The sequence below is a fragment of the Aptenodytes forsteri genome, unplaced genomic scaffold, assembly GCF_000699145.1.
Source record: "Aptenodytes forsteri isolate BGI_AS27 unplaced genomic scaffold, ASM69914v1 Scaffold50, whole genome shotgun sequence".
Taxonomy (NCBI): Eukaryota; Metazoa; Chordata; class Aves; order Sphenisciformes; family Spheniscidae; genus Aptenodytes; species Aptenodytes forsteri.
The window spans coordinates 3,751,718-3,816,073 of record NW_008795126.1 but is presented as its reverse complement, the minus strand read 5'-3'; the positions used below and the strand labels follow the sequence as shown (position 1 = coordinate 3,816,073).

Genomic DNA, 64,356 nt, shown 5'->3' with positions numbered 1-64,356 from the left:
CTGCGCCGAGTCAGCACTTCGGGACCGTTTGTTTTTTTTTTTCCTTCTTAACGTCTTTTAGCAAGACGGGGCTCCGGGTGGTGGTTATGGGTTCTGAAGTACACCAGCTTTTAAATTAACAAAAATACTGGTTCGTCTCCCCGTCTCTTGTTCCCTTGTGCCCGTACAACGCCTAAGAACATAACTCGGAAATTGCCAGAGGTATCAAAGCGCGGCCGTGCCAGGAGAGCTGGCCGCTCTTGGCAGTGGGGGTCAGCAGCATGTGCGGTCAAAACTCTGCAGTTTGACGGTGAGTGCTGGGGAGGACGAGCTGTGTCAGCACAGTCATGGTTTCTGAGGTGGCCCGGCAAACGGCTTATCCTGGACCGTGTTTTCCCTGAAGCCCATTTCATGAAAGGTCCTGCTGCAGCCATCGACAGCAGTTTGAACTTCTCCATCGCACTCGGTGGTGATGAGTCCAGTGACATCAAATAAAAAGAATATCCCCGCCGTAAGATTTTTATAGTACAGTATATACACCCTCTCTGCGTGTCAGAGAGGGTAAATGAAACGTACAGGCGGTTAATTCCGAGGGGTTTTTGTTTTAAGTCCTATCATTTGCAGGTAATAAAGACATTAATTTTGTCTTAGTCTGTAAAGTAGGAGCAGACCTTCTAATATGACTTAAACACAGGATTATCATAAGTCTGTAGCAGATTTCTTGTAAGGGTTGGGTATTCCTTCCAGTTGTAGCTTCCTGTGAAGTTGTCATAAAATCTGCATATTTGCGCTAGGTGGGGATGGGGACTCTGTATACTACTCTCCAAAAAAAATATGCAACCTGCTTCGGTGTCGTATTATCATCTGCTTTTAGGCAATATGGTATTTTGGGTGACCATCGTAGTACAACTTCGACATTCTCAAGTACAAAAATAAACTAAAAATAAATAGAATATGAAGTTGGTGATTAACTTTTAAATGGGTGTTGATCATGGATAGACTTAAAGAAACAGTTTTCTGCACTGGTTGAGCTAGCAGAGCTGAGACGTAAAATGAAATAAAATTCACAGAGAAGGAAGACCAGCAAGAATTTGCAAAAAAGGCACCACGGAGCCTATGTACTAATAATATTTTTTTTCACTGCTTGTCTTGAGAAGCAGTTTTGGAAGACTGTGGTGAAAGACAAATCAAAGACATGAAATTGAAATGAGCCATTGATCCAATACTCTTCAAGACGCCTGAATGCTTTTTAGGTTGTTGGTCATCATATTTCAGATAACCGTATGCCATATCTGAAATTCAGGTTCAGAAGGGTTGTTGTAGGTGGAAAGAGGTCATATTCTTGGAAAAACTGCTGTTCTGCTGTAACAGCAAGATGAGTTTACAGGAAATGTGCAATTTTTTACTGTGAAAAAGACTGCTTAATTAAAAGATACTGTAAAATAGTCTATGGAGAAGTACCTTTTCACAGAATTTCATCTCTAAGTATTGCATTTTGTTCATCTTTGAAAAATGTACTGGCGAAACATGAGTTAAGCATGTGTGAGGAGTTGGAGCGCCAGACATAACTACATTAGCAACAGAACTTGTAGTCAGTAGGGTTGTGGTTTTTTTTAAACTCAAAATTGTTCAGGTTCAGATCCCATGAAGGAACTCATTAACTATGTGTGAAAGTAGGTTACATGCATTAATATATAAATATGAGTAAGTGGTTTTTTTTGTTGTTTGGGTTTTGGGGTTTTTTTTTGAGCTTACTCATCTTTTCTCCTTGGGCTTGCAAGATGTAAAGAACCAAAAATACATGTACCTAGTTCTTCTATGGCACATTAAGAAACACATTTGTATTACCTACCTTTGCAGAGCCTAATTTTTACCTGCTGGCTATCTCTCTTTTTATCGCTCCAGGATCTCCCATTTAGTCCGGCCGGTCTTCACAATGGGTAGAATTGGTCAGGTAGGTTGCCAATGACGGAGCATTACATTTCCAGCCAAAAGTAAAGTTTCAGTGGCTCTTTTTGGAGATTAATTTTATCTCCAGCCTGTACCTAGTCTATGCAAGTCCTGTTTATTTTGAGTGTTTGGTTTTTCAAATAAAATGATTGGTTTAGGTTTCTATATAAAGAGTTATTGCGGGAGACTCAAGAATTTTATGTCCTTGTATTTTAGGGGTAGAGGATTCCAGAGCATGCTCTGGTACCAGAGGCTGGTAGTCTGTCCTAACCGCCCAGTGTTTGTGGTTAGGTCACTCTCTTTTGAAAAAATTCTGATATAAAGCTCAGAAAAATCCATTAACTAATTTCAGAAGTAAAACTTGGAAGAAAAATGAGTAGATACGTGAAACTTTTACTCCGCAGTGAAGAAGTGGAAGTATGAGTTGGCGTGGTGTTTTCTGTATCTGGCTGTGTCATTATGTATTGTGGCTGTGGGCAAGTTGGTGGGCGAGTTTAAGAAGCTGTGTAGGGTTTGCATGAATGCTTAGTTTAGGGTGTGAGCAGGAAAATAAGTAGGCATGGACTTTCTGAGGGGGTGGTTGGGTGTGAGCAGAGTCTGCTGAAGGATTTGTGCAGCCACAGCGAGAGGAGCGTTACCTGTTTTTTAGTTTTGCATGGAAGCTGTTTGGCTGACTGGTTATGAGTAGGACACTTGTAAAAGCTGTGTAGGGTTTGCATGAATGCTTAGTTTAGGGTGTGAGCAGGAAAATAAGTAGGCATGGACTTTCTGAGGGGGTGGTTGGGTGTGAGCAGAGTCTGCTGAAGGATTTGTGCAGCCACAGCGAGAGGAGCGTTACCTGTTTTTTAGTTTTGCATGGAAGCTGTTTGGCTGACTGGTTATGAGTAGGACACTTGTTATAGTGATTATAGTGATGTGGCTTCCCTCTAGTTATTTGGCAACTGGATTATCCGTGCAGCTCAAAAATGGCAGCTTCAGTGGGGAGAGGTTGAAAGATGTGAAGGGGATGCAGAAACATGTGGAAGTGTTACTGGTGTCATGGGTCCCGTCTGCCTGCCTTGTCCATAGGCTAGCTTCTGCAAGTACAGCAAAAAAATAAATGCCTGTTTCATGAATACATTTTCAGTTTGTGGGAACAAAAAGACTTCTAATTTTTGGGGTAGTTTGATTCTTGAGGTCCTGCCTCAACTGCTTAATGCCAAGTTGCTTGTAGCTCTTTGGGGGCAGTGAGGTCTGGGGTGGTTGTGTGAATTCCTACCAAATTGCCTTATACGTAAAGGTTATCTAAGCCCTCTGTGTGCCCCTGGAGCACATCCTGTCATTTACAAAACACAGAAGTCTTCCTGCATATCTCTAACATCTTGTGGTATGTTCCTGAGCCTGAGAAAAGGAGGATGCCTCGGGAAGAGACTGCCATAGGACAAAGCGTGATTTGGCTCAAAGTGATGTTGCTGTGCATCCTGGAGAAGTTAAATTCAAGCCAGGTTAGCTCTTGATTTTCTCTTCTGTAACAAATCATCCAGAAGCCTGCACTTTTTTTAAGCACTTTTTGTCCTGGCAATTGCCCTAATGTAGGTACAATTCTATTGCCCTGGCTTAATTTATTTAGTTTGTGAGCCTAGTATAAATTATGGTGGCATAAGAGTGCTTTTACCAGAATAAACCATGCTTGAAACCATGCTTGTACTAGTAAGTTTGGCGTAAGTTGTAGCACATACCCGCAGACCTTTTATAGGATAGATTTGGTCCAAGTATTCCTGGTATCCTCAATGGTAGCAGCAGATGTTCTCATCTGAACAGATCTGTCACTGTCTGGCGTGAGTCGTTCCTGGCCAGCTGAAACTTGCACCTCCTAACATTCTGCTAGCTTACTGCCTGCTTGCCTGTATCGCAGGGAGCATGTGGGAACTACCTTAACAAAGAGGATATTGAAGCTCAAATTCTTAGATGAACTTAATGTTGTTATGCAGGGATTGTGCTGCTGTATTAGAAATTAAATTAAGACATTTTTGTTATCTCAGCAAGTTTTGTCTTTGGTTTTCATGCATCTGCGTGAACAGATTATGGATGGGTGTATGTATTCTGTACTGTTCCCCAAGGCTTTTCTAACTTAGTAAAGGACCAGTAACCATATTTTCATCTTTTTCCAGATGAGCATAATATAGCTAAACAAAAATAAAAATGTAAAATTAAGTTAATGTTTATATTCTATTTACTTCTAAATAGCTGTGCTTCTTGTAAATTGGTTTTGGTCAGAAATAACCCGATAGCATTTGCATCTTCTCACTTGTGCTGTTCAACCTTCTGACATCTCTAAAACATTGCAGACCTTGTAGGACCCTTGCACAGCCGCAAAACCATAACCTCTCTGCCAGTGCCGAAAGAGACTTCCGCGGAGATGTGGTGGGACGTGTCCCCTGTCACTGAACTCCTGTCCTTTCCTCTGCGTGCTGGCACTTGGAGCATTTTGAGTTGTTGTGAAACCGTGAGGAGGCAGTGTGCTGAGACATCATCCTTGTGTAAGTGTGCCTGTGAGCATCCTTAGGTGCTGGTATGAGAAGTGGGACGGGACGTCCGTTCTGCAGCGCACTGAAAAGGTGCGACTTGGCAGTTTTTGTTACACTTGTTAGACAATAAATATTGTAGAGCAAGGCAAGGTAGAAGCCAACATGTGCCAGTAGCTTCTGCTGCTTATTTCCTGATACCCGTTTGGTTTTTATTGACATTTATAGAGAGCTTTTATAGTATTTTAAAACTTTTTCCATTTGGGACTAGTACTGAAGTCACAAATACAAACCACTGCTGAAGCTGGGAGGTATTTGGTTGTCAAGACCCGGTGCTCTCAAGTTCTGGCTTAGCGGAATCATGCTGTGCTCGTGCCAGGTCTTGTTCCCTCTTCACTGGGCGTGCAGGGTAGCGTTGTGGTAACCGCTCTATCAAGGCGAGATCTAAAGCCATGTGATCTTGAAGGTTTCTTATGAGAAGTTTCTTTCTGGCAGTCTCCTGGGAACTTTACAGGCTGCTCTGGCAGTAGGAAGACAGGAACAAATCAGGCCAGAATTTGCTTCCAGACTTTTAAAGCTGTTTTTTAAATTAGGCATAGCTTTGTTTTGGTGGTTTTTTGTTTGGTTTTGGTTTGGTTTTGTTTTGTTTTTAAATAAAACTGAAATGTCACCTGTGATGTTTTAGTGATAACTGAGTTGTAAAGTTTCTGTAACTTTGAGAATAAATCAAAATAGTTGCATTGTCCAGAAACTCTCTACCTGGCATAACTCAGGAGAAGTGCCTAAATGCGTGTTATGTTTGGATAAGTAGTCGAGGGGCAACAGTGATAAAGGTATGTTAAAAGCTTATGGTTTAAAAAGGAATTTTAAAATCACTATACCAGGCTTGAATGGGGAGTCATTAATTATATTCCTGCTCCAACAAGCCCCTAAAGATGGCCTGAAGGGAGGAAGCAATAAGGCTCTTACCCATCTCAAAATAGTAAGAAAATACAGTTGGGCTGCTCCTACACATCAGGCAAAGGGAGAACTGGAAATCAGAGCATCTTGTTTACGCAGGAGAACTTGAGATGAAATTCCTTGGCCTTTCTTTGTATCTGAAGACGCGCAGTTCATCTGCCTGCCTGATGTAAGAGGCGAGTTGGGGTGGAAGGGGGTGTGGCAGGATGGAGCTGCTTAGGATGTCTGGGTAATTTATACTCTGTAGGTTGCCTTTACACCTGCATTAATTACCTTGTTTGGCAAAACTTTTATTATTAAAAGAACCTTTTTTATTTGCATTAATTACCTTGTTTGGCAAAACTTTAATAAAAAAGGTTCTTTTAATAATAAATAACTTTTCTTGCACGCTTTAAAATGTATTTTGTGGCTGGAGCAGGGCTGTTGTGAAGGTGGTCGTGTGTCTGGAGAAAGATCTGGAGTTGATGAGTCTGGACTTCTTGATGTGTGTTTTGTGTTTTGTTTTTTTTTTCCTTTGAATCTGTTTTGTTTGCATTGGTCTCAGCTGCACTTACAAAAGGAACTTCCTCCTCGTGTGGACTGACAAATATGAAAAGTAACTAGTGGTTTTAAAGAATTTATTTCTTCACTCTCTGTTCAGACCTCTTATTTCATATGTTGTACAAGGCTTTCTCTCTGTCCTGGTACTGAGTACCAGTGTAGCGTTACCTATACATAGGGGAGTCTCCAGTCTTCTACTTGTCTCCCGTATTATATCTATGCCGCTGCTTAATATTTCCAAGAAAACAAACAAAACAAAAAAATCACTGTTATGGGCAGCTCCGAAATTCCTTGTTGCCTATCAAGGAAATACATTCTTAATACCATGTAGTTAGTGGCTGTTTTATGTCCTCAGGCATGTTGGTTTACATCTCCTTCACAAGAGCTGTACTAGGCAGCTTAAAGTTGTTCTTGTTTATGGACATGGTTAGTACTCTGAATTGCAGACTCTTGGCTTTTCCTTCTTGTGCTGGTGAAATCCACACTCTTCGTTCCTTTTTCCTCTTGGCCGTGTCATCACTTTCTGTGATAGTCTTGCAGATCTCTGTTTTCCAGCTTCTGGCGTGTCCGGAGTTCTGGTGCCTTCCTCTCTTGGATTCCCTAAGAAACACAGTGCTTGTCACATCTTCCAGCTGTCCCACGATACTACTCATGCACTTGTAATTTTGTCCATTCAACTTCATACTTACCAGCGATTATGAAAATCTTTCTCTGACTCTGATGCTTATTTCTCCCATGGGCTATAAGGATAAGTGAGGTATAAAAACCTGATTAAACCAAGTTTTCTCAGCAGGTTCATTGGTGTTTTCCAAATACGATTTTAATAAGTCACAGGAATGTTTGGATTATTAGAGACACACTACACAGCATTGCATTTCTTAAATATATTTAATGGTAAGTTTAACAGCATCGGTATGGTACTGTACTTGTTCCTTCTAAAAAAGCATTTTTAACCAGTTTAAAAGCAGAATTAATTTGAAAGAAGACATATTTTCAAGTAACATACAGTTAATTTCTTGGTTTAAAACTGTATTCCAGAAATGTCTTCCTTTGCTTTTCTGATGAAGTCCTAGTTCCAACTTGCTATCTAATAGGTGTAACTGCTGTTCAGTAGAAAGCTAAATTTTCAACTGATGTGGACTGGAAATCTCATGAATCGTCTATTTAGTGAGTGAACTTTGAGTGTCATGGGTAGCACAAAAATGGCATAAATATGATACAGATTTAGTTACTTGAGGAGATGCTTTGATGAATGTTCCATGCGAGCTAGCCTGCTGCCCATTGAGGAACAGGGATTAGGTATTTTTTCCCCACCTTTTAAAAACAAAGAAAGAAAAAAGCCCAAACCCACCTTTCTAAATCCAGTGGCAGGTATTTCTAATAGAAGTAGGTACATAATAGATCTGTGCTTCGTGTGAGAAGAGCTGAAGAGATGACTGCTGAACCAGGTCTACTCGGCTACATGCATAGGTGAGGCCGAGCTGCGCTTCATGCCGCGTACGAGGTGCATGGCACAAACCATCGGTGCCCAACAGCCAGCTCATCTGCATTACTTGTGAGTGACTTGTTTGTAAGCTCAGCTGGTGCAGTTGGTTGTTTGTTTTCTAAGTTGGCTAAAAAAACCCCAAAGTAAAATGAAATGGCAGGTACTTGCTGTGCTGAGAAGCTCCAAGAGTCCTTTCTTGGGGACTGTGTTCGTCAAGTGTGTGTTCTGTCTACTTAGGGCTAACTTGCATGTTTAGGCAAGAAGTGCTGGTTGAGGGTAGATTTCCAGTCTAGATTACAGTCTAGCTCTGGATGAGCTCAGTGTAGTCAGAGTAACTTCAGATTTTCGGGGTAAACAAGCTCTTCACTGAGCGAAGCCCATGAGCTCTGTACGTCCCCTGTGCTGCTGTTGAAGGAATTGCTTTGTTTGTTTTCTTGGGGGGAGGGGGGGGAAGCCTTACATTTTTGCCTGACTTAAACTTTCCAAAAGATGAAAAAAATAAGTTATTCCTGGTTGCTGTTTCTTTTAAACCAAGCAAAGCAACTTCTGCAGGTTTTTGTGCTGAGCTGTTAGGTGGACTACTTTGCCTTGAGACCTGAAGTTGCAGTTACAGATAATCTTAAGAAGAGAGACATATGAGAGGCATAGCCAAAATCCTCTGAGAGCTGGCACCCTTTGCAGGGTGTGGTGAAGACTGTCTTTTATGTGTGCTGCTAAAGGCCAGGGTGCGACCTCAAAGAAAACCTTCTGATTTGGTTGTAAAATACCTTTTTGGAGGACGGCAGTGGGTGGAGTGAACTGCTGCATCATGGTTTTGTGTTTGACCTGTTTAATAATGTGATTATTAAGGTTTTTTGTGTGCAGGAAGACCAGCTTTCATGGGAGAAAATGTTGCAGGGATAAAGACAGACAAATGAAAAAACTTCACCGTTAAAATGGTCGATCCTAAGTAGGACTTAATTAGATTTAACATGGAAAGCTTGTACTTGAAAGACTCAAACCTACATAAGGAAGCCCACATCAGGAGGGAGACTAAATTGACCTTATGTTTGCATCAAAAGCAGAATTTTTAAGTTTTCTCCTTACAGATGCAAAATCTCAAAGTACTTGCTTGTCATTTTTGGGACTGAGTCATCCCTGTGAGCGTGTTTTAGGTTTGGTGCATGTCTTTGCTGGAAGCATTTGTTGGAGGTATAACTTCATTTTGAAATGCTAGCGCTCTCTGGAGAAGGCCAAAACACTGGTGCAGGTAAAGGATATATCATCAACCCCCAATTTTATTACTCTTTGGTTTGGAACGATGGCTTTGCTACTCTAATACTAAGGTTTGCTAGTGTGGCAATATTGGCAAAGTTTGTGTGCACTAGCTCTTACGGTTAATCTGGGGCAAAATCATTAATTTGGAAAGACAGTTCCTTTCAGAAAGACAAGTGTGTCCCTCTTGTCTCCTGCAGTTTTGTTCCTGACACCCTGCTACAGCTGTGTAAGTAGGTCAGCGAACTGTGTTGTTTGCAGTGCGATGACGTGAGAGCAGGTGAAAGTTTTGTGTTGCAGAGCATCAAACCCGAAGCGTCTGTCTTTTGTTTTCCAGATTTTTCAATTGTTGTTCACTGTAAATGTCGTAAACCTGCTTGAGGTGAATGTGGTCTAGAGCATTCTCATTTACAGAGGCGCAATCTTTGCAGACAGGTGTTTTCTTTACCTGTTTAGGTACCAATATACCAGCACTCTTAAGATTTAAAGCATTCCAAGAGTTAGACTGTTGTTCTCGTTATAACTTATGTCACTATTGTAGGAACACATTGGTTATCTTTTCATAACAGTTCACAAATAAGGCAGAGGTTTTAAAGATAAAAATATTCCCACAGAATTCTGTCTGACTTAGGAGAGCAAGCTTTATCGGTGGCGGCTGAATTCTTTGTCTTGGTTTTCATTTTGTTTGTTTTGTTTGGTGGTTGTTGTTTTTTTTTTTTTTTTTTTTTTTTTAATTACTATTCCCCCTCCTGTAAACTGTCAACTGTAAAAGGTAGGAAAAACAAGTTTGCAGACACATGGGTCCTTTCTCAATGTGCTTCTCATGCATCTTAACTGTCCCACAACAGTGCTCTCACAGTGACTTGGCTGGAAGTATGGCCATGTGTTTTTCTTTGTTTTGTTCTTTTAAAATGAGAAGTTGGAAGATCCATCTTAATTTTAACAAGAACTGTGGACAGTCTTAAATCTATCTATTGGGTTTTTTTTTTTTAATTACTTGAATCTGTTTTATGCTGTTAGATGTGAATTGTGACTCCTAGCAATATCAACATTTGTTCTTAAGCCATTGTTTGCATTTTAATGATTTACCTTGCTTACATTGTTGCTTACATACACAGAAGAGGTATTGGATTTTTTTTTTCCTCGTTCTGCCTTATGTAGTGTCATTTGAGATGACTCATTAGGATTGTATTCCGTAAGTGATGTGGAAGAGCAGATTCTAAATTTGTCACACAGACACACAACATCAAGACACAACATAAACCCAGTTGTTCTTATGCCGCTTGCTCAAGGTGTAGTATGTGCCGAGCTGTTTTCCTGACCAGGTACAAGAGGTTGGGGTGGATGTTATGCATTTATAGAACACTATTTATGTTACTGGAAGCAATTTCAACTTACAATGATGATCTTCTTTATTAAAAAATGGAAAACATCCTTTTAAAACATGTATGGAGTCACGCTGCTCAAAATTAAATTACTTAAGAAAACAGCATGAAGAAGTTGCCTTGTTTTGTTTCCCCCAGCTCTGTATGTGTCTCAGCTGTGCTCTGCTCCCAGCTAATGCGTTTTCTGGTTGGTTGTGGGGGTTTTATTTCCTTCTAAACCTTGATGTTCTGGTCTTTCATCTGAATTAAGGAAGACCAAGGCAGCCTTTTCTGCTGTGATTTGGCAACTTAGAGTGCTTTTAAAGTAATTAGAAATGTTGTCCGGCGTAGGAAGCTCTCACATGCATGTGCTGCAGCTGGGCACATCTCTGTGCCTTGGTTGCTGATTGCCACTTCCAGCTTTCTGCCACACAAATCATAAGCTGAATAAATCACCATGGGGAAGAGCACAGTGGAAAGAAAACATCCTCCTTCCTGGGATACTGGCAGATTGGAAAACCTCTGCTTAAGCATAGCTAGAAACATTTTTTCTAAAGTGAACTTTATAGAGGACAAGGGTTAAGTTATTTCACAACGTGCTGTCCGCTCTGTCTTTCTGAACTGGGAACACACATGTTTTGAAACTCTCTCGTTCTGTCTGGTGCGTGTGTTATGACGAGGGTGCCCAGACCTCAGTTTGCTAGTGAGGTGTGGGTGCAGGTAACAGCTGATGCTGGGTGATGCAAGAGGAGGCATGGCTCCTTGCCCTTCACTTACATACCTCCTACTTTTTTCCCCTCCTTCAGCTTTCTTTCCACATTAGACTCACAATTTTCCATCTTAAACTTTTCCAGCCCAAAACCTGGTTACAATATGTCCTTGCATTGTTTTTTTCTTCCCCTCTTCCCAACAGCCGGTAGCCATCCTGCAGTACTGGACGTGAGCGACAAGGAGTACCTCCAACTGCTGTTTGGGAACTGTTCTCATGTCACACCTCAGAAATGTTTGTACCAAAATAAATAACCTAATAGTTTATTAGCTAACAAATTAAAGTAGTGTGACAGATGGATAACTACTGCTTCTCAGGACAGATGACAGGAACAAAGCTTAGTCTGAACTGGGATGCATTTGCATAAGGTGTGGATATTTGCCCACATACGAGTATCTATAACTTTGCAATCAGTCGATTTGTTCTCAAGGTTATTTTTCTGCTTTGAGTTTGTGTTTTGACCTTGCATCAGTGGTTGGTTTGTTTCTTTTCAGGTTAACAACTGTTGATGCCTAAAAAAGTACACAGTAATTAGAACATCTAGCCTGATAAGACCCAAAACCTCTGAACAACACTTTCTTGTTACTAGGAGGTGTCAGTGTAAAGTCCATGCAAGAGGTGATTTAGCTTGGGTGTGTACAGGTGATGCTAAGATGAAAGTTAGTGATAAGTAGCACTAGTCCTTTCCCTAATCTCCCCATTAGTGCTAGCATGCAGCATGTTTATTACATGCCTTGCATCTGTTTTAAGCCCCACAATGTGTTGGACTACCCAGATTCTGTGTAGATACTGCTGTGTATTTGACCATGCCGGCTACTCATATGTACCTGATACGTATGAAATATAGATAACCATCTGACTGTCTCGCTTTTCTGGTGAAGGAAGCCAGATGCTGCAAACCTTGATACATTTTATGTTAAATTAAAAGAAAACACAGTTTCATCCCAGGAAACAAGACGCAGCTTTCATTACAAACCAAAAAATCCAAAGCTCGGGCATAATTAAAGTTGGCCTAATTAAAATTGAGATAGTTTGGATAGGCTTGAAAATGTGTGTAAAGAAGCCTTGATACTGGGTTAGAGTTGAAAACGTGTGTTACTTTTTTGTGTATATTCTCTTTCATTCATTTGGAGTTGTAGGCATGAAAAATGCACATTTCATGTGGGCGAGGATGGCGCGCATCGAGATGCGCGTTGTACAGGATTGCTTAAGCTGCGTATTTGGTTTAGAAGTTTTCAGCTGACAAGCTGCAAATCAATGTCTGCTATTGCAGACATTGCACGTGCTTTATTGGAAGTCACGTAGACTGTTTAGAACAGGCCTAATTTTTCCAATCTCATTCCAAGTGTTAGGAAATAAACAATTTCCTAATCCAGATTATATTGTTGTTGTTATTATTTGTATTATAACTTGTGCTAGGTGCTGTACAAACACAGAATGAAGCAGCTTAGCTTCAGACCTTGTACAGTCATCCGTATGCATCAGAGTAGCGTTATCTCCCGGAGTGTTCTGCTGGCTGGTGATGCGTCTCTTGCAGCATAGGAAAGCAATGTAAAAACAAGACCACAAATATGATTAACTTCAGGGCTAAAATTACCATCCTTATTCACACTTAAAAATAGCTCCTTATAGACTAGGATTTTATTTGATGTGAGTTATATCTTATTTTGTGAGAAACTAATTCATTCTGATATGAGGAAGTGAAGCAGAATCTGCCCTTAGCTAAGTCCTATTTATGTATTTACTTAGTATGAGTGTGGATAGCAGAAGACTGCGACAAACTGGACGCTTTCAGCTTAGCAAAGCCACAGCTTTTCACATTAAGAAACTAATTATATCTAAGAATATATTCAAATGAATATAAAAATGTTTTTAAGGCTTTTATTTTAATGCGCTGTGATGTAGATATCTATATATACACAGAGGTAGTGCAACAAGTTTTCTGGTCTTTATATAATGTATACTTCGTTGCCTAAAGTGTGGAAAAAAGATGTTCAAAATGATCTTTTAGCTCTTGTTGCTGTTTTCATTGAACTGGTGGACACTATTCCCTTTCGAACACTTAAAGTCGTCTTTCCTGGAAAAAGCGTTTGCACTAACAGATGATGGAAAGCAAAGCTGTCTGTTGTATTATTATTATTTCCCCATCTTTTCCCCAAGTCCCCCTCCATTCTGTTCAAAGGCACATTAAACTGTTCCTGGTATTTTTAAAGAAATTGCTCATAAGTGAAGCGTCCACTGATGTAGATGAATATTTAAAGCTCGGCTGAGCAGCACATGGGCTGTTTCCTACAACTGTGAGTGCACGGTTTGGTTATGGCCAGGCATAGCATTAGGCTGATAACATCATAAACTACACGAAATGGTAATGCAATCCAAATGTTTGTGCTGCCAGTCTATATTCTGATCACATCTGCTCACTGTAATTGTTTTTTTCTTGGTAAAGTGTTTTTTGTTTTGTTTTGGGGTTTTTTTCCACCTTTATGAAAGCAAATTCTTGTGTTTCATCTGTCAGCAGAGGTGCTGTTCTATCTGAAGTTCTGAGTGGAGTTTTTGAATACTTGTGATGAATGAGCTGGGAAAAAAAATTACTTTGGCCCTTTGATGCCATGGGTAGTTTGCAAGGCTGATGTATTTGTTCAGTTTGGAAATGTGATGAGCAATATTAGAGACCATACTTACATCCTTTTCATGCTAATTCATGGAGACAATTTTCACATCATATTGTAAGGTTTTAACATCTCTGTTATAGCTCAAGTGATCCATAGCTAGCATTTGTTTCTTCAGAAAACTGAGAGCAAGCAATGCCCAGGTTGTGAGCTTTTTTTTTTCTTTTCTCTTCTCTTAGAACAAAATTGAATTATAATCCTCCAAAGGATGATGGCTCAACCTACAAGATTGAACTTGAAGGGATATCTGTTGATATCATGAAAGAGATACTAGATTACATCTTCAGTGGGCAGGTATGGTATTAAAAAAAACTGGATGGAAATTGAAGCTACTTGGCAAAGTAACCTGGGTTTTCACACTGCTATCCTGAAAGATAAACCTGTTGAGGTTTAAAGCTTTGTGATTAAAACTTCCACAAAGCGATATATCACACTGGGGCTGTGCATGTGAAGTAGAGGCAACAGGCTCTGCAGGAGTCATCTCTGCTCTTCTCGTGCAGTGGGGGAGGACTCTAAAAGAGTCAATGTCAAATGCTTGTATTAAAATTTGTGGCTACCTTCAGTAACCTGCTTTAAAACATGCAGTCCTTGACAGCTGTAAAAGATAACCGGTTTGACAGCAATAGAGGTTGAGACCCCATCACTGAACATTACAGTCTATCAGGCATCCCCCCTTACTGACCCTCATGCCCACCTCTCCAGCCTCTTGTTGCTGACAGCATGCCCCTTCAGATCTTTGTGCCGGTAGCCTTAGCAGGAATTCAAGTTGGTGTGTCCGGTTTATTTGGAACCAGATTGAGATTGCTGAATGAGTTTAACTTTCAGCAGAAAAAGAAAAGGCAGACGTGGCTTGAAATTCTCTTCTGGACATGCATTTTTAAAAATTATTTATTGCAGCAAAATTCATTTTAGGATCCCAGATTAGATGAGCAATTTTATGGTTACTTCAGGCGCAAAATTCTGCTTGATACCTTCTGTCAAGCCAATGCCTTTCCATCCCTGTGTTAATTTATAAATGTGTAGTAGTCATATAAATTTCTCGTAATTTTTACAGTGGCATTAATACTCCATTTTTCAGCCACTGAGAATGAGTGTAATGAACGCGGACATGTCATGAAACAAATGAGTGATAGTAGCTATAACTTCTAAATTAATTCTTGCAGATCAGGCTAAATGAAGAAACTATCCAAGATGTGGTACAGGCAGCTGATCTCCTGCTGCTTACAGACTTAAAAACTCTCTGCTGTGAGTTTTTAGAAGGTTGCATAGCTGCTGAGAACTGTATTGGTATTCGGGACTTTGCACTGCACTATTGTTTGCATCATGTTCACTACCTTGCCTCAGAGTATCTGGAAACTCACTTTCGAGATGTCAGCAGCACAGAGGAATTCTTGGAACTGACTCCTCAAAAACTGAAAGAAGTGCTGTCGATGGAAAAGCTTAATGTTGGAAACGAAAGATACGTCTTTGAAGCGGTGATTAGGTGGATTTCTCATGATTCAGAATCGAGAAAGGTCAGGACGTCCAAATGTTTATATTTTGAATGTGGCCCAAATTGGTGTGTTTATTCTAATCGGTGGGAACTTAAAATAGATACGTTTCTTTCAGGGCTAATCTTGCGCTTACAGAGTTAGTTGAATTTTGCCTGAAATGCAGACAGCGGGATTGCAGTAAAAGGGTGAAAGCTCTGTTGATAATGTATCATCTGCTGTCTTTATTATTTACTAGGCATTAAGAAAAAAAAGTACCTTTTTGGCATTTGATGATATAATCTTGTTTTTGTAGATATAGTCTTGTTTTTGTAGAGAGAAAGCAAGTAGCATGTTTGTAGTGAAACTTTGAAGACTTGATGCATTTTCATAATAACATTATGTTGTAGGTTTTGTTATTACTTCCAAATATCAAAAATACTCTTTTAAGTTTTTGATAAATATGGAAGCATCTGTATGTATGAGTGCCTTAATGCTGTTCTGTAACGTTTGGGGGATTTTCTGGCATTTATCTCTTTCTGTAGGTTCACATGAAGGATGTCATGTCAGCGGTGTGGGTTTCGGGCTTAGATGCAGCGTATTTACGTGAGCAGATGATGAGCGAACCACTGGTACGGGAGATCGTCAAAGAATGCAACAATATTCCCCTCACGCCGCCCCAGCAGGGAGAGGCGATGCTGGCCTCCTTCAAGCCCCGGGGTTACTCGGAGTGTATAGTGACTGTTGGTGGAGAAGAACGAGTGTAAGTATGAAGTGGCATCACAGGTCGTCACAGCTGGTAAAAATACAAGTGTCTAGCATTCATGGCATGTCTGAAAACACAGTGTGGAGAGAATATGTGCACCTAATGGGCTTATTACTTTGTCATTTGAGTTTGTTTTTAAGTTGGTCATACACACCTAAACTACCTTTGTGAATGATTCAGCAAAAAATAGTTATTTTGTGATAATTTTCTGACATTCAACATGTAGTAGACTTAGAGTGAGACGTGTTGTTTGTTCAGTAAGAGTTGGCTGGTTGGTTTGGTGGTTTGTTTTTTTTTATACTGAATAGACTTTACTTAAAATAAGCACAGAAAGTTGGAGAAAGACTTTTCTAATGATCTAAAAAGCTTCTGTAATAAATCTTAAAAATAATGACTGTGTGCTTTAACTGTTTTGTTTAGAATAGCTGTGGTTCCAAAAAAAAGTCATTATTGGTGCATCTGAGATGCCAGGTGAAAATTCCTGTTCCGCACAATAATCCCTTTCTTTTCTTGAGTACCCCTTGCAGTAGAGGGGAGGGTTTTGTCCTGTTTAAATAAGTTTAGCACTTAGATGTTTGCTCTTTATAGAAGTGTAATAAAATATTCAAATAACATTTTGCACATCAGTTTGTGGATCGCTTCACTCAGACATTGCTAATACTCTCTCTTGGTTCTTTTTAGTTTGTTCAAAGTGCCTTCATAAAAAAATGTTACAGGCAGATACAATACGAATGAAGTGCATCTGCTTTTTATGTCTCCAGTCTGTACAAAAATAAATTTACACATATTTGGTTTGGGGGTCTTCTCCTTATCAGGGAAATGCCACGCTTTATGACTATATATTAAATCATGAACAAGCAAGTTTCGAACAAAAGTTGTTAACAGTGAACTCGTAAAACTCTGTCTTGTCTTTCTGTTTTTGTTTGTTCCCTCCCCACCCTGTGTTCAGATCACGGAAACCAACCTCAGTGATGCGGTGTATGTGTCCTCTTTATGATCCCAATAGACAGCTCTGGATTGAACTTGCTCCTATGAGTATTCCAAGGATCAATCATGGAGTATTGTCAGCAGGTAAAGGGGAACTTTGTATTTGTAAAATCAATATTATGAAAACTTACCAGTGCCTCAAAATCTGAGATACAGCTTATAATAATATTTTCTCTTTAAATTTAACTGCACTGGGGTTATTTCATGCTTCCCCTTTGTCTGCCCAAAACATTACTTGGTTCTGTGAAAATCCCAGTCATCTGAGTGTCCTAAAATCACTATTCCCACAACATTTTGTGGGAATCTGCTACATCTGTCTCTCCAGGGGTATTTCATGTTTTAAGTAAATTCTAGTTGGTGCATCACTGAATATGTTGAAGAGTATCTGCAGGGGTAGACTTGGGTCCAGATACAAGTATGTGCTTTACCTTCTCCAGTCCAGAGTTTGACCTGTGACTGGTCTGAATCTCTTAGTGAATTCCAGGATACAGCTCACCAGTCACGTCTTGCTGAGTGTACAGGTGTGAGTCCTGTTTTTAAGATCATGTTACATTTTGTTTTACAGAAGGATTTTTATTTGTGCTTGGTGGTCAGGATGAAAACAAGGGAACGCTAAGCTCTGGAGAGAAATACGATCCAGACACCAATTCATGGAGTTCCTTACCACCAATGAATGAGGCAAGATCACTGTCTAACTGTTGGGATTTAAGTTTTTACTTTGGCAAAATGTTCCTTTTCTTCTGCAAAATTTTATTCTGAATCTCCAGTCACTTGCATCTTACACATTCAAAATCATGCTACAGACTGACTTCTGTTTATATTCTGTTGTTATACTTGTGGTCTGATACTGACTGCCAGATCTGGAAAAACTAAACAATTAGTGAAGAGCTAGCTGTAAAGATGAACTACAAAATTTCAGGAATTTCATAATGAATCAGTCATATAGTATACTTAATGTTCTGTGTATACTGGCTTTCTAAAACAAGACAACTCTTAAATGGACAAAAGGATTGGACTGCGCAGAAAAGATGGACAGAGGACCGGCCAACATACAGAACTTGGCTTGCATAGACATGTTTAGGTTTGGTTTGAGTTAATGCTTCCTTCTTCATATTTGCATTCCATCAAAAACTAACAGTTTATTATTTGTAAACTTATATCCTTAATACACCTGTGTTTTTATCTTCTTAAATCAGCGTAGGGTGTTTATTAAGAAATTGTTGTTTGCCACAGGATTTTCCTCATTACAGTCTCTGGTTGGCAAAGGCCCATAGTTTTGGCCACATTCGTAGTTATGATGCATTAAGTTTCCTGCTTACTATGAGTAAGACTTTACGATACACTGTGTTTACTGTTTACTCACCCCTGTGAGACTGAGGGTATCTGTGCTCCTACATACAAAATAGAAGAGCTGCCTTTACACAGATAATGGGTCCGAGTTTTGCTGCTGTAGAGACCTGAAAGCAACAGCTTAATCGTGGAGACCACTACTATGCAAACTGAAATACGGCCAAGCTCTGTTCTTAGGTTTCTGTGTGGTCTCTTTGGCTTTTGCTGCTCTGTCTTTTTTTGAATACCCTTTGTTTTGTTTAGTTGAATAAATTAATAATCTTATTCTGGAGTTTAGGACTTCACCATTTAAAACCAAACAAAAAAACCCCCAAAACCAAAACAAAACCCAAAAAACCAAAACCCAGGCATAATACCAATATCACTTTGCAGGCAGATGTGCTGAAAAAAAGTTAGTATGGATTTATTCACAATGGCAGTTACGTTTTACAATGTTGACTTTATTGATATTCCTTAGGCACGACATAATTTTGGTGTGGTTGAGATTGATGGAATTCTGTATATTCTGGGAGGTGAGGATGGTGAAAGGGAGCTAATCTCTATGGAGAGCTATGATATTTATAGCCGGACCTGGACCAAGCAGCCAGACTTGACCATGGTTAGAAAGGTAAGAACTATATCGTATGTTATCGCATTACTTATTATTAAGTAGTTAATGCCAACATACATATATATTTATTTTTTTCAACCTTTTGCTTCAAGTAGAAGCTGTAACAAATAGTCTCAAAATGAAATGAGGGAGAGCAGCTTCTTTATTTATATACCAAAACAAAACTGGCTGAGAGTTTTTATGCACAGCGTTGTTTGACATGCGGTACAGGCAACACAAATACATACGTGCGTGTATGTGTATATAGTTAGTTTTGATTTCTCAGTGCGTGTATGTGTATATAGTTAGTTTTGAGCTCTTGATACTGTGCATTTGTGTGTAATTTTAGATGTACTTTTTCTTTTTTCCACAAGATTGGCTGCTATGCAGCTATGAAGAAGAAAATCTATGCAATGGGTGGAGGCTCCTACGGAAAACTCTTTGAATCTGTTGAGTGTTATGACCCTAGGACTCAGCAGTGGACAGCAATCTGTCCTCTGAAAGAGAGAAGGTGAGTGAAAATGGAAGGGGGGGACTAGATTGCTGTGTACAACCTTTTTTAACACTGTGATGAGAGGAAGTTGTCCTTTCTCTGATGAATCCCTGAAGACGCCTGTCAGAGGCCCTATGAATTTCACCATGTCTTTCTGAATCATGCTGGCCTGTAGTTAACATGTGGCTGAGTAAAGAGAAACACCCAAGCAATAAATACGAATTTTGTAGAAATACGCTCCTGATGTCACAATTAATACTACCCTGATGCAAAATGAAAACCAGAAATTGTAGTTCAATTGGAACTTCAGATTTTGACCAGAGAGAAATACTTTGCTGTTTTGTTCTTTTACATGGTCTGAATTAAGTGCTTACAACTCATATTCACGACTCACCTAATCTTGTTGAACATAAAAGGGGGGTGTATGTGTGTGTATATAAATTAAAAAAAGGTAAAAAAATGGAGAAAGTTCAGAAGGATATATGAAATGGTTTTGATATGTTGCATTTATTTTTGTTTTTCTTATTTGGATTCTCAGATTTGGGGCAGTGGCCTGTGGAGTTGCCTCTGAGCTTTATGTATTTGGCGGGGTCAGGAGTCGTGATGACAGTCAAGCCAGTGAAATGGTGACGTGCAAATCCGAATTTTATCATGATGAGTTTAAAAGGTAACTAGCTGCAGCTATAAACGTAGAAAACAGGTGCCTTACACACTCACCTGTCTGTTCCCCCCTCCCTTGCTCCAGCACTTCAAAGTATATTAGATCTTTGCCATGCATCTCTGTTACTCATTCTACCTTTTATGATCCAGTATGGCTGCTACCAAATGTCCGTCTGCTTCAGTGGCTTGTCCCTCTAAGATAGCAAGGCTAAAGCCCTGGGCCACCATGTCAATCTCGAGTGCCCCTGAACGGGAGAAACACCTTGATCATACAGGTAGTTTGCCCGGTTCTTCCCCTGCACTCTGCAATGACTGCTGCCCCCCACCCGTACTTGTGCCCTAGGCTCCTCGTGAGTGCTCATGGAGGAGTGTAAGTATGTACAGGGATACTTCTCCATGATCCAGACCTACCTCCAGGGATTTGCAGCTTAGGGAATTCCTAAGCTAGAGATAAGAAATCTCATGCATTTTTGTTCCAAGCACTTACAGCTGATTGCTTTTTGAACCCATGTAGGCTTTTGCCATATGAAAGACACTATGGATGCTATACATTCCACAGCCACCTCGACACAGTGTGCATGGCTAATCTCCTTTTGTTTGTTTTGAATCTGCTTCTGATTACTTCCTTTGTTACCTCTTGGCTCTGGCATTGGAATCCACCTTACTACGTGTGGTAATTATTCAAAATGTTAAATTAGACAGAATTTTGTGTATAGTCACCTTATTCTCCAGTCATAACTGACAAGCTTTGATTTCTCCAGTGTTTTTTTTCTTGCATGTAACTATAAATTGGACGATTCTCTTTTTTATAAACTAAATTGAAATAAGACTTTGTGGTCAGATGTTTCAAGGCTTGTTGACAGTGGAGGAGATTAATACGTCTGTATTACAAGTCAAGACTGATTTATGATGTGATCTGTATAAAAGCACTCAAAAATAGAATGGTAGATGTACGTTCATTATATAATTTTCTTGCAAGAGGTAGATGTAAAAAGACTTTAATTTCTGTATGAAGATGTCTTCTGTGATGTCCAAACTAGCTATAATCGAGTGAAGCTGGAGAAAAAACACTCTTTAAAGTGGTTATAGGAAGCAGACAGATAAGAGAGGCTATTGCTGCTGATGCTCTCTAGAGTTTTCTAGCCCTATGGGGGTGTGGGGAAATGCTAAAAGCTGATTAACTTTTTGGCAAGAGGTCTTTGAAAGGGAAAGAATTCTGGAAAGAAGTGCTCCTCTATCTCCTGCTTGCTATTTTTAGTTGATTTGCCTGAAATATTTCCAGGCTGATTCTGTTCTTCAAAAAGTGATATATAATAGCTCATGATTCTGCACCAGCGACTGTAAACCTGTTTCACTGGATGATACAGACTGAGCTTTCATAAAGTGGAGCCTGAAAAATCTCGGAGGCTCCAGCCTAGGTGCTGCAGGTGAGTCCTTGGTGCCACCTGCTGACTGCAGCACAGACGCCTGCCCGGCAGTATTTCTAATGTGTGTATTTGTGTCTTTGCTTGGTGGCACCCCAGAGGTGTTACAGGATCCAAGTAAAATTACAATAAAAATCTGGTTGCTTCAGGACTTGTTCTAGCACCCTGTATTTTGTGCGCGTGGCATGAGGGCTGTGCTGGCACAGGGGAAGATGAGGCAGCAGCAAGTAATCTGAGTCTCGAGTTGCTGGAGGAGGCGTGTGTTGAGGGCTGCCGAGATATTCAGACTTTGCCTTTCTGCTCTGCCGCTGCACAGAATTTGAGTTTAGAAATTAAACTCAGCATAAATTTGTGCTTGCACTGCAGATGGCTCACAGGTTGTGTGTTTTCCTTTGGAAACAGAGGGCCAGCAAAGACCGGGACGATGGCCACCTCTGCTTCTAGCGCTGCTAGCTGGGGTTTGTGCCTCTGCTCTCCGTTTTGGAAGGCCCCCGGTTCCAGCCCCGGGAGGCAGAAGGGGTGTTACTGGCCAGAAGAGGGTGCAGTGTTACTGCGTTATGTTCTAGCACTCCAGCTCGTGGGGTCTAACAGTTACCCCGAATTTTGGTACCCTGGGAGTGCTGTGCAGGATGGATGCCTTTAAGGGTGGCTGTGGCAGTGACTGTGAGACCTGAGCAGTTGTACCTGTGTGGAAAAGAGAGAAAATAGCCATAAAGGGACTTCCCTTCAGAGTGCAGTTAGCAAATGTTTCTGCCTGCCAAATACTGAGACAAAATTCTTTGTTGTCTGGTACACTTCTTTGAAGTAAGATTGAATCTGGAAAATTATCATAATTTCATTATATAGTGTTTCACAAATATCAAATGAATACCAAATGAAGGCAAGTCGACTCTCTGGAAAACATGAGGGTATTATTTCCTGGGCTGATTCAGAAATAGCAGAAGACAAACCTAAATCACTTTATTTTGAGTGAAGGATGAAAGCTTAAATAATATGCTTCTCTTAAGTCTGTGAAAACCTTATGCTAAATACTGATGTGTGTGTTTGATTAGTTAAGCAATTCCACTTGCACCGGGTGTCATATGCTCTGCTGTGCATTGTTACTCGAGAGTAAAGCATAAGTGATGCTATAGATTTTACCACAGGTGGACAATCTCGCTCGCTCAGTTCCTTAGTGCATAGTTAATGTGGTATATACAAAGACTGATTCTTCATCTTAAACATTATGCAGTTGCTACAAGGTGATTAATTTATAATTGATAAGTGTGTTTATTTCCTCAGCAAGTTTCTGAAACAAATAAAGGTAATTAGTCCCCTTCAAACCAGCAGCTTTAAAAAGTCATAATGAAGGATATAAGCACCTTCAGACTCCACAGCGCATATTCTTTTTGTAGTGACAGTGAAGGAATAATACTGGAACTGTCAAAGCTGAAATATCACATTGACAGTGTATGTGTATATTATTGACAGAAGTCCAAAAGTGTTGGCTTAAGAGAGATTTGTGGAAAGGAGGAATATGTTTGCAAGAGCATTTAGCAGCAGTGGGTCAAAAGCACAGCGTATAAATTCTAGCAGTCTCAAACCAAAATTCAAAGTGTTTTTTTAATGGTTACATATCGGTGTTGCATACTTCATAATGAGCTACAGACTTTTCCAGTTGTTTTTAAGTAAGTGCTCAGTTTTTAAGAACTCCAGCATGTTCACTTTCTTTTTGAATGGAGAGAATTTTTTGTACTGTGAGTTCGGCCATCAGATATTGTTGGTTTCCAGGTACACGCAGCACTGCACACAAGTTCGGCCATCAGATATTGTTGGTTTCCACGCAGCACTGCACACGTGTGTGATCTGCATTGTTTTTCATATGCCTCAGCTCTCATTACCTGAGAATACAGGACCTAGCATCATCCTAGGCATCCAGAGTCCACGAGGATCTGAGTTACGGGTTTCACTTAGTGTATGTGTCTAAGTATGTACTTACATCAGTATATAAACATATTAATTCATATAAACCAGCATAATTCTGGCTTGAATTGGATTAAAGGACTGAAGTTTAATTTGTTTAATATTGCTTACTTTGACAGTAACTTACTCCAGAATAACTCACAGTGCACAGTCTTTCAAAATTGTTATTCTTAACCATGACACGGACTTTTCTAAAGACTAGGAATATGCTGAGATCTTCATACGAGCAAAAAAATAAACACTGAGACTCCTGTTAAGCTGTGCTGTATAAACAAGTAACAAAATAAATGAAGTGAGACAGAATAGTAGCATACACATGAAATGTAGACAGGATAATGTAGAAAATAATTCTCATATTTGAAGTACTTCTGTAACTAAGATTTTTCAATTAATAAATGTTTTGTCAGCCTGTCTTTAGAGTCATGTGCATGAGTGAATTTAAGTGAACCGAGGATAGAAAATGTGTACGTCAGCAGGTTTTTTCAGGATGTAGATTTTTTTTTTCAAAGGCTATAGATTGAGCTTTGTGTGCATTGTATCCTGTTTTTTAAAATATTGATCAAGCTAAAAATAGATTTAAAAAAATGTGAAAGTGTGAGAGGGAGATGTGAGGGTATCCTTCGCTCAATGATCCAGTGTTGGTCTACTCCATAAAAAGCAGGAAGTCTTAACTACATATTAAAGACCTTGATGGGTCAGTCTTTCTTTCTACCAGAGTTCATTTTTTATTATATGCTTTTTTGCATCACGTAGGTGTGTGGAGAATTGGATGATGTCTGTACACACTGTTTTTTTTTTTTTCTTTTCAGTGTGGATATTTGGAGATATTTAATAAAGCACAAATTGGCTTTAGGATTCTTTGCAAGAGCTGCTGGTGGAGCTCTGTCTTTGAGTATAGCCGCTGCTGCCTTTCACTGGTGGTCTGTAAGTGGGGTAGGCTTTCTTCCTTCTTTTCACGAGCTCCTGGTTCAAAAGCATTATCAAAATTTGCAGGTATTGAGGGGGATAAAAGTGAGAGATACTTGTTCAGAATCAATACTTGGTAAAAACTCCTTAAAAATACTCTTTTTGCTGCTGGAACATCGTAAAAATAAGGAAATGCTTTCAGCAGTATGTAAGTAGTAAACTAAATCTTGTGACAGAGTATGTGTAATTAGGAAGATTCTCCCATTCAGTGTGTAGGAATTTCATTAAAAGAAAGTGCTTATGCAAATGTAATGAGAAAACTAACTGGCTGACTGATAGCGCTGTCAGATGAAAGGAACATGGAGAAGATTTTCATTCATTTGTACGCATGCTTTCACAGCTGCTGTGAGCTTGAGGTGATGTGTCTGGAGTATGTTGGTTCTGTATCGCATCTCTATTTACTTCCCATTTAGAAATAAAACAGTTACCATCCTGCTTATTAATTACAACAGTATGGATGGATTTTTTTGTTTATATCACTTTAAGAGTGAAAAAAAATCAGGATTCCTTCCCTTTTTTTAATTTGAGTGGAAGCATATTTCAGCTTCAGAGCAGTCCTTTCTGCCTGTGGTTACAGAGGTACATGCCTTCTCCCCTGCTACTCTCGGATTCGGTTTGAGTAGAGCCATCCCAGGGAAGTACGCAAGAGTTATGTTCCAAGGAGTGTTTTCAAATTCCTGAAGACTGTGAATTTTTTGTCATGGTGTTTTTTCCATACTGTTCAAACAGCAGGCACAACCCACATTAAGCTGGAGCTTAGTCAAATTCTGATGAAACGTGACCCCTTGCCCTTCCTGTCTTTGTTCCTTCCTAGTTCTAACTGCTAAAGCTGCTGTAAGCGTTCCTGAAAAGTTGTGCCTGTTTTTTAAAGTATACGGGTTGAGAAAGGCTGAGGATGAATCTTCACAAGCAACTACAGATGCTTTAATATTATCCTTTCTTGATGTGCAGTAGGAAAATGCTTGGGTCCCACAGTGTTGTGGGTTTTTTTTATTTAAACCTCAAAACCTGGAATATCGGTGCAGACAAACCCCTGAAGTTTACATGTTTTCCAAGCTGAGACTTCATCAGTAGCTAGGCTGAAATAATCTAATTTTTTTTTCCCTTCTTCAACTGGTCGGATATTTACTATTTAAAAAAAAAAAAAAAAAGGAAAGAAATTGCAGTCTTCCTCCTGCATTTCTCTGCCACTTATTCAGTTTTCATAATTCTAGGTAACTTGGTGCTAAAAAGCAGCAGAAGTACTGACTGTGTCCTCTTCCCACAGTAAGGAAAGGAAGTGAAGGAAATAGGGTGAAAGGTGTTTTGCTCTGTAACAGAGTTTCTAAATCAGTGTAGAGGACTTCTCCTTTTCTCTGTTCTCAGTTCATCCGTCGTCCTCTGTGATGGCTACAAACCATTCCCGTGCTTTCTGCAGAATCTTATTCCTTCCGTGTATAGCACAGACCAAACAATGGACAGCTAATCCTTTCATTTGGCCTTTAAAAATTGATCTCTCTCTCCAAGATAATTGATACGTAGCGGCCTCTCCTTCAGTGCCAGAAGAGAGTCTTACTTCTGAATCATGAGTTAAAATAATGCAGAATTTTCAAAGGTCAGCAGTATCCGTGAGGTTATTTCCTAACTTCTTCCCTCAAATTAACCAGGTGTGGCCATGAAAATACATGGGAAACTTTTCAAAGGTTTTTCAAACGTTCCTGTTCTCTGTACGTTATTTGATAAAAGATCTAGGAGCAATCACCTAAAATAGCATTGATTTGTCTGTCTTCAGGGTCTAGAAATAGTAACCGTGACAGCATCTGCAAAAGTGCAGCAGCATTTTGTAGAAATTTGTTTCAGAACCATAGAGAGGATGCTGACAAATCCAGATAAATGGGACATCTTTATGAGCCGGTGTCCCATGTGGGTGATGAGTACGTACTTACCTGGTTTCCAAAGGCTTCAACTGCTTTTCACTTGGTAGAAAGATCAGGCTGATGTAGTGTTGAAATGAGAATATGCTTAAAGTGAACATAAGGGACTCGTAAGATTACAGTAGGAGCTAGAAAGTGATTGAAAAGAGCCTGATATGTGATCGGGAAGGTCTGTTTCAATTCCAGGTAACGGACGTTTCTTTTCTTTCCCAAAATCCCTTACCATTTTGATTTCCAGTCTTCTGTCCCTTGTTTAAAGTTAAGCATTGCCAAGTGCTGCATTCTTCTTACTGGACTGGGGATTTCTTGTCACTGATAAAGTGCAATTAAAGAAGTTAGGGAATTATATGGGGGAAGGCACTGCTTAATAAAGAGGCCTTGCTATATAGCAATTTATTTCCCCTCGTATGAACTATTAAGACTTACATGCTGTTATGACTCTACTGATTTTAAGACAAAGCTGCCTAAAATTTTCTCTGTAGGGAAAATTGACTGGCATAGCTGTTGTAGAAGCAGCTCTCTTACATGCCTGCTCTCTTCCAGAAGGTCATACTGGGTGGCTGCAAGAAGAATTTATTCCAGATGGATTACACAGATGAGTGGAGCAATTCTGAAATAAAGTAACTTCAGGATAGAGTATCCCGAGATTCCCAAGCAGCAGTACCGATTGCTTTTCCTGGCTAGGAAAAGCCAAGACTGTCCTGAACTAGACAATGTTCTCAACAGTTTCTACGTAACAAATTAACTTGTACACTCTGCTTTTGATTCAAAGATGGCAGTTGCAAAAACAACCTGGAATTCTTTTAATGTGCTCAATAAAAATTGCATACCAGTTTTTTATTATTATTTTCACAGATGGATTTATCTAAATGACCAGAACCTATGTATCCCAACTAGTTCTTCCTTCGTGTATGGAGCTGTGCCCATTGGAGCCAGCATATATGTGATTGGAGATCTCGATACAGGTCAGAATTAGAACTAATAACCTCCTGTTGCTTGTCGTCTTCCAGTCTTTTAAATATGTGGCACTAACGAGACCGTAGTTTTTTTAGAATAAAAGGCTGGGGCTATGTTCTGTTAAGTTACTGTTGTCTTCAGGGGAATTATGCTGGACATACAGAAATGTACAGGTTGGTTTTGTACATTGGAGCTCTTCAGAAACGAATTTGGTGCTATAAGCATTTGGTCGATTAGCAGTATGAAGATAAGAAGAGATCAAGACTAAAAGTATGTTACTGCATTTATCTAAATATAAGAAAAAGTGTTAGTGCCTGAGGTTGTTTCTCCCATCTTTGCAGCGGTAAGCAGGTGGTTCTGCGTTTTGGGGACACCGTCCAGTGGTTCATATGGATGTGATAGTGGCTCTTGGCTCTGAATCCCAGCCGAATAAATGTGTACTAACACACACATTCAATACTCGGCTTTCAGCATCTGGCCACATACTGTAAAAAATATTTGGAAGACTACAGGCTTTCATGGCCATATGTACATATATGACTGTGTAACAGGGCTTTCTACAAAATCTGAAAGAGCAAAATTCTGAATGTGGTGGGTTTAAGTAGATAAGAAATGTCATAGTAGTTTCCTTTTGACAATAATTTCAACCATACATCCAGAAATTGATTTGTGTTTCTGTGCGTGTTCTTGTTCACGTATTTGCCTTATTAGAGGTTAAATGTGGTGATAGCTACGGTATGTTTTAAGCTTTTTGTCTTTTTTTGTGCATGTGTGAATACAGGTACAAATTATGACTATGTTAGAGAATTTAAAAGAAGCACGGGAACCTGGCACCGCACTAAACCGCTGTTTCCATCGGACCTTCGCCGTACTGGCTGTGCAGCTTTGCGGATCGCAAACTGCAAGCTCTTTCGACTGCAGCTTCAACAAGGATTATTCCGCATTCGTGTACCTTCTCCGTGATCCGTATGCAGACAGTGGAGGAGACTGGAAGAATTCTGCGCAGTCCACCATAATATAGCTCTATATAATGGAAAAGCTGAGAAATTACAGCTGAAACTTACACTGTATGCTGTGCTTTGGTATGGTAACTGTTTTTGTTTTAAATGCTTAAAAAGCTTGAGTCTAAGTTCTTGTTTCGGGAACAAATAACTTAAGTATACATTACAAAGAAGAGAGGGGGGAAAAATAAAAGGGGGGATCAAGGAAACACCTTCAGTTGTAACCATTTGGAGTTTAAAACGTGTTATTGAAGGAGGTTTTTTAATGTCTGAAACTGGCGGGAATTGGTATTCCTTTGGTGAAGTTTATTGAAAAGCAAAAAAGATTTAAGATGCGTTTCCCCTGAGGGGAACTGATAAGAATAAATGTGCTATCTTGGACCGGATAGCTATAATACACAGAAGCTATATGATAACCAACCTCCCTGGTATACTGCAAAGACTGTTTGACCGTAATGCCGTAGGAGATGTTGGTTGTTGCACCTTTTATTTCTAGTCCTTCCTCAAAAGTTAAGGTCTGTGCCTAAAAATGGTGGAGGTGTGTACATACGGTTTTTCATTCATTTGCAATGTTTTCATTCCTACAAATATTTTTAATATATTTAAAATGGACTAATCTGAAATGGATACAGTATACTGCAGAGAAGTAAACTGTTTTTTCTATGCTGTCATTTGAATAGCCTGATGAGCTGGGGTACAGATGGGTGGCGTGTGTTTCTTTGGTGGCTGTTACTTTGAAGTAAAAAGGAAAGTGGTGTTTGGAATGGTTCATGATGATTGCTGCTTTTGGTAAAAGACAACAAAACTTGACAAATTCAAGAAAATAGGTTGTATTCCTTTTTACTTCAGATCGCTTGCAAGCTAAGAATGGTTTTTAAGACTGAGGATTATAGAAAGGTGCATTTCATCTCTGTTAGAACAAAGGTGAAATATGACAAGGAAATATTTGTTTTGCAGAAAACATGATTTTTGGACTGAGTTAAGAAAAATTTGTACAGCAACTTTAAATTGGGATCAAAAGTTGGTTTACTAATGATTTCTGTGCTAAGGTACAGTCTTGGTTACTGCTGTCTGACTTTGAAAGCTGGGTTTTATGGTGTGGTTATAGTGAAGAATTTAGTATCCTGCATTTTATTTCTTACTAGGTCTTGTTCGCATCAGTGGCGATATTTAATTGACTTTTGTTCGTAGTCAAGATCAGCTGGTAGAACACTTTTACCTCAATTTTTGATTTCATTATTGTTGTGATGGGTGGGACGTAACCTGTATTTATTTAAAAGGAATAAAATGAGAGAGATGGAAATAGAAATAAGACCTCCTGCCCTTCAGAAAAAGAGACTTTGTATAACCAGTATTATAACTACATACAATACTTTCCACTCTGCAACTTTGTGGACCTCAGACAAGCCAATCTCTGCCCTCAGTTGTGTTAGTGTAAACCTTCGTCATCGTTATTGAATCATCTTAGATGTGCTGAAATACAATCCCAAACTAGTACAAAATAGTTATATTTCACTAAATATTCCTTGAAGAGACATTCTGAAATTTACTCTTGCTCAGTCCTTCCATAGCACTGATGTGTGGTTGGAATTACTCTGATTCTGAGCAAAGGGGGGAGAAAAAACACCCCCCCCCCCCCCCAGCCAATCCAGTGACCGTTATTTATTTTTTTTATTTTTTACAATGCTGAAGTGCTGCAAAACTTGAACTATATACATCAATTTTCTGACCTATATTAGTTGGTGTATTAAAAAGTTTATATATTTATGCATTGCAGTAAACTTGGTGTGTGTATATATATATGTCTTTAGATTTTAAATTTATATATAATGCTTTACTACAGAAATGTGAACCACTATTTCCATCCTTGGCTGTCTTGTGAAATAAATCAAGTGCTGTTAGTTTATCTGTAAAACTTCCCTTTTTTGAAAATCTTACATTGTTCAATTTTTTTTCCTTAGACAAAGTGCCAAGATCCCATATTCAAAAGTGATGAATGTTCCTAAGTATCTAGTTCACTTTTGAGTTCAGTTTTCTAAGCCACTTAGAAAACTTTCAAAAATGTTATTCAGAATATTGCAGGCTGCTATCTCTTGAGTCCCTGTAGCTTCCCAATACACTTGAGGGCATTCAGCATCCGGAAAACCTAAGTAATAAATGCACATAATAAATCCAAATCATATATACTCTAGCAGTGTTCTGCAGTTAAAGTTATTGAACCAAATGTTTACACTTCAAGTAGGATTAACAGTAGGTATTCTTACTTTTTTTTTTCCCCCCAAACATAAACAAATCTGCTAGTAATTAGGGTGTGTTGCGAATGCACTCGGTGAGATTTGACCAAGAAGTTTAAGCCTCTTCACCTGAAACAGTTACTAACTTAATTTCTTAGCACGCGTGTACTCCTGTTGCTTTCTGTGCAGTTGGCGGCCAGGGACCAAGTCTCTAGAGACATTGTCTCCTGGAGTTTCGGGCGCATGCTCAAGCTGAAGATTTAAGCACTCCTGAGATCTCAAAGCCAGCTTCCTTGGCCTTGCTTCAAGGGGATGGGGACCATTCCCCATCTGCATTGTCTGTGGGGCTGATCCAGGAGATGTTCTAGCCTCTGTGTGTGCGTAGGCGGGAAGGGATGCATCTTTCGGGGTCTGACTTGTATGTGTCTGTCTGTCCAGTTCTGATCTGCAAGCCCGGTGATGAGTGCATCTCTTGGGATGTGCAATAACCGGGTTCGATTGCCTTCCGATTTGGAGGAAGGCTTTGAAGCCAAGGCTCTCCTTTCTCCAGGGAGAGCCTGATCGTACAGGTGATGGTGTATGAGAGAGGGATAGCTGACCTCTGACTTTTCTTGGGGAAATAGGTGGTTGACCTCAGTAGAGGAGGGAGGCTTTGATACCAGAGGTGCTGAGTGGAGGGAGGTCACCAGTTTCCTGAGCATGTTGAACATGCGAACAGCTATAGATTGAACTGGGTTCACTGGTACATGCCACCACCCCAGCTGTCCCTGCTTTCCTGGCGGCGGTGTACCCCTGCATATGATGGCTGAACTACACGGGAAGCAATTTGTGAATTTTCTCAGTTTGCAGTCTAGGGGTTTTAGGTGGTTCGGCAGTTTAGAAACTTGTTTAAGTTGTCTTTGCTTGGCACAGTAGCCTTAATTCCTTCCACCTTGTGAATTGGCACTCAAATACAGCCAGTTCCCCCACAGGTGATGTTCTGAATTATTTTCTCAGCCAGCTGTCTGTGCAGTCTGCTGGCTTCCAAACATCAGGTTTTTAGGCACCTTCCTTACTGATTTACCAAACTGGGTGCCTCACTGGGGTTGTGAGTTCATCACAGCATTGAAATGCTGATGTTTTGAGACCAACGTCTGTATCGCTGAAGGGTGCTGCCGACTTGGTGCCCACCACGCCTTGGATTGGGGCTGGGTCCTTGGGTGCAGGTCTCAGGTGGCTGCATCTTGAGTCAAGGTCAGCACAATCCCAAACGAGGACTGGCTGGGTCGCGTTGCAGGCTTGAGTGACTTGATTTGGGCCTCTGCATCCTTTCCTTCCCCTGCTGTAGAACTGGACAAACCCCGGCCATTGTAATCAGAAAATCACCACGTATGGGGTAGGGGTTGTGGAAGATGAGAATAGCGGTGGCTTTTTTCTCCCCTCACTCCACCTCTTACCACAATTCCACCACCCCCAGCCCCAAAGTTTCCTCTTCCTTTTTCCATGCCATAGGTTGTTTTTGGAAAAACTCTGGAATTGCTAATTTAAGGGTAAAATCAAAACTTTGAGTGTACAAGTGGGGAAAAAAGAGATAATACCGTAAGTATACAATGGTGTCCTCTGTGCTTATTTTACACGTGTAGTCTTGTGGCTGCTCTGCACAGCAGAAGGAGTGATTACAGAAGCAAAGGTATAAAGTGCTGTTGCTCTCATAAAATAAATCTCTTGGGTTTCTTAGGGAGGCACACACCTGGCCTGGTCTCCGTTCCTTACCTGGCCTTGTGAGATGCTCGTGTTCCTAAAGAGTCAGTGTTGGATTTCAAATTCTCATCCTTTCTGGTTTTATAACCTGAAAAAGAGGCATCCTGAAGAGTCTTCTGTTTTGTTACACCACAGCAAGGTCTGCCTGTCCTCAAGTATTTTATCAGCTATTCCTTAAGTTTTAGTTATTGTGAAAATGCTGTATCAACTCAGCTGTTCCTGGTCAAGTGACTCCGTAGCTTTGAGGGTACCTCATCTTTAAATTGAAAGCAAATTAATATGAGATTACATAAAAGGATAGCGGTGAATCTGAAAACAAAGGCAAATTTCCAAAATCAGGTCACTAATAACTGTGGGCAGGCTGTATCCCTTTTGCTTTTGACTGCACAAAACTTGCATGTGACACAGCCTGCCTTCTGAAGCAGAGTTCTTGCTGAAAATAGGATTTTTTTCATCAAAGCTACTGAAGTGCCTGGCTTGCTTTATAAACTCCCCTTCCAGAAAACACCAGGCAGCTTAATTTCTTTTTTGCAATGTTTCTTGTGCCTGCATGGCTTGGTAAATGCACAAGTACAGAAGTGAGGGGTTTACAGAGCATTTTTCCCTGTTTTAACTGCAGTTTCTCTGGTTGGTTCCATAAATACTGTGGCCGTACAGCCTGCATGGGTTTTGGTAATGCGCATGTGCCATGCAAAGTGCAGGATGCAATAACAAATGCAAGTTGTTACAAGTGCCAAACTTTTGGTTTCCTCTGTATATAACAATAATTCAACTGTTCTATTAAAATACAGAGATGCTTAAAATTCACTGTGTTCCAAAAAAGAGCAGTGGTTTTTTTTTTTTTTTTAAATGAATGCTATTTAAAACACTGTAAATCTTTACTTTTTTTTTTAAACTGTTCTGCAGGTTTGTGTTACTCTTCACAGCTGCCTTGAGACATCACTCCATGTGATGCATATGGACACTTTGCTCTTTATTAGAGCAGTAGTGCCATGCAAGTATATAATAAATGGCAGCTGACAACAGGTTTTAGTATTTAAAGTTATAAATATTTAAATAAAGTGCAATTTGCTTGAATTAATCTTATCTGCAGAAGGAAAGCTGTGTCTCAGGAGGTGTGACTACACCCAGAGACACAGGCATACTGAAGATTGTAGCTAAGTTATGTTTTGGTGCCACTCACAGCGATGCTTTCCAAGGAGTTACATTTAATTTGGGGTATGGATCCTTTCTGCCTCTAATGTTAGCATCAAGGTTTTGGGGGTTGTGTTCTCTTAACTCTTTGGAGTACTTAAACAGCTTGGGTGGGAGGGGTGCTAATTATATATATGTTTGTTTTGCAGTTAGAAGCTACTATTTCCATCTTAACTTGGAGTATTTCCTTTTACCGTTAAGGAATGAGTACAGGCTTGCATTTCAGTCGTCAGTGCTGTAGCCTTTTGACATTTGCCATTTGCTGTTGCTCTTCGTTGTTTGTTATTGGAGTTGAGAGCTGCGTCAGTAGGGTCTGTGTTTCCGTGGCACACTACTTGTGAAAGAAAAGTAGGGAGATCTGTCTGATCGCTTAAGTTTGGGAAGGTGAGCCAGTAAAAGCTGACTTGGAGATATCGCTGTAAAGCCAGTAAGATTTGGGTGAAGCATTGCTCATTTTCTATAGGGGTCACATCTGTGTGCTCTGAAGTTTTATTGATAGGTTGGGCACCTGCTCTCCAGCATCCCTATGGTTTTTGGTTTGTTTTTTTTTTTTCCTGGGAAATCCCTTACTGTAGGAAGGATTGCAGCCAGGCTGTAAGGTAACATCTCTGATCAGCCATGCCCTGCGTGACTCTGTAATCTAACTGCTGTTGTACTCCAGTAATCAATTCGCTCAAATTTTTTATTGTCAGGTAAGCTAAAAGAATAGACTGAAACCATGTGAAGTGCCTGACTAGATAAATACCTGCTAAAAAGGATTAAGGGTAATGGGAGAATTAAACTATAAACTGCCTCCAGCAGGTGATTATGCGGTAAACTTGTTGGTGATACAAAATCTTAAAGATATTTTAAAAAATGGCTTGTTCTAGGTAGCTGCTTATTAGTTATAAAAATAATTAAAAAACATAAAGGATTTGTGTAGAATAATATTTGAAGGTTATTTGAAATAATCTATTGAAATATCTTGAAAAGCGAGCTGGAAGGTTCGAACTTTTCATTGTAAAAGGCTAAATCTTGTTGCCTAGTATTTTTGCAGGGTTTCATGTGAATAATGAACACCTGCCAGAGCGCATCAGTAAACATGCTCAATGCCGTTGCCTACCTATGCCCTTGAATTTTCATAATGAGATGAGACTATACTGAGCCCTTGTAGAAGCTGATGGATCTGATTACAATAATAGGATAGAAAGAAGCATCCCCGGTGTAAGTAACAACATTTTACTGATAAACCATGAAAATGCAATTTTTTTTTTTTAAATACTAGGTGCTTTTGAATCACCACCTAAGGCCCTTGATTTATTTTTTTTGTTTTTCTTTGCCTTTTCTCCTTCCTTTCTTTTCAGTTAATGCTAAGACATCCTCTGTTTCTGTCAAGGGTAAGTTTCTTTCATCTGTAGTTCTAAACCCAGTCAGAGCCTGAAAGATACCATTTAAGTAGGCTGTACAGTGGGCTGCTTTTACAAGTGTAATTTCTGTGCATTCTGTTAGCGTGCTGCAACCTCTACTAATTTCAGAATAGAAAAAAACCTGTGGAACAATATTGCACCTGATGAAAGCAAGAGCCATTTTGCAAAGTCTAAATTTCGGTATGCGATAGGCAGCATGCTACGAAAACCTTATCCCTGGCTGTTCTTGAGATCCTCACCTTAATGATCTCGCGTGCTAAAGCTTCAGCTAGGCAGCATCTGTTTTATTAGTTTACACGTGATAGCAGGAAAGCATTATCGTCCTTGTCGCTTGTTTTGCTATTTTTAGGTCTTAAAAAGCAAAGTCTGCTTAATTATTAGAATAAGTAAAACTACACTGGAGTATCTGGCAAGGTGGTCAAGTTGAACAGAGCTGACATTCTTTAAAGCTCTTGTTAAAGTTTCTTTCTGAAGGGAAGCCCAGGAGTACCCTCTTAAGAAATACTTTCAAACTCTTTCAGAACTAGCCGTAAACTAGTCCAAAAGACTCTTCTGGATTGCTTAGAGAAACCGGGATCTGTTCTAGCTTTTGTTTGCTTGGGGAAACAGCTGCTAAGTCAATTTTAAGCATTTTTTTTTTCTCCATGACTTCCAAAACCTAATGATTTGCTGCTTGTAATTGAAACTTTTTTGTATTTAAGGGTCTGAGACTATTTCGCAATGTATGGTGAGTATTCTATTGTATCTTAGTTTGATGTAAACAGCAAGCTGTGTTCTGGTGGGCTCCTAGAAGGTAGCGTTACAGTGTTGAGGGGGTAGGAAAAGTATCAGTAAAACAACAAGATTCTCCTTATACTGCACATGGGCTTGCTGTGTGTGTCTGATGGGGCAAGAGGCCATTTTTGGCACAGAGCTCGTGTAATTGCCACCTCTTTCTGCCCTTGGCGTTTGGGAACGCGGCTGGGATGTTGCCCAGCTGCAGACGTGTCAAGTGCCGGAGAGGACTCGAGGCTGTGGCTGGCTGAGAATTGACCCCCAAAGCCCTGTCAAACCAACAGATGCAGATTCCTGGGCATACCCCATGCATAATGCTGCTTTCTGGTCTCAGTTGCTTTGTCTTTTGCTCCTATTAACAGGATTTTGCTTTCACTCTTGCCCCAAATTTACATCTGAATGCGTTGCTTTTGCCGATGGTCACTAGGAAGAGCTCCTGTGGGTTGGAGGACGTCCACACAACTTGGTCTCTCTGTGCACTGGCTTTTTGCACATCTCTGCATCCTTTAACTCCACCCGGTGTATGTGGGGAGAGTGCTTAATACATGATGAAATGACTTTTCATTAAGCTTGTAAAACTAATGTCAGCAGGTTAGAGATCACCTGAACATCTGTTAGCAATCCTGGGGGTAGAACACGTGTAGCCCACTCCCGTGTATGCATGTTACTTGTGGCTGGAAGTCTGCCGCCTTGTCCGTAGGGAAAAGCCCCTATTCCCAGCTACCTCATTTTTTTTTTCTTTGCACTTTGTCAAATCTTTTTGTTTTGTTTTAAATTGCATTTTGTCCTTCAATAAAAAACTAAAAGCAGACAAGAAGCAGGGCAGAATGATGCCATTGTCCAAGGACAGTTTACTTTAATTTCATTTTAAATGCATGTTTCTGTACAAAAAGACCAAGGTTGACCTGCAGCTGCTGTAAAAAGTAAATAAAAATTTATATTACTTGAAAGTAACTATTATACTTATAAATGAGAGAAGCAATTGAAAGACTGTCCTGACAATTTTTAAATAGGAAAAAAATCTGTTTAAAAAATAGAAGTCTCTGCTCTTTTAAGGACAGATCAGATAGTTTTCTCTCTGCCTCTACTCTGCACTGTTTTGCCTGTGAACTTGATCCATTATCTCAATAGAGAGATTCACTGATTTTTCTGTAATGTCTAATCTGGATTTTTTTCCATGGAGTTCCCCATTTACTCACCTACAGAGGAAAAACTGTTCAAATAAATACCCACCTTCCATACCTGAGATTGTGTATTTGCCCATTTATTTGGGATCTTCAAGTACGCAGGGGTTTGCTGAGCTTGAAGAATTTAAAAAAAAAAAAAAGTGTGTTTTCTTCTGCTTCTAAAGGTGCTATTTTGACATATTTTTGAATTCCTTACACTGTGCTTGACTTCTTGAAGTACCAATGTAAGCTGATAATCAGCTCGTGTTTGTTCTCTGGGGTGGGTTTGTGGGTTGTTTTTTTTTTTTTTTTGAGTATTCAGTCCTTTTTTTTAAAAAATATCCCTTTTCATAAAGACAGCTTCCGAACTGTCAAAGGCCTTAATAATACAAAATGTAATGGGAAAGTGCTGCCTTTTTTCTTTCTTTGTGAAGGCAAAACCAAGAAATGCTTCACAGGGAACATTTTTCTCTAAAATTTTAAGTAGCAGCTCATATTAACTTTGAATTAAATGTAGCAAACGTTTTACTGGCCATGCACAAATAGTAGGGGTAAAACAAGGAGCTATTCATGTCTCTGCAGACTGTACCAATTAGCTGCTAATTCCAGAGCCTTCTATTGGCATCATGGTGGCCATTCCGTAAATATTAATCTTCTTGGGCTCGGTCCCAGGACCTGGCTGTGTGTTGTTCCCTGCGTGTCTGGGACACGCTGACCTACCTGGCTGTCAGAGCATCTGGATGTTGGGCCAGGTATGGGTTTTGCCTCAGACCTCATCTGTTCAGCCCTTGTTTCAGAGGCACGCGTGTCGCTGGCAAGGTCTGTTCACCCCGCAGGGTTTAGCCGCCCCATACCGCGGGTGGTCGGGAGGCAGAAGGAGGGAAGCTACCGACTGCTGCCATCGCTAGAGTGACGTCAGCTTGGTAGATCTGAGGAGAAGGCTCCTGTAGATGCAAGCCATGGAGTAGAGAGCTGAATTTGAGTCCTGTGTAGGAACTTTGTCATCCTTACTGTGCTGTCTTTTTGTTTTTGTTTAATCTGTATCATCAGTTCAGTTTAGGGATTTGGTAATTTAACATTGCTAAAAGTTTTTCATTCTGTGGAGGGCCTAAAAAATCGTACTCCTGCCCTGTCTGAAGCAGCAGGAAGGATCAGGGGGTTGATGTTTGAACTTGTCCCATCTCCAGACATCAGGTTACTGCCTTTTGGTAGGCCTCACAGTCCCAGTGGTGTAGCATTTCTCAGTCTCGTTAATCTAAGAGCCCTTTAGGCTTTTGAAAAGAGTCTAGAGACTGCCTTGTTGTTCTCCTACTGCACGTGTTGGGTGCTGCCCTCCGGACCATCCTAACTCATCCGGACTGTCGTTCAGGAACCACGGGCTGGTGGCCTTCATGAGGTGTATCTGCGTTACCTGCAGCACTGTCTGAAAAACAGCCAATAAATGAGGGACGACGGAGAACCCTACTGAGCTTGCAAATCTTTGATCCTCTTATTTTAGGGAAGGCTGAAGAGCAGCACCATTCATTGCCAGGCCTGTGCCTGGAGTCTGAGCCTTGCAGCTGTGCCCTGGCAGCTTGGGTAAGGATGAGTCCACCCTGCCCCTTACATAAGGGTAAGATATAAAGGTTTATGGGCTGAATGTTATAGGAGATCTAATATTTTGCATTTGTTGTATTTAAATCTTGAAAATATTGGAGGCTCTGGAACTATTTCTGCAGGGTGGAACAGCAAGTATTAGCCTAAATAACTGGGAAGCTCCTGGCCACCTGGTTTTCCCCACGATTTTTTTTTTTTTTTTGAGAAAACAGAAATGTATAAACTCTTCCCAGTTTGTATGCTTATTGTTTAATAATCTGAAGTGGGAGCCTGACAAGCTGAGATTGTTTTCATTTTGCCTTCAAAAGGAAAAAGCAAAATTTCTTCACATTAGATGCTCTACCTTCAGAGGTTTCCCTCTGTAAACCATGTTTATTGAGTACCATGAATCTTGTAGGAGGGGGCTAAAGAATTGAAATATGTATTATTTGAATGATGACTAATATACTTAGTCTGACTTTGTACTGTACAAGTATTCTATTTTAGCGTAAGAGAACGAAATAACAACTACCTTGATTAATCCAATTATGGTATCTGTGTTCCATGAGCCGAGTAATAGGAGGGTGTTGGAACGTAACGCCACGTTGCTGCTGCTCTCGTAAAGGTTCAGTGTTCTGTCAAATCTCAGATCTTGATAATTACCAGGATATTGTCGGAATATATTGCCACTTTTTCTACAAAAAATATGTCAGTGTGGTGTGGTAGAAACACTCACCTGGTCTTGTTTACCATCGCTGGCGTGCAGCTTGACAGCAAGGTTTATTCCCATCACCCAGCTGTCATGCTTTGACTTCTGTATTCAGATGTGTTTACCGTTACAAGCTTTTTATGTGCGTTCGTTTTCTGTGGGTCTTTTTGTGCTTTGTGTGGGAATGGAGTTTTTGCTTTTATTTGTTTATGTGCCCACCCCAAAATCTTCCTGTGTTGCTTTAGAAATGAATCCATGAATCGCTTGGGGACAGGCTTTGGAATGCTCTGACCTGAGTATGTTGAGTTACTTCTGTTAAAAACAGGGAAAAATAAGGCATAAATGCTCTTTGGCCTCAATCAAACTATGCAATACAGCGCACCAGAGAGCTGAATTCCTTGTGATACAGAAGGCGCACGGCTCTTGTGTCCTTCCAAATCCAGTCCTTGGTCCAAGGTTAGGAGAACTTGTACTCAATGGCTGCCCAAGAATCTTGCATCCAAATCAACTCTTGTTCACTGATTTTCCTCCTTGCCCCCCGCCTCGCCTGACAGTTTATTAGGTGTTTTAACTCGGAATGACGTGCTGTCAAAGTGTATCCCTCCTGTCAGTCTCGTATTGTCGTCAGTTGGAGCTTGTCTTGTAAACCCGCCAGTGTGGCTTACCTGCTGGAGTAAGTTAGGGGCCACTTCACGACGTTTGCATCTCTCTGCTCTAGAGCATGTCAGGCATTTTGGGTTTGCCGTGCCCCTCCAGGTGGATGTGCTTTTATGTTCCTGTGGTGTTCAGTTGTGGGTCTGGTGCCTACAGTGAAGAATACCTGTGACGTCTCAAATCCAGTCCAAATAAGTTTTCATTTCCACCGCTTGTGCGTGTGCATGTGAGTTTGATTTTGCTGCTTCCATGGCAATTCAGGGATAAATGCCCACGTGGTCAGGACTGCTGGTGAAGGCTCTTTGTTCTCCTGTTGCTTCGTTTTTCCAGTGAAGTTTGTTCCTTGTGTTCCTCTTCTTCCCCCTGTTAAATACTAATAAAACCGGTACACTGGTTTCCCCTGGTTCTACATCCCGCGAGTAGCTCTTCTCTACCAGTTGATCATGTCTTCTCACCTTTACATGCATTCTTCCGAGTAGTTTGCCTGTATTTGTCGCTTACTTAACCCACCTTGTACCTCATTCTGCTTCTCCCTCCTAACTCCGTTTACTATTTTGTCTTTCTTTAATTCAGGTTAACCTCAATTTATTTCTCTGATTTCAAAAAGGGATTTCAGTGCATAACATAGGAGACAAACAGAAAATCTCTCTGCAGACGTCTGTGTGCTGGGGAGGGAATGAATACACAGGCACAGTGTGAGGGGTTCAGCCTATTCCGTTCCTAACCCCAGGTTTTTCCTAGTGCTAGGCAGAACAAAGTCTGAAGGCGTTTCTTATTTCTTTTGGTAATTGAAAATATTTGGAGATTTTCTTCTTCGGAAGTAGCCACTGCAGATGAGCAGCTGGCATGCGAGAGGGCTGTTATGCTTCCATATTCAGTATTTTTAATTGAGGAGCAAATAATTTATTTTGGGGAAAAATGTAAATTTTTTTGTATTTGTATGTCAAAGTGGCCTTTATAGGAAAAGCACATAAAATATTTAGATTAAAATTGCTTAGTTGTGTAATTTTAGTGGGGATTTTTGTATTGACAGGGTTTCTATGCATTTTTCAAAATATACTTGCTGTTTTGTGTTAGAATTATTGGAAATATTTTTAAAAACGTGTATTACCACATTTTCCATGGTTGATCCCTTTACTATCATTCCTTTTGAATACTACAAAGACTTTAATTAACCCTGTAAATTAATTTTCCCCCACAAATATTTGCATTAAGTCAATATAATGAGTTATAGCATGGGTATGTAGCTTTAAGGGAATAAGCCTAGTAGTGTAGCATGAGTATGGAGAGATCTTCTTGGAGAAGGGCAGTACGCAGTGTTTCAATTGCACTTAAAAGACTAAATTAGCAAATTAAGTTTTTTGCTGTAACTCACTGGGATTTTTTTTTTTAAACTGTTTCCATCCTATATTGTTTACATGCGAGCATTACTTAAATTTGTACTATTGTGCAGTATGCAGTTCTCCTTCATTCTGTGGGGATAATACTGATGCTAACAGATATGAAAAGTTTTGGAAAGTGTGTGGTATCCTAATGGATATGACGTGAGGTTGGGGGGGGGAGGAGAGGAAAGTTAGATCCATTAGTGTATTTTTCCATTTAATTATGTACACATTTTCACATCAGCTGAGACTAAAGTAACTGAACTTACAATTGAATCGTAAGTAAAATTAGTGGTTTGGGGGCGGGGGGAAACAAAGAAGGGGTTTGCAGAACTGCAGCAAAAATACCCTTCAGTTGCACTGCAGTGCAATTGCCGTGACTGCCTATGCAAAGTATAACCCGAGCGTGATACATCAGACCCTTCTGTTACTGCTCTGATTTTACTTTCTCTTCTCGAGGTGTTATTGTAAGGCTTGCTAAGTAGAACCTTCCCGGGAATGTTTGTCAACTGATACTTCAGTCTTATCATTTTGTTTGTATTTTAATTTTTGTTCTTGTTTCTGTTCCGTAAGAGATCCCACATGGTTCATAGGTTAGCGTAAGTGCAAGCTTTTAGGCGTAGTGACAAACGAACATTGCATGCTACCATGTATTCTCATAATTGAAGAAAAATGTGCAATTTTAATGGCACTTTGACCTATTGCTGAAACACTGGGTTTTGCAATGGAACAAACTCAACAATTGAAAACGCTCTGTGTCTATATTAGAGGTCTTGAAAGTGAAGAAAAAGGCAGTTACTCCAATTGTACCCACAGATAATTTGGTATTGATTTTTAAAAAGAGTTTTGTGATCCGTTATTAGAAAAATACACGTTTCTTAGTTTACTTTAGTTGCCATAAATTGCCCAGTGCAGAGTCTGATCCACCTCCATCTGTTTATTTTCACGGAGTAGTTGCACATAAAATCGTAACAGCAGAGCAGGAAGGCCGTTTGGTTACTTACCAGTAACCTCCCTTGCGGAATTGCTTTGTGGCTCACACACGGTATGAAAAGGGACACGAGAATTTTCCTGGATTAAGTAGCACTCGCTTCGTTTACGTGTTCAGTATAATGTTGGGTGACTAAAGGGAGGTTCCCTTTTTAAAGTATTTGACTTGTGCTTTGGGGACTTAGTTGCCACTGTGCAAATTGTGCTGTAATATTGTACCAAGGATCAGTGAAAGTGTTTTATCTTTTTTAATGTTGTTTGTATTTGACCGGGTTTTATAAATGTAAGAAAACAGAGTGTTGTATTTTGATCTGAAATTTGCGTATGGTAAAAGTAACTTTGCTTTATGTATTGGAGGTTTGTTCAGAACTTGAATTATTTTCTAGAAGGGTACAGACCAAAATTAATTGTCTTAAGGTGTTTAATAAACTAACCAAATAAAACATTGATGGTTTGAAAACTTGTTAACTGCTCCTTATGCTTTTTCTTTCTATCTTTAAAAGAAAAGAAGAACGTAGTTCAAGATTTTCTCTCAAGGACTTACGAAAAATGGAAAAAAAAAAAAGTAGTAGATTTTATAAATATCATCTCCCATGAGTTATCTGTTTTAATTATTAAACATTCCTACATGCCAGAAGTTTAATCAAAAGGGAAAGCCCAACGGAAATAAATGGAGGAGGAAAGGCTAAGGAAATAAGGGGAGGCGGGAGCAGTCCCTCTCCGGCTCCGTCCGGGCAGTAAATGCTTACGGCTGCTGGGCCATGGGTGTTGCTGCCGGCTGCTCCAGGAGAAATGGGAGTGGGAAGGAGCTTCTGCTCACCTGTAAAAGCTCTCACAGCTGTTTGAAGGTCTCCGTTCTCCCCTGCAGTCACCTTCACTCATCCTCTTCACGAATACTGCTGCTTTCATGTGACCTTTAAAAGCAGAGGAGAAAAATATGTGAAGCATAACTGCTCCCAAGGGCGGGTACAAACAGCTCATTCCAGGGCTGCCAGATATTTGGCGACCCTCAGTTGTGCCACGGCGTGCATGCGTAACCTCTTCAAGTTCAGAGATCTGGACTTTTTTAAGATGTCAAGCAGCTGCAACTCAAATTAAGCAATATGCTTCCTTCGTGCTGCACTTCTCCCTTTACTGATGTACTGGCCATTGCTTCTGCTAGTGCTGCCTCCGCTGAGACAGAAGAGCCAGAGCAAGGGCTTTTGACTGTTAATGGAAGGGATGCCATCGTCTGTGACTGTAGGTGGGAGTGCGACGACAGCAATAAACTCAGCCGCTGCAGTAGTCCTATACCTTTTGATCTTCAGGAAAACACATGATTTCACCCAGAGCTCTGTCTACCTTTTCTTAAATAAAAGGACATTGAGGCAAGGCTGAATGTGAGGTAGGAGTCAAGGAAAAGCTGAGGTTTGGGGTAGCTTGGGCAAGGGGAGTGAAGGGGGAAGGCAGTGCCTACAGCTTCAGAGTGCAAAACTGGGTGCTGTAAACACATATTCTGAAAGAGACGGCGGGTATTAGGACAGAAAGGTGGATATTTGCTCAATAAAAACCTTTTCTTGCTTAGTTCAACAGCCACACCAAGTGAAGCACAGGTCCTGAACTGCCAGCCAGTTTGGTGCAGAGCGCCTGAGGCCTCCAGTGTAAACACGGGCTGATGATAGGGAATCTTGTGTTGATTTACCCTTGTTGCTGGTGTTCCCATGGTTATGGCTGTGTAGATGGGCTCTGCCATATCTCCCCTGTCTTACTGAGTCTTGGAAACAAAGACAGGAGGGTGAACTTGGATTTATCTTTATTCCACAGCCTGGAATCCTAACAGAAAGGGAAGAGGGCTGCTGCCTGGTTTCCTTTACCTTTTATGCACAGAGGAGATATAACTTGAAGTTTCCATTTCTTCCTCTCTTTACCCCCTCAATTTTTTTCTAAAATGCCACAGAAGAAATCCAGAAACGGTTCCTTAGACAGGATTTTCAGGCAAGGGTCTCAACGCCTGGGAGCAAGGCTTCCCTCTGCCTCCTTAATTGCAGGGTACTTGCCAAGAAGGCTACGTACTGAGTTTACGCAACAGGACTTGTGACGCTCGTGAAGTCTGTGCCACAGGGAATCACAGCTGTCCACGAGCTTCTACCCCAACCTGAAAGAAGAGTGTCCCACCAGCTTTCTCCTGGCAGGAATGTGCTAGGAGGGGCGATGCAGTTGGCAAAGGCTCGCTGCAGGTCAGAGCTGCTGTGGAGGTGTCTGGGTGTGTGAGCAGCCGTGGCTTTGCTGAGCCAGGCTCTTTCCAGGGCCGGTGCCTCCTTGGTAAGAGGTGGCATCTGTGTCCTTTGCAGAGCCCGGGACTCGGAGCAGGCTTTCACCAGGCTGAGTTTTCCAGGTGAAGAAGAGAAAGGAGGTGATGTGGAAAGGACGAGAAGCTTTGCAGAGCAGGTAACTGGCTCCTGGCCTCCAGAATCTCAAATCAAGCAGCGAGCCCCGCTTTTCGCTAAGTTCTGTGTTGCTAAGTCAGCCCTTTGGCACAATGATCACTGGAAACAGTAAAATTAACTGAAGAATTAATTGCTGTTCAGAATTCAATACAACCCTTTACTTTTTGTCTGGAAGTTGCTGTAAAGTCAGGGTCAAAAATTAATGCAGAGTCCCCAGGGTCCTGGGAAAGGTGCACGCCGTTTGAGATGAATGTTGTTGCCACTCAACAGATTTTTGACTGCTGCTCCAGGTGAAGCCAACGGCAGCAGGATCAGACCTGTTGTTTTTGCTTTTTCTCCAGTGTATTTGGATGCGCACAGGCCAAGCTCTGTCACGTGTGGCCTCTAAGGAATCATGAACCCCAACACCGTGGGCTGGGCTGAAGGAGTTGGCTAATGGAGAATTTACGGTAAGAGCAAAATGTATTTTTAACCACCAGGATATGCTTATCGTCAGGAAAGGGCAAGCAGCACTCCTATCTCTCCAGGGAAGGGGAAGTGTTGAGCGTGACTTTAGTTTTGTCCAACTCCTTTCCAAACTCTGAAAGGTTTTTTTTCTTGCCGAGACATGTCGTCGGATTAAATCAGGGAGTTAAATAGACATCAATCCTGGGTCACAGGTGAAAAATATTAAATGCCAGGCATGCAGTGTTTTTCCATTGCATGTGATGTACGTTCAGGAAAGACCTTTGGAAAGAGTGCTTTGAAATGAGTCTGGTTTGCTTTTTTAAATATACGAAGAGCCTGTCCAGAAGCTTTTAATTTTTCAGGGCAACTTTGATGTTTTCTGTCTTGAAGAGGAAAGCAGATTCCCCTTGCAGTCTTCTACCCCACCCTGCTGCCTCTGGAACAAGCAGCGCATCAGGTGCCTGCGATCGTGGGCTGCTTTTTGGCTTGGGTGCTTTGCTCAGAAAGGGGCTGGATACGTCCCCTCGCTTGCTGCGGTGCCTGTTTGAACTCCGCCACCCCGGGAGAGCGGCCGCTGGGTGCAGGCGGCTCTTCTCGGCTCCCTCCCTCCCTGCACCCGGGGACACCCGCCCTCGGCTTGGGACAGGAGCGCAGGGTTCACCTTACCGGCAGCGGGGCCCTGACATTTTCCATAGCCTGCTCTGCTCTCCCGTTCCTTAATCCTGCCCCGGGACTAGAAAAGCCTTTAAATGAGACACATTGCAATTTGCTTGCAGGACAGAAGATAATGATGCCTTTCAGGGCACCTAGGCAGGAGGGGTTTTGCTGATCCCTGTAAGTACCCGCTTGCCTGTTTTAGTCAGTGGTAGGAGTCACAAAGAAAAGAAGCGCTTTGAAATGCTAAAAGCTGCCTGACCAAAGAGACAGGCTGAGGGTGTTACCACGGTGCCTCGTACCATTCCCACGTGCAAGCAGCGCTGCTGCCCACCTCCTCAAAACCAGTTTCCCTGTCCTCCCGCGGGCATCCTCATCAGCTGCAAGACCTCCCTCTTCCCCACCTCTCCAGGCTCCCTCCTGCCCTTCCCCAGTGCCCCCTTCTCTAAGGATGGTTGAGTCCTTAATGCTCCTGCACACATTCTTTTTTGCAGTCTCAGATTTAAAAGCTGTAGCCCATACACTGAAATAATTGCACAGTGCTGTAGCACTGGCTGCAGTCTCGGCACGATGAGACGGCCGGGCAGCGGGTTAGGCGTGACCCCGTGGCCTGCCATCAATGCCCACTTACAGTTCACCTCGGGTTTTCTTTCATTGCTGGATGCGGTGACCTCGCAGGGATGGGGAGGGCTGTGCTGTGCTGCTCCTCCTGACAGAGTGGCTGAGTGGGTTTGTCCTAGATTTCTTCTCCTTGACATGCTTGTGTCCGAGGGCGAGTCACCCCGGGTGCTGGGGAGAGGGAGACGCTCCCCGCTGGGGACTGCTCGGTCTGAGATCTGAATGCCTCCTTGGGAAGGGCCTATCTGTTCCCATCAGCTGCCCGGGGAGCCGAGGGCAATGCTGTCCTCTGTGAAGGGCTTGGACATCAGGTGGGGTGATTCTTTGCTTCTTGCTATCTGTGCTTCAGCAAGTTTTGCTGATTTGCAATTAAATCTTCTTTCATGTTGGTTTTAATTGCCCTCTCAGTTCCCCATACTACAGAGTAATGCTGAAGAATCCATTTTCGGCCTTTCAATTCATCGTCTCCTCATTTCAGCTGCGTCTGCGCTGTTCTCCTTGCTGTTGTAGTGTGAAATATTCAGGGAGAAATGTGAAATTCCCTCATCTGAAAGTCACGTACCACATCTTAGAGCTTGCCATGAGGCACGGGAACATTCCTGGCTCTACCTGCTTTGAAGAGCAAAGGAAAGCTGCAAGCACCATGTTGTCCTTGTCTGGTCTTGGCAGATGCTTTGGAGACCAGCCCATTTTCATGGAAATTAGGTTGTTACTATTAGTTTATTTTTTGTCAGGACCTGAGTGATTCCTCAATCACTTTTCCATTTTCATAAAGCCGTTTGTGAATCACACACACGTAAAATGAAGATGTTGTTAGCAAATGCTGCTTCCCTTTGATGTACGATAATCTAGCCTTCTTGGTTTTGTAACTGCTCCCTGGAATTTTCCATCTTATTATGAGTATTTCAATGAAAGTTGGAAAAGAACCCCCCCACACTACCTTGTACTTGTTTAAAGAGAACAGGAAGGTTGTGCAAGCTAAAACGAAAACAAAACTGGTTTGCAGCTGAATGATTGTGTAACCCACATGTTAAGAAATGAGACGAGGACAGGGCTGAGGAAGAACATCCTGAAACAAACCCTTCAGGTGTGGGGCAGCGGCTAAAGTTAAACAGTTCCTGCTCAGAGAAATGTGCTGGACTCGCTACTTGGTATGGGAATAACATTATGCCATCGTAATATTTTCCTAAGTTGGAAAAGTGGCTTTAAACGCAGGCACGTTCTATCTGTCTCCATTCAGAGATGTAGTGTCAGCATCAGAACCAAGTGCACCACTACTCAGTTCAGTGTTTACAGCGTTTCCCAACTTTTTTCTCCATGGCATTTTACATCCTCCAGATATTAGTCTGGTGACTGACATAAACCAAAATCTAGTATTTTCCTGATACCTGCTATTAACTGCCCACTCCAGCTTCCTGGGCTCCTTTTTTTCCTTAACCTAACCTGTTCCTTGGAGCTGATGTAATTAAAATGGCACCATCTTCAGACCCTGCTCTGAGATGACAGATGCTCCTTGGATTTGCTCTTCATTGTACAAATGCACTGTTATAAAGGTCCTAAAGATGAACTTTTTCTTGCCTAAATAGACACCGAGAATAATTCAGGGGTAGCATAGCTGTTGCCTACTTTATCCTTGAGTTTGAAAAGGAAGGTCTAATATTATTCCAAATTTTTCATATCTGTAGAAGTGAATTTGAACTAGACGTCTTCTCTGTTTCCACTCTTTCACTGTCATTGGCAGCGCGGTGAGAGAACATCTTCCTACAGGGTTTCTCTGGGATGTTCAGTTCTGTGGATGTACTTCGGATTCGTGGTTAAATAAATAGGGAAACATCCTCTCTTTCTTTATGATTGCATTTAACCATTTGGAAAAGACAGTTATGTGAGTCAGAGAACACTAGAATAATGTAGTTTAATAGAGGAAACGGCCATCATCACAGCCACAGGCATCTGTGCTGTTTTTAGAGAAATCTGGAAGGAAGGAATCTTCCATAAAATTTCTTGGGCTGAATCAACACCCTGTTTCCAACATGCAATGTCAAGCGTTGCTCTTGGGGTTGACCCTGAGTTATAAGCAGCATTAAGATTGTAAGAACACTAGAATAATGTAGTTTAATAGAGGAAACGGCCATCATCACAGCCACAGGCATCTGTGCTGTTTTTAGAGAAATCTGGAAGGAAGGAATCTTCCATAAAATTTCTTGGGCTGAATCAACACCCTGTTTCCAACATGCAATGTCAAGCGTTGCTCTCGGGGTTGACCCTGAGTTATAAGCAGCATTAAGATTGCAAAGTAAGGCCCCAATCCGACAAATATTTAGAGCTATGCTTAGGTTTTGTATTTGCAAAATCTTTGGTCTGACTTTGTGAGGCCCCTGTGAATGTAGCAGACTGCTAGACAGGGAAGTGTTGCTTGGACCTAGAATGACACATGGTCGAAAGCAGAACAGATCAGGAAATCTGAAGATTTGCAGGACCAAGGGAGCGTGCTCTCAGCAGAGCTTCTCACAGGTTCTTCCACCACTCCCCCACTGTACCAGTTTATTAAAGAGACCTGAAAAAAACCTAGTTCTTGCCAGCCTGGGTGACTCCTATCACAGCTATGACAGGTTTATTCTATTTGCAAGTCAAAACAAGTTTCTCCTCGCTCTTGAAGGTACATAATTATCAAGATCATCCTTATTGCTACACCCGCTACCATTGCCTATAGTCTTTTGGTATTTGCACTTTCCTGGCGCAGTCCTGACTGGCAAAACAAAGTTTGCATGTGTGATAAGTTTAGCGTAAGAGACTCTTCTCATTAGCGCTGATGCCATGAATCAGAATGATTAAGTGATTTGTCCAAAGCACAGAGCAGATTTAGTGTTTCTGCACTGCAGTCCTAGTAAATCATGAATGTCACCAAATTCACAAATATTGCCTAAAAATATTAGATCCTAATCTCATAAATATGATCTGTTCCTATTTATACTGTGGGCCTCAAACCTTAACCACTTATTTTTTTCCTATAAACAAAAAGCTCCTAGAAACTTGAAATTATGGTAGTTTAAATTTTCTCCGTGCCAAAAAAATGTCACAAAGGTAGTAGTTCTGTTTGGACAATATATTGTTTGGAGCTAGAAAAGCATCTAAATTTCACCTGCTTCCCTCAGTTAATTGTTGTTCTTGCTCTGGGCAACTGCAAATAACCTACTTGCCGGTTATCAGCAAGTGGACTGCAGGCAGCAGTTAGGAGCAATAACGCTGGTGAACTATTATGAGAAACTCAGCAGAGATGAAGAAATATGGTCCAGCAACGAGGACGGAGGATCAGTCCCTAGTGGCTTCAGTTCTGGTCCTTGCCCTTCTTTGCACCATCTGTGTGACTGGCAGGCTAGGGAGGGACAGATCTTTGAAGGTGCCAGAAAGTCACTCAAGATCATTCTCTGATCTCTTGACTTCAAAGTAGTCTCATACCTTGGAGGAGATGCTTCTGTCTTGTTGCCAGGCTCTCACCCCTCCTTAACAGGGGCTGTTCAAGCACCTAGCTCCAGACGTTATTTGGGGAGCAGAGCCACCACGACAGGGCGTAGACTAGGGGAAGGGAGGAAAGGCTACCCATACAGGTACCATCATGATTGGAAGGACTTTGTTCTGGCACACAGAAAAGTCTGCTGTCAGCTGACTTCTTCAGTGAGATAAGCGTAATTTTTTGCAGTACTCCTGCTCTGAAACCCTCCCGTAGCTGTAGGGGCAGATGGATATCTCCTTTTGCTATAGGGCCCAGCAAGATGCAAAGAGGTCTCACCTTTAATGCTTCAATGCACAGCGATGCTGCTGGAAGGAGGAAGTATGAACAAGATGAAACTGCTCCAGCACCTTTAACCCTCCTTGCTCGCTCTCTTGCTTTTCCGGTCATCTTAATCCCCTTCTACAGCTCAGCAGAAACATTGTGCAATATTCTCCAGGGAGATGAGCCTCGGGTGAATACCGCTGTGCTTCCAATGGCTAGAGGAAGGCTGAGTCCCTTCTCTTAGAAATTTAAACAAGCCTCTTCAGTAGATTCACACATTTCAATTTGTTTTCACAAGGCTAGTTGGTGACAAGTGACACCATAACCTCCTCTGAGACTTCTCACCCAAAGTATTATGCAAACTGTATGTAAACTTACTCTCACCATGTGGGATAAGTCATGCCTGAATGCCACTTTTGTTGATGGATGTCCTGGGGCTGAGTGCCGTATCCTGCCAGGGGTCCTCCTGAGGCACGCACCAAACCTGGAGCATGCCCAAGGGGTAGAGTATTTAGGAGCGCTGGTGGCTCCCAAAACTTCCTGGGCTCAAGCTTACACTCTGAAAGCCCTCCTGCTGCAGCATTCAGCCCTCCCATGTGGCAGCGAGGTGGTTCTGCCACATCAGCATCATCGTGGCTCTGTCCAGAAAGAAGCTGCCCTCACCCAGGCCACAGGGAAACCCACAGCAGCCACTCAGTGGGAAGAACTCCATATGCGGCCACTGCCACAGCGGAGATGGCCTCGCTCCCGAAACAGGGGATGGAGAGCTGCCTGGGTGGGCAGTACAGGATAGTTCCACGCATCCTTTCTCTCTGGCGTTGGCAGGCGGTGCTGGCCAAGCCCCAACCTGCACACCGGAGCTGACACAGCCAGGGCCAGAGGTTCCTGGGGACACTGTGGTGTTGCAAACACACATGGCCTTGGTCATGTACTAGGGACCGAGTGCATCCAGCTCCCTGCTGCTTGCACATGGTGCCAAATCCCACTTCCTCTGACGCTCTTTCAGTATTAGCACACCAGGTCATGTCTGATGGGTGCAGGGACAGGGAAGTCTTTAGCTTTCTGTGCATCTGGCTGGGGTCCGCTCCCTTTCTGTCACTCCTTCTGGGACCTATTCTAGTCTTTTCTTCCTTTCTTTTATTTTTTTTTTCTCCCTTAAAAGGGCTCAGCAAAGCTGTACCTACAAATCCCCATTAGCGAGCACCCCCAGGGACTGCCCCTCTCTTTGCTTGCCCTAAGCTCATCACTGTTTGTGTTGCCATGCTGGAGAAGCAGACCCGTGACTTTTGCGAATAGAGAGTGGTTGGTTGTGATTTATAGGCTGACCCCTAAATAACAGGACCCGAATCCACACTTCATTTGTGCCAGTTCCCAGCCTGGTGGCTTACACTGGGAGTTCTGTGCAGGCTACTTTTGTCCTGCTTTTTCATCCCAAATTTGGTGTAGCTTTCATGTCACTTCATGTAATCATGCCAGCAAAGAAAGGCTGGAAGGCTTGAAGAGCAGAGGAAGGTTTGCTTCTCCAGTTCCTGTTACGGAGGCAGTAACTTCTGCAAGGGGTGAGGGGACAGGCAACGTCTACAGTCGCTGCTCAAGCCGAGGTGTCAGGCCATGGGCAGAGGTAGGAAGCAGCTGTGACAGCTCCCCAGCTATTGAGGACCTCCACTCTCATACAGCCAGAAAAGCCACAGGCAATCCTCATCCACTACTCTGAGAACAACTGGGCTGTTGACATCACCTTTGTGTGGAATGGATTTACATACCGTGCATTCAAACCTTAGTTTACTCTGTACCAACCTCCTGTGCGGGCAATCCCTAAGTAACCATCTTGCCCAAAGTGACTTGCCCACTTGAATTTGGATAACTATGTGCTTTCCCAGCTGGCTCATTGTTCTGCTGCTAAATATTGCTCAGTTATCCTAGCCATGCCAAGCCTGATTCTTATCTGTGGATTCTGCAAGGCAAGCTGTGGAATGCAAATTATTCCAGTGTATTTGCAGGTCTGTGCTGAGGAGGAGATCCCTGGAGCTTGATCCTTCTGTTTCCCAATGACTCATTATTGTTATGTAGGTTGTATTGCCCCACCGCTTTGAGATATGAAACACTGGGGTTTTGCAGGTCACTTTTCTTTTGTACAAGAACAGAGGGTCACAAAATCTGAAATCTGTGTGTGTCTAGTAGGAAACGGGCATTCCAGCGGTGATCACATGCTACTTGTATGCAAACCTTTCTTCCAAAATCTCACCCAAAATCTATCTCTAGGCAAAGGTGGTGTCCCCACAAGCCCTTTACAGTGCTCAAGTGCTTAGAGAAGGAACTCTGGCTGCAGACAGCAACTGTTAGCATAGCAAAGTCTAATGTAACCCAGGCTGCTTTCTGCAGGCTCTTTTATCTCAGGTGAGCAGTATAATCCTTCGCTTTCACTTAACCCCAACAACCAAGAAGAGGTGGGGGAATCATTTGATAATTGTATGTTCATTTGATATAGTGCACGTAAATGCAAATGCTCACTCGCAAATTTTAATAACTCTTGAAGTTACGTTCCAGTTGCTCTGGTTAGATGTCCTTTCTGCTCTACTGCTGAACAAAGGAGGCAATTTTATCAGCTGCCTCAGTGAGAGAGATTTCATGGCTACCTTACACGAAACAAGGCAAGAACAGGTTAAAAAATCTCCCCTCACACTCCTTCCCAAACAGCCAGCTATCTCTCTGCAGTCAGGCTGGGTGGATTAGCTGCTGTGCCAGGAAAGAATGATGATCCTCCTGCAGCACCCACTCACCCTGTGGGGAGGGATGACCCAGAAGGGAGCTGTGAAGAGGGTAGAGAGCGCTTGGTGACAGGAGGCACCTCTGCTTTATGAGCGAATTAAAGTGTGTTTGATCACTGAATGGATCTAGGGCATCCCCACAAAGCTCAGCCCTGCATGTGAAGTCTTACGGATTAAAGGATCCCTGGATCCAGGGATCTGAATGCTTGTGGCTGCCTTATCCTTGCTTTGAGTTTACTCCTGGCTAATACACACTGCCACGCTGATATCTAGGTGAATTTTGTCATAGGCTTGGGTTTTTGCAAGGAAACTTTACCTCCAAGTTTCCTCTGTTTGCCCGTGCTTCATCCAACCTGCCCTATCCATAGCTGCTGTGGTGGGCAGTCACGTCCATGCTCGGCCGTGGTAAGGTACAGAAGGATGTGTGCGGTGCCACAGAGGTGGTGATCCGGCAGGGCGAGGGACACAGGTTTTGTGTTTGCCACTAACAGTCCTATGTGTAGTGCAAGGGTTTTTCAGACTGTTCTGGAGATCCGAACCAGACAGTTTAGGTGATTTCAGCATAACGCAGGCCAGGATTTGACTTTAGGTACCTTTCCTTGCATTCACAACTACTTTAAAAAAAATGGTGGCAATAAACAGCAAAATGTTGCTCACTTTAGCAAATGCAAGACCCATCTTGAATACATGCTCTCTCTTCTATTTTCTCTATTTTTGTGCTCTACTTGACAGTGGTTTCTGACTGACTTCCAGCAAGGCAATAGTCAACCTGACTAGTATTTGACACCTCCTATGAGCTAAATATAATTTGGATTTTATTTACCTCATAGTATTTCTTTAACAAGCTCTCTGATGTGAGTTCTTCCTGGAAAAAAGAATTCCCCACATTGCTGTCCTTACGCAAAATAAATAAAATCTTTCTGTCTTCTTGCCACATTTAGATCTATATATATCCCTGGTACACAGAGATATCAGCTTGGGAATTGGCACGCTGAGGGTAAATAAATGAATTTACAGTAAAGCCTGGTTATTGTTTTTAAAGACCTATTGAAAGGAGAAGACTGTTCTTAATTTTCTCTCGTAATCTCATTTCAAGATGTGTAGCTCGTAAAGGTCTGTCAGAACGTGGGGCCTGGACTTTTATCTTCACTTTCCAGTTGAAAACCTGGAGGACACTCTGGTTTTTCACTCCCGGCTGTGGTCACGAGGAGAAGCCGTAGCCAATATGGGACAGGATCCTGCGGGCCGCCGCCATACAGATTCCTTGTCCAGAAGTGAAAAGAGCTGTTAATCCTGCCTTGTTTGCTTTGCACACCACACCCCTGCTTATTGCCCACAATCTAAATTACAGAGGCGGCCAAACTTGCTTCCTGTTAAAAACAATAGCCCTGGCTGACACATCGCCTCGTAATGCACGAAGCAAAGTGCCGGGGAACGGCCGGTGGGTTTTATGGCCAGATGGGCCCCATGGCTGGGGCTGCTGGTGCTTGTGGTCCCTGCAGAGGGGTCACCACCTGCGCCCCGGACAGGCAGCAGGCTGGAGAAAAATGTAGGGGCTGCCGATAGCGTGCTGTGGAAAGAAATGACTTTATGGGGGATGTTAATTAGGGGAAATGTATCTGGGAACATGGGGAAAACTTCCTGACAAGAACAAGTGTGAACAGGATCATCAAAGGCTTATGAATTTAGTGGGAATTTCATAGGAAAGCTAGTTTGTAAGCGTCCAACTGTCTCAAAATCTGAGTCATGCTTCTCCCCGTAAGAAGGAAGATATTATTTTGTTGCAGAAAATGTTTTCGTTAGGTACTTTTCATTTGAAGGATCGTACGTGGGGATATAAGTCCTAATTTCCTCAGTTTGTTTTACCTCTTCTAGGAAATGCATGCAACAATCAGAGCTGATGTTATTCATGTCTAATAGCACTATTGAGAAGAGTTGTGCTGCGTAGGAGTCCCTCTGCAAACAGAGGATATATAGAAAATGTCCCAGGTATTTCTCAGGAACTATACTGGATCGCAGCCAAAATGTCATGGAGGACGTAAGTAACATACCCAGCACTTCCCTGTACAAACATTTTTGCGTTCACAGTGTCTGGCTAACAAAGGGCAACACAAGCTTGGTGTGAGCAGATTTGCTGTCCTTTGAACACCTGGCCACCGATGCCAAAAACTTCTGATTCTGGTATATCAAGACACGTCCAGTGACTGTATCTGTGGTCCTAGGATGTGTACCAGCTTCCGAAATAGGAATTACTTTTCTCTTGTTAGAAATGGAGAATGTCACTGTCTTGTATACGGGGCCACTGCTGCTTCCCTGTGTTTGCCCTGGTGAGGTGCCACGGGGTTCAGTTGTTTATGCTGCAGTTGAACTGGCCGAATAGTGCGGCGGAGGGGTGGTGAGTCAGGCCCATGATTGTTCAAGTGCAGGAAAACAAAAGTGTGCAAAGTGATCTGGGCACGGGAGCTGGAAAATCCGTCCGAACCCTTTTGCTGTTGGTTTGAGGAGACTCCTGTTATGAAAGCGTTCCTGGGCCATTATTAAGGCTTATTTTTCAAGGGATGCTGGCATGTTGGGAAACTTTGCACTTATTTCGATTTTAATGTTCTTTTGTTCTGCATTCTGACTCAGAATAATACCTTTCCCTGTGAGCCGGAATTACAGCTGGAACCAGGTTATGGGTTCAAAATTAAGCCGGTATCCCAGAGATTTATCTCACCGATAGGGGTTAGAAATAATTTTCCCTGCCTCTACCTACAGTTTCTATGCTTACAGTTTCCGAGGGAATCCTGGGCATACCTTGGGAAGGTTCTCTCTCCCTGTTTTTATCCTTGCTTTGGGATCAGATGACATCTGGCTCCATCGCTTCGTCAGCCTTTAGATAATTTACTGTTTCCATCTCTCTTCCAGCATGATCTATATGATCCTCCCCTGAGACATTTTAACGTCTGGAATGAACTCCCCCATCTTCTCCAGTGAACACTGAGGCAGCTGATTAACTGTAGCCAAATCTACCCTTTTTCTCTGTAAATTATCCCTTACTGTCTCCTCCTTCCTTTCCTTGGTTTTAACTAACAACCTCATGAAACGTCTGACTCCTTGGTTTTTCTAGGGAAAAATTTTAAACAAAACCACGTTCAGACACACAGACATACACACACACAACGCGAACAATGAACGCTCACAGACAACCAACAGCATACTCACAGAGGCATGCTTATATAGAGATACAATGACGTAAATCAACACCCAGAAGCATTTATTAAATTACCCAGATATACACACAGAGGAACAGGCAGATGGATTAAGGCTGCGTTTTTACTGGTGGATAAATGAAATCATCACTTTAATGCCCATAGGAGAGTATTTTGGAAAAGCGGTGGCAGTAGCAGCACCAGATATTAAAGGTGATAATATCTCCTTATTCACTCTTTTGGGCTAATTGGCTTATCCTAGAAAATGGCAACCGATGCATAGCAAGTGTGAACCCATACACCTTCATAATCAAAATCAGTGTGAAAACAGCATAGCAGTCTTTCCTGAAATCATTCCCTGTTCCCAGGCAAGGAATGATTCCTGAAACTTGCAGGAATCCCTAAACTCCCTCTTTTGATTTCTCTGGGCAGCCCCATCTTCCTTTTTTCTTTCTAACAGATATGAAAGCAAACTGGATTCCCTGCGTACAATCGGGGGAAGCATTATTCCTGATATATTCCTGAGCTACCCAGCTCCTAATGTATTAAATGGACTTTTTCTTGAATGCCCATTTTCCTCACAGTATGGGGCATTAGGAAAGACTGCAGTTCATTAACGGCTGGTACCTGGTTACCCCCACACCCATTTAAGGAGGCATTTTACCCACAGATATAAGTTAACTGAAACAGCTGCATGAAGTAAACTGGTTGAATGTCTTTCCTGGCCCACATGCCAATTTTTTTCTCATTAAAAACTACTGCTAAGCTGACTGTAATCTCCTTAGATGTCCTTGAACCAGGGGATTCACCTGTATCCTCAATATGCTTATACTGAGGTATGTTATATATGATATGAGGCCTCTAAGCATGTTTAACCAGCCCCATGATCCCTATTTGCACCTTTCTACCCAGTGCACCAGTCCTGCTAACTTCACCCAACATTTTCTTTATTTCTTGTTTCACTGTTAAAATCTGGATAGTGTATAGAACTGTAATGATCTTTGCTCTTGACTGCAGGGCAAACAAGAGGCCAGATCCCGGCTGTCTGTACTCACAAACAAGACCTGGTACGCACAGAATGCCTTTATTCTGCTGCTGTTGATAATGATAACCCAGCCCAACTCCACGCTGCCCATGTTACATCCACTAACTCGTGCAGCTCCTCCCATCACCTGTGTGGATGTGGTAAACAAATGTAAATTGCTATCTACACCGGTGCAATTTGCTGATGGAGTTAACCAATTCACAAGTTGTTTTTCACTAACAGCTGTACCATCCCTAATACTCTCAAGGTCTTACTAAAGGCTTCAAGAGCTGGTGCCAGATAGGTGGTTCTTTCCTACAGTGTCTTGTTCTGCATTTGTATCTTAAAGCTTTCCATAGCATCAAAGAAAATTCAATCAAGATGTACTCTTTTTAGTTCTTTTTCGTATTATGGAAAAATAGCCTTATATACTGAAAGCCAAATTTATATATCGAAGAAAATGCCTCCATTTTGCAATATTGTGGTAGCTCAGAAACTCTGATTTCTGTGGTCAGCCACAGCCTTGGGCACTATCAAAGCTATATGCATGATATTTTTTTTTCTTTCCTGGTTTTGATGTGTGATGCATTTCTTCTAGGTATATGGTACAGTCTGTCCATGTGGGTGAAATCTACCACCACTGACCATTTGTTCTTTTCAGAGAATTCTCTTGGACTTGCCATCATCTTGCTCTGTTGCATGTCAGCCGGGGACTGTCCTAAGCAAGTCACTGCCATTCTCTTATCTTCTGTTTCCCCTTGGATTGTAAAGCCTCCAAGGATATTATACTTTCAAGAAATCAGCTATGCTCAGCTGATAGACAGGTAAAAATTACAAGGTGTATAATTACCAAAGCATACCCAAACAGCTGATTTCTTTAGTTGTATCTGGGAATCTATAAATCATGAAAGATAACTACGCTAAATTGACTGTCCTTTGTCTTTGTTTTCTTAGACTTCTTCGGTCAAGGACTGTCTTAGAAGGTGCTTAGCACAACAAAGCCACAAGCACTGAATGAGGTGCACTGTCATGGGATGGGAGTTTCTACTTCGCTTTATAACCCTGCTCAATTAAGGTAATGTTAAGAAAAGACGGAGGACAAGTGGGAGAGTTTCAGCTGCCTTTTGTGTAACATCGTTTTGAAACGATTGTAACACAGGAATTTAATAATAAAAACAATAATTAAGGATGTTGTTCTATCTTCTCTTTCTTCCTCTATGACACCTCTTACCAGAAAATCTGTGGATCCTAATCCTGCTAGTACTTGACGCTCTTTCCTATTCTGCTTTTTTTCTCCCCCTGGTCTTTCAAAAAATAATCCCAGTCTTTCAGCATTTCATCCACTTCTAATTTCACTTCCCCAGTGTGTTGGTTCAGTGAGTGAAGATACACTTCCCTAATCTGTGGATGACCTTTTTCTTTCTTAGTTGTTCTTCCTCTGTTTTGGGGAAACTTCACCTTACTGTGACAAGCTCACAGCTCTGCATCATATCCCGTTTCCCTTTGACTTTTAATGCTTATTTGTGTTATGGTGATGTTTTATACGTGTTAAGAGCTAATAGAGCATTTCAGACTGATGAGCACTCACAACGTGGAGTGACTGGTAGGATGTGACCTATTGATGAAATAGGAAATATTAGCTGGGGGTGAGAACAATAATGCAGACAGTCTAGCGGAAATGGTGGCTTTTCGCTACGTCCTGCCAAATGACGTTTTTTTACATACATCTTGATGGCAGTAAGCACTAAAGGAAAAAGAGACGGCAGCCTGATGAATTTTGTTGGGAGCTCTTCTTTTTCCAGGGCTTTTTCCATTCCTGGGTGTGTGGGTGGCCCTGGAAGAAGATAGAGGCTTGGAGGGAAGAAGTTTACTGCGTAGGGCTGCTGTCACTTAGAAGGGTGAATGCGGGGGAAGGACAGCAGATACCTTAGCTGCACTATCTGATCGGGTGCAGCAAAGCAGAAAAGAAATTTCAGGCTCTTCCCCCTCTTCTTTGTATCTTCTGCTTATTTCCTTCCTATCTGCTCGTTTGTTTATTTCAGTTGCCTCTTTGTTTCTGTTTGTCCAATTCAGACTTAGACCTGAGATTATAGACTTGAGACTTCCTCTTTCCACTTAAATTCCTTCACCACGGCAAGTCTGTTAATGCTGCTTCTGTTCAGATACATTTTACCTACTTTGTATAGTGCTCCATCCTACTAATATCAGATCAGGTAAAAGTCAGACTGGAATGCTGTTCAGATCAGCAGATGGCAGACTCCTTCTAGCAATTGATGCCACCAGCTTCATCCTACATCCCCCTACATCAGAACATCTGATGATGACAGGCAGAAAAAAATATGATTTCTGCATCATGCTCTCAAAAGTGTGCATTATGTCAGTGAGGAATCAAAGATATATTTGTCACCAGAGTCTGCGTGGCATGCAGTTAGCCCTGTAGCGTAGTGTGCATCAGCTGGGAAAACAAGACCACAGAGACTGAGTAAACCTGAGAACAGTAGAAATCTGAATGTCAGAGGTGTCAGAGAATTACAAGTTCACATCAGAGTCTGATTTCCCTCTCATTACTCCACCTGTGAGGTGTCCTCCAAAATTGATGTTAGGCTCAGAAGTGGGTGACGAGAAATTTGGGAAAAAGAAAGAGATGCTTGCAAATGCAATCTTAATTTTATGTGTCTGTGATCAATGGTGCCCTAATCAAGCCCGTCCTTCCCTTAGGGGCAACTGGAGAACTGCTCCTTGCAGAGTGGGTTTCTTTAATCTTTATCTAGTTAGGTTTTAAATGTCCATCACTCCTTTTGGGAAACAATTCTGTTTTCCAAAGTTTTATGACTTGCTGAATCCCCTTAACACCACCACGCTGATTATTTTAAACAAACTTCAAATGCAGGACTTCTAGCATATCTTTTATGTTTTATATGTTTGCTTGAATGTGTTGTATTCCCCAGTTTCACTGAAGAATGGTTTTAAAGTATTTTTTGACAATACACCATTGTTATGAAAATGAGCTGACTAGTGAGTCTGATAGCAGGAATTTGCTCTGAGTCAACAGTGGCAATTTGCAAGCATTGACTAATGAATTCCAAAATCCACGCAGCACCTCTGTGAATAAGGGAAGAAAGCTCCATTATCTCTAATATGCATCGAGGATTCAAAGATGAGAGGAACAGCTGCTGTGTAAGAGTCTAAGCGGATATTGAATACAAGTTGGGAATTCCTGGTGCTTGCTCCTCTGCTTGGAAAAACTGTATCTCACATCTCTGTACAGACAACTCTCAGGGACATGTTGAGCAGACAAGAGCGGTGGGGTTTTTTTACAAAAAGCATGAATGTGGTAGGCCCTTACAGCCTCCGACAGAAAATTTCAGCGAGAGACAATAAAAGGAGATTTCTTTTCTTCCCTCTTCGATTGACTGGGGAAAGAGTTTGCCAAAACATGTTAATACCGTAACAGATTATGTAAAATAAATTAGGAATAATTTAAAGGTGGAGTAAGGGCTTATTTTACTCCTTTTTCTTGTTTTCCCTTTGAAAGTGTACTACAAATCCAGCAAAGCCCCTTTGGGGACAGCGCTCTCACCCCTGGTAAGCGCATTCCCTGTTGAGGCATCTCAATATTTATATCTGGCCCTTGCCACAGCTGCTCCGTTACTCCCCTCATATAGCTTGTCATACAATGCCACTGCATGGATTTACTCTCAAGCAAGGTGCCTTTAGGCAGTATTTTTTTCCTGCATAGGTTTTGGCATCTCAAGTGTTTTCTCGTGGGTTTTCCAAGCCCCCCACTGCTATGCAACCTGTGTTATTGGCACCGAGCGCTACTCACAAATTGCCGTTGTCTTTGCCTTCAGACTATCACATTGTTTTTGTTTTAACACACGGTTGTAAGTGGGTGTTACCAAGCTTAAGAAGGTATGTCAGGACAGGGCTTCTGTTTTGGCACCCAGGAATGACCTCTGCAGAACACCTGATGGACTTGAGTGTAGACAGGCAAGAGACCAAATGCTGGAAATGCATGAAAAGTGTTTTTTTCTTGAGGGTGGAGTCCCAGCTGGAATTTGCAAATGATTGTGTTTATGGGCCTTGCTGGTTTTATGGGCATATAACTGAGCAGGTGAATATTCTGAATAATACAGATCACAACTGAATTAGTTTTGAGGAGGGGAAAAAAGTCTCAATCTATTCCTCTGTTGCTTATCCAGAAGTCTATCTGTCTTAAACTGCATGGTGGGGATATCCCAGTTTTCCAGGCTATGGTGTCTTTCCATAAGTGATGCTTCTGTTTACAAAACCTACAATGAAATGGCAGGGAATAATAAAAAAGAGCAAGATACAAAGAAGTGCAACTGCAAGGGAGCAGGGAGCAGGGCACAGGACTGGCAGGTGGATCTGAATCGTCCTCCTGCCACCGACCTCTCTTCTGGAGGAAACATCTTAACCTCTGCCTGTTTCCCTGCCAGCCCCACTCTCCTTTTGGTCCAATTGCACTGATATTTCTGCAGAGTATGACAAGTCTCTCTCTGACTCTCTCCTTCCCCTTTCAAATTTGACCTGTACCTACAGGCCCTGACTTAAAAGAGCTTCTGTTTGGTAGTAATATCAACGATAATAAAGAAACTACTCAATTTTCATTTCCAAAGCCTGCATTTCTATTCTAGCACAGAAATGAAGTATTTCATAGAAAACCTCACAAATTCTTGAATTATTCAAAACTGATACCGTGCCCATAAGCGCCTTGTGAGTAGCTAGAGGTACATTCTCACTGATGTGCTATTTATTATGAATTATTTGCTCAGTGTTTATTATATGAATGAATGATTATGTCCCACTTTCATGATAAAATTCTGGTTTGATTCGCTCATAAAAATTAGATTCTGGGGAGAAAAACAAAACGTAGAGCAATCCCCAACCACCACCTTGAAATACTGCCGAGCATGTATACCTGAGATGTCTGTTGGTCTGCATGGAGCCAGAAGAGGAAGTCTGGAAAAACACAACGCTGGGAATGCAATTCATCCAACTTCTGCTCAGTATAATTTATAAGGGACATGAGAAGGGGTGTTAGTTTTAATGTGTTCAGCCTTGGGTCACATACCAGCCATTTACTGCAGGTTGGATGGCTACGTGTGTTTTGGCAAGCTATGCAGCAAGCACTGTGTTTCAATTTCACTTGTCTAGACAGGGTTTTCGGTTGCCCCGTTCTGGCAGGCAATGTGAGATTTCATACCTTGATCTTATCGTTCTGTGCTGAGTTTACTTCAGAGAGAACACCTGCAGCCTGAGAGCGTCGATTCAGTGTGAGCTGCAAATGCAGAGCGCCTCTGAGGATTTGGACCTCTGTCCTTGACAGGGGTTGCTAGCAGCGGCGCTGCCTGATGCGCTGTGCTTTTGCAATATCTTAATGGATTTCAACACTTTCGAACGGTGGATTTCCAGTGGAGGCTTGGATCCTTTCAGGTAACTCGTGGGTTGACTGCTATAGACCAGCCTTGCTTTTTTTGCTGCCTTCTGTGAAACACGAGTGGAAAACATCTGCTCTAATTTGCCAGGAAATTCACTTAAGAACACCAGACTCTTTACATATCGTCCTCGGATTGGCAAGCAGCTCTCAGAGATGACAATTATGGTAGATTTAAAGCAGTGGTTTGAGCAGGTGGCTAGTTTGCACAAACTTTCACTAAAATAGTCACACTGGTTGCAGTTCTCGCTGAGTGAAGTGTTGGTGCAGGTGAGTATATGCGAATAGTCCTACTATTGACACTATTATTGTTTGTACCAGAACAGTGCCTCTGTCAAACAAGAACAGGTCTCCCTTGTACCAGGCACCCTAGGAACTCCTAGAAACAGACAGTTCCTACAGTAAAAAGCTTACATCTAAACAAAGCTGTCCTTTTAAAATTTGGTTTGCAAGTCTTTTTTTTTTTTAATTATTATTATTTTTATTGCAGATCCACACATATTTACAGGTATGAGTAGATCTGGTTTTATTTCAGTGTAAATGCGTGCGTCATTCACTCCTAGCAGTATATGGTATACAAAACCCTGTGGGAACCGCCTGTAATGTTTAGTGCATAATGACCGGTCAGTTTAAGTTCAGGAGGTAAGTAATTGCCAGGGCTATGAGATACTGACAATTTGAACCTCTATAAAAGAGATTTTTGTCTTCCTGTTGGTTGTATTATTCATGTCATTAAATGAATGTCTTTCTTCTAACCTTAGCCAAATTGTGCAATTCTGTGCATCGTTCTATAAACTGGCACTTAGGAGTACTCCAGAGACTTCCGAGCTTTTTATAAATAATTTTGACGCTAACATGCAACAAAAGTATCCCTCGAATTTGCTAGTAATTGATAGGTTACAAAAACCTTCCCTCCTGAAAGTGTTTAAACAGCAATTCTCCTGTCAAATGCAAGCCTATTTCAACACAACAGCTCTATAATAACACACGTGATGGACATGCTCGCAGTAATTGTGGTCCAGCCAGTCATGTATTGTCTTTGACAGCAGCCACTACAAAAGGCTTTATGGCAAAGGCTCCCAAACCCTTCCAGTTGCAGCTCGCCTCTCCAACAGATAATCTGGGCGACTCGTGATGCAAACATATCAGATGAAAGAGCTTTCTCTTGGGCGGGCTCACGACTGCGCTCGTAACTGCTGGCACCTCACTTGGCATCGTGACCTCTCATTTGAGAACTATAGCACTAGGAGATGCCACCAGAAACCCAGCCGCAGGTACATGCTGTGAAATAATCGACTCGTCACAAAGCAGATCATCCCTTTCCCAACCTCACTCAATTAGAGACGAGCTTAAACTTTTAAGCATGAAGGTTTATACTTCCTCCGAATGTTTTGCTAGCATCAAGTAAAACAGCCCTGTAAATTCCTTCTAAATTCTGAACCTCGGCAATACTCACTGCAATGAGTTCCACGGTTTAATGGCATGTGCACACATTATATGAAATGTAATTTTTTTTGTTGGTCCTAGCTTGGTTGTTCAAATGAGGAAATGGGAAATGAGATCTGAGTTCTACCACTACCCTTTAAATTGCTGAGAAAAAAGCGAGTATAAACAGTACTGTTTCTCTTGACACGGCATTCATATTGCACACAGCATTACTGAGCCGTTAAGCGGTTGAGAGGTCTTAGAAGGGAGTTCATTTTTTTCATTTGGGATTTTTTTTTTTGGTAAAGAATTGTTCTGCTTCGTGGATGATGAGAGGATACTCAACATCCTGCTCAGCACCGTACCAGCAAGGTGCCATTCTTCCTGGGCTTGCACACCAACCCTGCCATTCCCATGCTGGTGCTTCAAGGGAGCGCAGTCCCCCCATAAAGCCGGAGGAAAAGGAACACCAGTGGGAGCTACTGGTGAAGCGACAGCAAGCAGGCTCGGGGCTTCCCTCGCCGTTTTCTGCAGCGGTTGCACAAGAGCTTAATGCTGAAGTGAAGATGCCCAAAACTCAACCTGTAACATGCTGTCATCTTATCGCTTCCCTTCTCCCTCGTCCCCACGGGAGAGGCGGCCACCCACCCTCCGCCCTGCCCCGGGCTCCTGCCAGCGCGGGGGCTGAAAGAAAGGGAGATTTACCGCGCTACCCGCCCCCCCTTTTCCTCACGTTT

At 41.7% G+C, this 64,356-nt stretch overlaps 1 protein-coding gene across 1 annotated transcript; it reads left to right on the top strand.

Moving 5' to 3' along the window:
• Nucleotides 1–11,977: 11,977 nt before the first annotated feature.
• Nucleotides 11,978–28,469, top strand: GAN (gigaxonin). The gene is made up of 11 exons (XM_009277337.2): nucleotides 11,978–11,994; nucleotides 13,655–13,769; nucleotides 14,639–14,989; nucleotides 15,490–15,707; nucleotides 16,660–16,781; nucleotides 17,263–17,375; nucleotides 18,505–18,654; nucleotides 19,011–19,147; nucleotides 19,668–19,796; nucleotides 26,910–27,019; nucleotides 27,793–28,469. The coding sequence occupies exons 1-11, from the start codon at nucleotides 11,978–11,980 to the stop codon at nucleotides 27,972–27,974; spliced, it is 1,644 nt and encodes a 547-aa protein (XP_009275612.1). The 3' UTR covers nucleotides 27,975–28,469.
• The last annotated feature ends 35,887 nt before the right edge of the window (nucleotides 28,470–64,356 follow it).

Excerpts from the sequence above, each read along its gene's own strand:
- GAN (XM_009277337.2), top strand. Across the intron at positions 16,782-17,262 it reads TCATGGAGTATTGTCAGCAG|AAGGATTTTTATTTGTGCTT; the intron begins GTAAAGGGGAAC and ends TTTGTTTTACAG. Across the intron at positions 19,797-26,909 it reads TATCATGATGAGTTTAAAAG|ATGGATTTATCTAAATGACC; the intron begins GTAACTAGCTGC and ends TTATTTTCACAG.